General features: G+C 40.0%; 1 protein-coding gene across 2 annotated transcripts; it reads right to left on the bottom strand.

Annotated features, from left to right (window-relative positions):
• Window positions 1-18,044: 18,044 nt before the first annotated feature.
• ARK2N (arkadia (RNF111) N-terminal like PKA signaling regulator 2N) lies at window positions 18,045-59,494 on the bottom strand (the record flags this gene model as incomplete). 2 transcript variants are annotated; one of them, XM_079717631.1, is made up of 4 exons in its annotated part: window positions 18,045-18,635; window positions 27,510-27,636; window positions 38,608-38,790; window positions 58,780-59,494. In XM_079717631.1, 4 exons carry the CDS (start codon window positions 59,492-59,494, stop codon window positions 18,446-18,448), a joined length of 1,215 nt encoding a protein of 404 aa, XP_079573757.1. In that variant the 3' UTR covers window positions 18,045-18,445. The 2 variants fall into 2 exon arrangements, with proteins under 2 accessions (XP_079573757.1, XP_079573758.1); XM_079717632.1 differs by lacking the exon at window positions 38,608-38,790.
• Between the last annotated feature and the right edge of the window lie 12,595 nt (window positions 59,495-72,089).

Genomic DNA, 72,089 nt, shown 5'->3' with positions numbered 1-72,089 from the left:
TTTCTGATTCCATATACCTGGGTTAAGACCTGAGAATGTGCATTTCTAACAAGTTCCTGAGCTCTGCTGCTGCCCCGGGATCATGCTTGGAGAGGCCCTAAGCTAAGGAGTCCTCCAGATACCCACGTATTCCCAGAGTGCTCAGTGCTCATCACCAACTCTGCACCCAGCACATCTGTTGTCATCGGCTGTGTGCTTCTTGGCCACCTTGGCCAGGCCAGGAGCTTTCTACTCCATTATATTCAGTGACAGGTGTCAATACATGTTAAATCAATGAACCCACGACACACCGGGCGAGCTTTGACTGGCACTCTGCAGCCATCCTTGTTTCTGAGTGGGAAAGGAGCTGTTATTATAACCAGTGCTGTATTTTACTGAGCACAGAGGGGTGGAGTAAGTCATTCAGGCCACAGATGGAGAAAAGGGCAGAGCTGGGATCACACGTGGCAGCCCCAGGGCCACACTTTCAACAGCTGTACCGAGGGGTCCTTTCCTAGATGACCCTTAATCTCCCCACCCCCCGCTGTCCCCACTCCCCCGTCTTAGATCCCCAGTGAGTTTCGGAGTATAGGTCTCCATCTATTGGTAGGTGTGAGCGGTATTTTTCAAATGATCTAATCCAGGACAGAACTGAACAAACTAGATCAGAAGGCACCCAGGTAGTAAGAGTAAGTATTGTTTAGCAAAATACACGTGCGCGCAGACCTATACCGGGTCGTGAGGTAAAATGCATGTCTTACTGTGGATCACGGTCCAAAAAGTCTGCAAATCCCTTTCTTAGAGGCAGAGTCTCCATCAAATCTCCGTCTGCGGCTCTCAGCCCGAGAAGAGCTAGGCCGGCCCCTGCTGGGCACTGCCAGTATTGCACCAGGAGCCTCCTGGTGAGCTTGGGGGTGGCCTGGCCCTGACTTGGTGAGTAGGTGTGGAAAGCAGCGCCAATTGCCTCATGGGAGTTCAAAATACAAAAAAAAATTTTCAATAAAAAATGTAATGAAATGTTATCAGTTCCACACTGTCTTCCCTGTGCTCTGACCGCTCTCATCTCCCCAGGGAGAGCGGAAGCTCTTGGGGGCAAGCTGGGATCTTGCGTCCCACCCGAGGCACTGGTGAGGTGCGGTCCTCCACTCCCACTTGCTGACTGATCGGCCAGTACTGAAGGAGGAAGTTGTCTAGGGTCACCAAACACTTAGCTAATAATTCTGAGCACCCAGGCAAGAAATGGGTTGCAAAAGCAGAGGGAGACGCGGCATCTAGAACATAGTAAGTAGCTACTATGAGGCAGATATTCATAGATCCTATTTCATCAAGTCTTTGTTCCTCCCTTATTATCCTCACTTTACACACGAGAACACTGAGGCTTAAGATCACGAGGCTGATGAGGAACAAGTTCCAGAAGCTGGGCCTGCTGAATTCTAGGCCAGCAAGCCCGGAGACAGAGGAGGAAGTCAAGGTAATTGGGATCCTTTTCCCAGCCGGGCCTCTTCTTCGCCTCTAGCTTTGCTCCCAGCTTCTCCCTGCACTGTCGCTGGAGGAGCTGATACCTTACAAGGTGACACAATGGTCTTGAAGAATGGGGCTTTCCTGGTTTAGAGTGAGTCACTGTCGTGGGTTTGGGCATAAATCTTAGAGGTCCCCAAACCCTCTAAGACTGAATTTGCAGTCTCACAGAAAGCACATTTTCACAATTTTAAGCCATAACCATTTTCTGCTGGAGGATGAATCTGTCTAAGAGAAGCATTCTTGTCTACTGTGCACCAGGATGATTTGGGCTACGCCTGTTTGGGAGCTCAGGAGGGCTGAGTATACAGGGGGAGAAGCACTTGGAGATGAGGGCAATTTGCAGGAGACAGATGAGGAGCAGGGAAGGCAAGAGGAAGAGCAAGGCGCTTACCAAATGGTGCAGGTGTGGGCACTGCAAGAACCCAGACGCGGCCACACGCCCAAATGTTTGGTGTGGGGTGATTTCTGCAGAATGAGAGAAGGAGTTCATGTTCAAGCTTAAATCCACGGCAGAACAGGGCGTGCACATACAGACACAGGAACCAAGAGACAGAGGTGACCCCCAAAGCCTAAAACCCAAGTCCGTAAACATCTTGAAGGGAACTTGGGATTTCCACAGGCATTCCACAGAGGATGGCTCAGCTGACATCCTGGGGGGACCTGAGTGTCCTCAACAGCCTTGTGCTCACCTCTGAAAACTACCAGGCAAGAAAACAGACAAACTCCCCAAGGAGACTTTTTTTTTTTCTTCTTTTGGCTGCACCATGCAGCATACGGAAACTTAGTTCCCTAGCAGGGATCAAACCTGTGCCCCCTGCGGTGGAAGCGTGGAGTCCTAACCACTGGACTGCCAGGGAATTCCCCAAGAAGACTTTCGGAAGAGCAGAGAAATACAAATCGCAATGCACTAAATGACCGGATATAATCAATCAACAAGTAGTCATTCATAGCCTGTTACCCCACTGCCTCTCCCCTGCAGATAGCCCTTTCCAAATCCCTCCTTGTTCTTTATCATCAGCATCTACAGGGTGTTTGTGCTTCCAATATCTTCTTAAGCTCTTCCTCCACTCTATAGCTCCCTGTAGCTCATCCCAACACCCCTTCCTTTTGTTCATCTCAAAGCTCCCGGAAAGAGTCCGTCCTTGTCTTCACTAACTGCCTTCCAGTCCTCCTTCCCTGACTCCAAACTGACCTCTACTAATGTAGTTTCATATTGCTGATGAAACTACATTAGTAAATGTCCTTGTTGCTAAACTAAATGGACGATTATCAGTGCCTACCTCTCCTGCCCCTCTGTAGCACTGACCTGCTGGCCCTTCTGGCTCTAGGAAACTCTGGCTTTCACAGCACTGCTCTCTCCTGGTTTTCTTCCTACCACAGCTCCTTTGCAATCTTCTTAGAACAGTTTCTTAACCTCAGCACTATTGACATTTGGGGTTGGACAATTCTTTGTTATGGAGATCTGACCTATGCATTGCAGGATGTTTAGCAGCATCCCTGACCTCTACTCACTAGATGACAGTAGGTAGCATCGATCTCCCATCCCCCACCCCGACATAGCGGACAACTAAAAATGACCTCAGGCGTTGTCAAATGGCCCCCGGATGAGAACCACTGCCCTAGAAGGGTGCCTTTCTTCTACTGGCCTCTTACTTTTTTTTTTTTTTTTTTTTTTTGGAGGAGGGGAGGGGTGGCTGTGGTTTTTATCTGCCACCTTATGCTAATATGTAAGTCTACACCTCCAAAAGTCATACGGCCGCTGCCTGATGCCTATTTCCACTGGATGTCTCTACAGCATGTCAAGTTCAGAGTGAACTCAGTCTCTTCCTCCCTGTCTTAGTTTAGATTCTCCCAGAAGCAGAGCCTGAGACAAGCACTCAGGTGCAGGCAGTTTAATTAGGAGGTGGTCTCATGAAACAGGAGGGAGGAATGGAGGAGGGAGAGCAAAGGAGGAAAAGCCAATACAAGGTCCAACATCAAAGTCACTGCTGTGAGCAGTGGGGGCTCAGTTCCACTGGGCTCTCCTAAGAAGCATGCGGAATGCCTCCCAGAATTGTCTAGCCGCCACCACAAAACATGTGAGGCTGGGCATTTATTCCCCAGCTAGGGCAGGTGAGGCAGGAGCATCCACCCACTGGCTCCCATCCTCCATGACAGAGGGTTGTTCCAGGGCCATTAGCTCCCCCAACTTCTGGGCTGTGTTTGAGCTATGCAAGCCAAACAGACCCCTGTGGCTTTGAAGAAGGCTCTAGAATAGATACCAGAATGGTGCGCTCATGTGCTTAAATTCAGGGTGCTGTCAGCATGAGTCTAAGTTCACAAAGAACTATCACGGCTGCAGCTAAAATCAGAGACTGATGAAGGGGATGCGACGCAGGGCACCCCAAATAGTCTATTCAATCTGCCCTCTGCACCACTCGGATCCACTTATGCCCCCACATTAAGTCTATTCAGTCACTGAGGCCTCAAGGTAGTGGCCAGCCGTAATTGTTCCAATGAAAATGCTTTGTACAGGAGAGTTAGTGGGACAAGTTACAACCCAACTCACAGCTGCAGCAGGTCTAGAGGCTGACACTGCTGATCATTATCTTTCTTCTCCACTACCTATTCCAAATTTTCCTCATTGTCAGCTGGTCTAGGTTGCTTGCCTGATGGGGTGACTCAGATCTACATCCCTGAGAGGGCTGAGACCTCAATGGACTTGGCCTTGTCAGGCCATAGTTGTTGCAAGGGCCTATTCTTCTGATGTCACCAGGCATGGAAGCCCTGAGATCTAGACATATTCCTGAGTGAATCTCCTGAGTTCCAGACATCCTCTCACCTGGTACAAGTGGACCACTGAGAGTGATGGGGAGAGGGACCAATTCTACATCCACCTTTGATTCCTGGACCTGTGTATTCTAGCAACTGGGGACACAGTGCCATGGATCAGCTCTATTCTGGATGACAGCACCTAACCCTAGTGTCATCCTTGAGCTGGGACTTTAGCTGAGTTTTTTACAAACCATCCCATCATCCCATTAGGTCCACGGCTTCCAGCGATTTGGTATATACCAGACCTGTGGATTCTGTCATCACGTACCCGTTGTCACACTTCCTTTGCTGTCAGATGGGGCTCTTAGTCAGATGTGATGTTATGAGGCATCATATGTAAATAAATCAGGTACTTTGTGAACCCTCAGATGAACGCTAGAATAGGTATCAATCCCAGGAAGGTGGATTCGCTGCTCTTTCCAAGGTGGAAGGGGCCAAATGTAATGAACTGTCATCAAGTAGCTGGCTGCTCAAGGACTCAGGGCCTGTCTCTGTGCTGACAGACCAGTCAGCAATGGCAGTGACCAGAGCCACCTTGAGAGGGAGCTCACGCTGTTGGGCCCATGCCTAGCCTCCATGCCTCGCCATGGCTACCCTATTTGTGGGCTCATCGTGCAAGCCCCGGATGGCTGAGGACAAGGCTGACCTCCACGGGGCATCCTGCTGTTCAGCACCTCCTCTGTGCTGGGTGCTCTCTGACAAACATTAGCAGAAACATAATAAAGACCCACACGCTTTGTGCCCACTCCCATAGGATCACTCACATGCCGCTTCCCCAGACCTCCTTGTCTCTCTTCTCTTTTTCCTTTCAGGCCTGACCGACCAACCAAGCCCTTTGTCTCTGCTCAAAATACATATCCTTATGGAATACAGACTTCTCCCTCTAGACCACACTGATGGACAGGTATACTTCTAGAAGTTCTGCCCACTGGGAGAGGTTCCATTAACCACTGTCCTTCAGGGCTACCCTGACTGGGGCTTTAGTGAAACCAGCAGTCTGTTTTTGGCTAACACCAACACACTGAACCAGGCCTGGGATCTTTCTTCCTCCAGAAGCTGGTCACAAGAAAATGCTTGGTGTGAACTGTGGGAGAGTCATCTGTACCACAGGGGGGCTGCCTTGGAGGTCTGAGGGAGAAGCCTGTGCAGCTAGCCTATTTGTGCAGCTTACTTGTGCCCCTTGGCCTTTTGCCCAGTCCTAGGTGTACTACTTTCATCTTAGATTGGACTGCCATTGGGCCTGCCTGGATTCATAATGTGAACGGTACAAAACCCAGCTCATGATGAGCAGTTGATGTTTTGGTCACTTGATGTTGCATGGTCAGGGCCCAAGAACCAGCTGGGAACTGCTTTACAAATGGTGAATAGCTCGCTGCTGCAGAAGGCATAGCCTTGCTCCAAAGCCTGTAGGATCCATAATACACCCCTCCTATTGGGGCTTGCCAGAGACTCCACACTGTACTCTAATCCACCAGGAACCCCTCTAGCACCACTGGATTTGCTGGATCATAATGGTCCAAGCAGCAACGCAGCTTGCATTGTAGCCTGGGTTTGCGGCAGAGCCCTTCCTTGCTCTAAGTCGCTCAATGAATGGGTGGGAACGGTACTTCCAAATATGGTATGTATTGTGTCCCAAAGCCAAAGAGGTCCACCAAGTGCTACGTCTCCTTCTTAAGGCAGAGAGTACAAAGTGCAATAACCTGTCCTCGTCTTAGAGGTCTATGACATGGGACACCCAAAAACCTCTGCTACATTCTCCACACATGATCCCTTCTCTGCATTTCCTACTCAGTGGATGTCAGCACCTGGGAGTCTCTCTTCCTGACTCCTCCTTCCAGGCTGAGTACCCCCAACACTCCGTAACCAAGTCCTCCAGAGTCAACCTCTTACATTGATTTTTTTCATTCTGACCTCTCCTCCCTTTTCTCCTTCCCACCACCTGGTATAGCCTTGTTCTCAATTCCTGCAGAAGCTTCCTAATCATATTCCCCACTTCCAATTCCATTCTCCTCTAATTCACTCCCCATTTTACTGCCAGGAGGAGCTGCTCTTATTCCTCCCCTCCATACAATGCTTTAGTGTTCCCATCATTTCAGAGGTACGCCTCCATTGCATGTATGTGCTTAGACGTTCGTTTTCTGCCTCAAAATGCAGGCTTTTAGAGAGTAATATACATGTTCTATTAGTGGAGACCATAGCTAGAGCATCTGTGAGATGTTAGTGAGGCATTCAAGGCCCTTTGCCTCATGGCTCCCAACTGTATCTCCAGCTTACTCCCCACCATTCACCCCCTCTCCCCCAAAATGCAGTTCCTCTAGGAGCCATGCTTGCTTTCTCACTTCCATGCTTTGCCTGAGCTTCGGAACGGCACCCACCCACACCCTCCGCCTTCTACCTCCCCTGACCTCACAGTTCCTACCCATCCTGCAAACTTAGCTCCCCATCACCGTCTGCAGGAGCTCTTCCTCCATTTGTTCACTCCACCCCAAAGCTGGCTCAGGGAGCCTTCTTTTTGTTCCCACTGCATTGAGCTCTGTCTCAGCACTTGTCAGGCTTTGTGACAATGGTTTGTTACACCAGACAAAGTTACTTGAGGGTGAAGACGGACTTCCAGTCACCTTTATGTCCCTGGAGTCTGGCCCAGTGCCTAGCACATAGCAAGTATTTAGTATTTGCTGAACCAGTGAAATCTGCATCGTACAGAGGCAGCAAACTGGCAGCCTGCAGGCTAAATCAGGCCTGCAGACAAGTTTTATTTGGCCCACACAGTCCCTGTCTGAGCTAGATCAAATAGGATTGATTTAGGTTACAGGGCTGGTGAGACTGATGACACGAAATTGGCCTCTATTCTCTTCAGTTGACTGTCTAGCCAACCAGAGAGATGTACTCAGGCAACACACGAGACCAAGGACGGGAACTGACCACAGCTCCCTGAGGTATCCTCTGTCCCTTACAACAGAGATGCACCTGGAGCTCGGAAGTCTCAGCAGCCTCTACAAAATAAGGGTCAGTTCACTGGGCCACCCCGGGCTCGTCGCTTTTTATCGCATTCCTGAAGGACTGAGGGGAGTACTCCTGTACCAACAGTTCTATTCAAGCTGTATACTCAGGAGGTCCGACCATGGCCACACAAGAGTGTCTATAAATCAGAAATTTCACATAGACGTTTTTAAAATCCAGATGTCTTCTCTTGAAAAATCCACAGATCTGGCAACATCAAGCCTGTATTCTCTCATGACACGTCACAGCTTTCCCCTTTGGACAAAGCATATGCTCTCCCCTGTGTGCCACAGTCCCCCACTAGTCTGGCCCATTGTGTTAACTTCCACTACAGCCTTGCTTCCACAGTCATTTGGGTCTAAAATTTCTAAAGTGCTTTGAATCATCCTATACTATTCTATTACCTTATTTGATTGCCCCACCCCACCACAGTGGTAGGCCTGCAAGTGGCAGGCCCTTCAGAGATAAAGAAGTTGAGATCCAGAGAGGAGGATGACCTTGGTAGGTCACACAGCTTGTTAGCAGTTAAGGCAGACCTTGGGACATTTTATTTTTCACCACCCCATGCCAGTTATCACATAAACAAACTGTTGATTGCTTTCTTTGAAGTATTTCACTTCTGAAAAAAATGCTGTAAGGGTTTAACTCTGCTGCTGTAAGATTGTTAGTAGCCTACAGACAAGTTTAATTTGGTCTACACGCTTCCCGGCTCAGCTAGGCAAACAATGTTGACTGGTGCAAAGCTGGCGAGACTGATGGCGTCGACCGATGGCCCCCATTCATTTACTCCTTATGACAGTCCCATAAAGCGGGTGCTCTCATCCCCATTTTATGAGTTAGGAACTCGAGGCACAGACAGGTTACGTGAATGCAAGACTGACTCTCTGACAGTACACACTACTTTGGTTCTATCAGTTGTTAAAATAATGCCTCATTTCAATCGCAGTTGGCAAAGAGCCCCTTCCCGGACCTGCCTGGAGCGCCCTTCCCACCGCTCTGGTCGCTCCCCAGGATCTGCAGTCTAGCGATGAGGGTTAATCCCATACCTGCCACAGGAGCTTGTGCCAGCCCTACTTCCAGTGCTAATTCTGATTGGTTGGTGCCTGTGCTGAAGATTTTGCATATTTCACCGCTGAGTGAAAGGTTCACATTTTTAATGGTATACAGTTTTAATGTCACAACAGACGAATGTACTCTGCCAAGAGCCCAAAGAGCTAATCAGTAGAATTCAGCCATCTACTTTGGGAAGTGGAAAATTACCAACTGGATGAAAGAGGAGAGGTACTACCCAGCACTGCATAAAACTAAGGTCCTAACGTGTTTTCTGCCTCAGCACCCCTGAAGGACACCACAAACTCTCAGCAGTGACAGAGACTCTCAGGGGCTGGCAACCGAGAGAGCGCGTGAGTAGTTAAAGCAGAATCTCCCAGGGGACAGGGGCATGGCTAGCGAGACGCTGCCCCCACTCTAACCCCACGTGACTCACCGCCCGAACGGTGCAGTCAGGGCCACTCTAGCAGGATGCCAGCTATCAGAAATGGTCTCTCAGGGTGGCTGTAAACTTTCTGGGCAAAAACCAGGGGCAGGTCCCAGGAGCTCACAGGAAATGGTCCTGACCTTGCCTTGAGGGCAAGCACTTACATTTCAGTGGGGAACGGCTGGTTTCTTTCTGAAAGATCTTCACCCTCAGCAAGCCACACCTCTCTCCACGGAGGGTAGATCCCCTCCTAAAATTGCATCTCAGGGTCAGGGCAGGCCACACCCAGTGAGAAAGTTGGTCATGCCTGGCTTCAATTACTGTCATGTTGGTCTCCTGAGTCCCTTTTCAAAGCTGGGTTGAAACTTCCTCATTATGCCCCAACTATCTAAATCCATTTTCTGCAGTGTGCCGCCACCCATTCATGCCAAGGTATTAGCAGCTTAAAGCATGGTGCCCTCAGGTAATTGGTAATTTTTTTTAGTAACAGCTTTAGTTAGATGTAATTCACATACCATAAAATTCACCCTTTTAAAATGTGTAATTCAGAGTGTTTCGCCATCACCACTATGGAATTTTAGAATATTTTCTTCACCCCCCAGAAGAAACCTCTTACTCATTAGCAATCACTCCCTCCTTTCATCTCCCCCCAGCCCCTGGCAATCATTATTCTTTGTTCCTATAGATTTATTCTGGCCATTTTCTATAAACCAAAGAATATGTGGTGGGGTCTTTTGTAACTGGCTTTTTTCATTTAACATGTTTTCAAGGTTCATCCATGCTGTAGCATAAAGCATCATCAGCTGATGGACATCTGGGTTGTTGCCTCCTTTTGGTATTATGAATAATGCTGCTATAAACATTTGTGTACAAGTTTTTGTGTGGACATATGTTTTTCATTTCTTTTGGGTGTATACCTAGGGATAGAATGGCTGAGTCACATGGAAACTCTATGTTTAACCATTTGAGAAACAAATTGTTTTCCGAAGCGGCTGGACCATTCCCACCAGCAATGTATGAAGCTTCTGATTTCTCTACTTCCTTACCAACAGTTGCTGTTATTTGACTTTTTGATTCTAGTTATCCTGGTAGGTGTGAAGTGATATCTCATTGTGGTTTGGATTTGCATTTCCCTGATGACTAATGATGTTGAGCATCTTCTCATGTGTTATTGACCAACTGTATATCTTCCTTGGAGACATGTCTATTCAGATTTTTTTAATTGGGTTTTTTGTCTTTTATTATTGAACTGAAAGAGTTTTTATATATTCTAGATACAAGTCTCTTATCAGATACAGGATTTACAAATATTTTGTCCCAATTCCACAGGTTGTCAGTTTACTTTCTTGATGGTATCCTCTGAAGCACAAAATTAATTTTGTTAAAGCCCAATTTATCAAATTTATTTTTTCTTGTTGCTTATGGTGACATATCCCAAAAGTACTGAAGGCATCTAAAAGGAATCAGCTTCAGATCTTACTCATTTCCACTAATATCATCTGGAACGTCATAAAGAGCTTTTATTCCTTCTTCTTGAGACAGAGAACAATTTTTATTATGAAATATTTAAGATATACATAAAGGTGCAAATAATAACATACATCTGTGTCCCCACTACCCAGCTTAAGAAATTTTGCCAGGGCTTCCCTGGTGGCGCAGTGGTTGAGAGTCCGCCTGCCGATGCAGGGGAAACGGGTTCGTGCCCCGGTCTGGGAAGATCCCACATGCCGCGGAGCGGCTGGGCCCGTGAGCCATGGCCGCTGGGCCTGTGCGTCCGGAGCCTGTGCTCCGCAACGGGAGAGGCCACAACAGTGAGAGGCCCACATACCACAAAAAAAAAAAAAAAAAAAAAAAAAAAAAAAGAAATTTTGCCAGTAAAGTTGAAGTCCCCATGTCCCCTCCTTACCTCCCTCTCCAGAGGCAACCATTAGTCTGAATTTGGTGTTGTTTCTCATGCATTTCTTTATACTCTTATTATGTGTGTATCAATTTTTTTACCAGTATGTAGTATTGTTTTGTCTTTTTGAACTTCATATAAATGGCATCATGTAGTACAGATTCTGCAACTTGCTTTTTTTCCACTCCACAGTGTTGAGGTTTATCCATGTTGATATAACTAATGTAAGTGTATAAATATTGCTCTAGCTCATTAATTTTCACAGTGGCTACACCTTCTATAAACACAATGTTTATCCATCCTATAGATGAACATCCATGTTGAAATAGCCAAAAACTGGGGGAAAATGACACTAAACATTTCTGAGCACGTAAACCAGTTTCTCTAGAACCAGGGCTTTCCATATCTTTTTACTGCAACCCACAGTAAAAATAAATAAAATACATTTTATATCTTGACCCTATGTACACATACATGTTTGTGTGTAGATGTTTATCAGTATATAACAAAAGTTTCATGTAACAATATTGTCTCCTGTTATTTCTATGTTGTTAATATTTCCTTAAATAAACAAAAGATGGTTTACAGACACTGAACTGATTTCATGACTTCCCTACCTAGGCTACCACCACAGTTTAAAAGTTGCTCACGGGTATCATCCCAGATAGTGTAACTGCTGGGTCATGGGTGTCTTAGTCAGCTCTGGCTGCCACAACAAAATACTACAGAGTAGGTGGCTTAAACAACAGGCTTTTTTTTTCCCCCCCTCACAGTTCTGGAGGCTGCACGTCCAAGGTCAGGGCGCCAGCATGGTCTGATTGGATGAGAGCCCTCTTTCTGGCTTGCAGACAGCTGCCTTCTTACTGTGTCTTACATGTAAGGCTGAGGTCTCCTCCTCTTCTAACAAGAGCGCTAATCCCATCATGGGGGCTCTGCCCTTAGGATCTCATATAAACTTAATTACCTCCCAAGGGCCTTACCTCCAAATGACATCACACTGGGAAGTAGAGTTTCAACAAATGAATGGGAGGGAGGGGAGACCCAAACCTTCAGTCCGTAGCTTGAGGTATGCACATATTCACCTTTTTACTAGACAATTCCACTGTTTTCCAAAATAATTGTAGCAAATTATGCTCCTACAAGAAGACAAGTGAATTGCCATTCTCCTGCCTCCTTATTGGATTTAAATGTATTCCTATCTGATTCTGCCTATGTGAAATGGTGTCCTGTAATGTAAGTTTGCATTTCCGTAATTAGTAGTGAGCCTGAGCATCTTTTTTATGTTTACTGACCATCCACATTTTCCTGTTCCATAAACTATGAGACAGGGAATCTATCTACGGGAAAAGTTTCCAAGGCCATTCCTGAGCTTGAGTTGACAGGCATATGCAGTGTGTGGTTCTGATGTTTAAATCTGTGACCACTTGCCCAAGAAAAAAGGGAACCAATCCAACATTACCTTCTCAGGAAGACTTCTTCCAATTCTTCTCAGGCCAGAACAAAGTAGAATCAGCAGCAATAACAACGAAGGAAAAACCAGGTGGAAAAAAGAGGCTTTGTTTTTCGTGAAGCTAAAAAGTCCGATTTTGGACCATAGAAAAAATCTACTCTTGCTAAGTCGAGCTATGTAAAATCTGGGTATGTTATTCTTCTGTTCTCAGTCTTCCAATCTGCAAAATCAGGATAACAATCTGTACCACTTCTTACCCCCATGTGAAAATTTTTGAAATACATATTCTTTTAAAACTTTGAAAATAAAGAATTTGTAGAAATTCAAGGTTTTGTGAGCGTTAGTCATCCAGCACCTTCCAAAACTTAAGTGAGACGATAGAACTGTAGTCCTTTAAACAGCTTTCTGGAGGGAGCCACCCTCCGCAATTCCTGCCTGAAACGCGACGGCTCTGCAGAACAATGAATTATTCCCTAAAATAACACAGTCTTGTCTTTCAGTCTCATAAAATAAATCTTAGAAATTCTCCATTTTAAGGCATAGAAATCAAATCCCTTAGTGGTCGGATAGTCTTTCTCTGGAGTCTCCTGCTCTCTGGTTCAGGCTTTTTAAACATCAGTCCCTCTACCCTCTGGTCTGATTTCCCTCCTGTTGCAGGTGCCATGATCCATCCTAAAGTCACACTTGCTTGCTTTAGACTCAAGCTCAAGAGTGAGGGCTCAATGGTCCACAACACTTCACCCTCCCACTCTTAGGACAGAGCAGCCATGGGAAGGAAACAGAAATGACTCCTTCGAGGTGTCAATTATCAAAGCACAAAGGAAAAAACTGGTACCAAATAGTTTCCTTTACCAAAGAATAAGAAGTTAGATCAACAGGATTTACAACCAAGAGGTGTTCCCACCGTGAAGGCCAGGATCTATGAGCAGATCACACAAGCTGCTGCCGCCACCTTCTTTCTGAGGGTTGACTTCACTGCCAGCACTCGCTCTCATTCTTTACTAATATCCACCTACCAAATGGGACCTCAAGGCTTGGCAGAAAGGAAAGAAAGAAATGGTGAATCCTCATCACACAAAGGGATCCTTGCCTAAAGCCATCTCCACCTAGAAGGCATGCTACCTGCAAAGCAGCGCAACGGCAGTTGAATTGAGCCAACAGTGTCACAACCTCTGTTGGGCTAATGGATGCTCTTTCCACATCACTATCATGTTCATGACCGTCACCTGCATCTTTTTCTGAGCGCATTGCTCCTTCCAATATTTGACACTGCCTTCTTTTGCTCCAGGCATATTCTCCCAGCCAAAGCTCCACTGTATAGCCCAGGAACGTCTCTAATTCTGTAAATCACTGCTCTCAAACACAGAGTCAAGAAAGTAAAGTGACCTAGGAGGATCACTCCATAGATCAGCAAAATGGTTAAAACAAAACCTAAACCTAGAAGAAATTCACCTTACTTCAATTGCACAATTGGAGCTGAAGACATGTTTATATATTTTGTAAAGATTTATGTAATTTTTCTGTTTGGACTAAAGTTATAAATAGCTGTCATCTACTGTGAAAAACATACAAACAAGGGAAGGCAAGGCCAAAAGCCAGCAAAGAATAGAAAGAGGAAGCCAGAATGAGATTAAGTACTAGCCACAGATTATTTTACTTACTCATGCTTTGTCTATTCTTCAAAAGCAGCATCCAAGGGCAAAAGGGTTCAAAAACAAGACCCTAAGTAAAAAATTTTCTTCTAGAGCCCAAGAAAAGAAGTTTCTCATAGGCACTAACATGTCTAGGTCTCAGATACAAAGTAGTATAAAAGAACCATTTCCAAAAACTAAAAACACTTCCTAACTGTTAACAGTGAACTTCCTAATTGTTAACAGATCTCTTTCCAGTGCAGGTAGGACTAAAAATTTGATGAAGTAAAGAGATCCAGGAGTGAGTATTTTAATAAACACAGGCTTTACTCTGTCTGGTTCCTCATTCTCCTTTACATGAAGTAAGTTACAAAAGTCATGAGATGTTAATGCAGTAAGTAGTTCCTGTCATTTTGATAACCAAATAAAAAACCTGAAAATAGAACCAAATTAGGAGGAAAGTTCTTTGGGCTATTTTTGAAACACCCTGTATTTGCTTCAACCACGAGCAAAGTGCACACAGTCACAGCATCTTACCCTGGCACGCTGGTCTCTGGGAAGTAACTGTCAGCTGAGTTTTGTTCCCAGGAGCAAAGGGGCCTAGCACTAGGGAGCCTTTCGCCAGCTTTGAAATCTCACTGGTTCAAACTGGAAAGGGAAGTGGGGGCTACAGGAAAGCTAATGAAAAACTATTTTTATCTAAATCTAACACACCAAAGGCCACCTGCAAAACATTCTAAGAGTAGGATACAGCTGTTGCTTGGAAAAAAATCAGGCAACTTTAACAATAAGATCTGATAACAAAATATAATTCACTTTCACATCCAAAAGCTAACTTGGGAGCTGCTCCAGGCACCATCTAATTAACTGAAGCAGATAGAAAAAAAAAATCCTCAGAAATTATCTTTGTTTAAATACACTCTATTTTATTTTGTCTTAAAATAGTTTAACCTTTATGCTACAGACTTATTTCAAAAAACAGAAAATCTTATCTTGCACCAAAAAATATATATATAACACTCTGTTTTATTATTTTTCTCCAAAGACCATTAAATACTAAATGGAAACAAAAACTAAATAATGAATGTAAAGAAGAACCAAATTTTGTTTTAAAAACTAGAGTCACACATTTTAAAACATTATTTCTAAGCAATGATTTGTCGTCACTGCATCAAGTCCACGCTCACACTCCAGCAACAGCAGATCTGTTAACCACCAAGTGCATTGGTTCCTAGCCATACAATGGCTAACATTTCATTTTCACGGTAAGAGGAGCAAAAGGCTTCAATGACCTTTGTACTCTTTAAACAACAAAAATATTTCCTAGTTATCCAGTGATTTTTTTTTTTAAGATCACTACCCTTTAAAACTTGTTAAAAGAATAAGAAGTACGTAGTGTTTTAAATAAAATGAAAAAATACAACAGCATTGGACTAAAATACGTGATTATTTTAAACAAACAGTGCACAATCTGAGGAAGTTTGGTTAGGGCGCAATCATTTTTATATATACATGGAAGTCGCATCATACACATACTGAAAAACAGGGATGGAGGGGAACTCTTTGCCTTTAAAAAAAAAACCTTTAAACTGAAAGACAATACTGTGTCCCCAGCTTTTTCAAAAACCTTGTGACACAGCATAAAAAGCAGGCAACAAATTCACTTTTAAATTGCCTATGGTGCTAATCTGCTACAAGTAACAATGAACAATTGACTAAATTAGCAAATCAGATGGTTCATATTCACAATTGATAATAATAAAAGCAGAGTTTATGGGATGCTCAATTGTTACGAATAATGGAGTCCATTCAGTCCGGCCCCTTCCATCAAAATGAAGAGACAACTACTGGCGAGCAATAGCTACGTATCAATATTGCTGTACTGATGCAATAGCTAAGTTACCGCTCCGTGGTTTCAAATTGGGGGAAGGGGGCACTTAACCAAGTTAGTGCCAAAAACCAATCTGTGACCCAAGTGTACCATTTCAGTGGAGATATTACTTTGAAGAGACGGTGAAGCATAAAGTGTCTATGCTACCAAATGCAAAACTTTGGTTAAAAAAGACCCCCTTAAAAGAAATTTTAAATGTCAGAATTTTAAATTTACCACAGAATTTTATCATTAATACCTTGCCAGAAACCACATCCCTACTCTCCTGGATCTGGCAATGAAAGAAGAGTTGAAACATAGTCTCTCTATAGTTAGTTAGTAGGTGGAAAAGTCCCAACCTAGTAGGGAGAAAAGCTATCTCTACCATCCCTTCCCCTCCCCGCTTTTTGCATATTAATTTTTGTTCTAGTGCATCAAGCCAGATAGTCAGGGTGCTGGAAAAGGGACAGGTGAGGGCAAAGTGTAACCCAATATAAAAGCAAAAGGCCAGAAAAGAGCTTGGTTACAACTCCGCTCTCTGTTCCCAACCCACAGTGCACACAGCACACCCGAAGAATTCTTGTTAGAGGATGACTGTTAGGGACTAAAGAAAATATGCCCTGGGAAATCCCCTGCTATATGGAATTGGACAAAACATACTGCTAACGTAAGAACAGGTAATGCAAAAATGTTCTTTAAAATGGGGCTCTGCCCTGATAGTGGGGGGAAGATAAGCTGCAAAAACTTCAAGTCATAGAATCCACTCTGTTCTTTCCCCAATGATTTTCCTGGAAAATATAGACCAGAAATTGTACATTTCTGCTCTGTCTAGCATTTTAATTCAAGTCAAAAACAACGTGTAACAGTAAAATTCAATAAATTAATCCTAAAGTAAAATGTGAAGGTCCAAGGATACACCAGTAGTGAAGCTGCAGAAGGTCCTATTTCGCTCTGGCCTCTGGGTCTTTGGTTTTTGTCTAGAATTGTGGCCACGTGAGAGACTTGAGACATGAGGTGCTAAAACTGGAGATTCATGATCTCTTTAAAAGCCTGATCTACTAAAAGCAGAATGATAGGAAAATAAAAAGCTGATGAAGAACAGAGGCCAGATCAAGTGCGATGTTACCAGAGAAGGTGAAAGAACACATGCTTAAATACACTCCCGTGGAAGAGGTGTGTGGACGAGCTAAAGCAGCAGGAGGAAGGGTAAAGGAATAAGCGAGTCTTTACACACACAGGAGACACGGCCAGGCAGCTGGAGCCAGGCAGCCGGACGCACGCACATGCGGTGGGTGTCCTGTTCTCCGCAGCAGCCCCACAGCACCACCACAGTGCCTTAGGCAGAACAGGCACTTGGTATAAATGTGTGTCCGCTGAGTGGAAACTGAAAATGGTAGTTCTCATGCTCGTATGATAAGGAAGAGCCACCAAGGCATTTGGGAGGGAGGCAAAGGGCTAGAGCCCCATTATATGGTAAAAATGGAAACAAAAGCAAACAAAAAAGCAGACAAAAACTGTGGAAAAACAAAAAGTGAGGTCTTCTAAGCCAGCATTACTTCACTCCTCCCTGTGCACAGTACATAGTGTTCTAATTCTAGGTATTGCTTGTAAAATAATTCACTAGTAACTACAATGTTATAGTAAAAAAGGTAGCAACTAATGCCACAAAACTCCAACACCGGCATTTCCTGAATTCCCTGATGCTCCTACTACCCTTTGTTATTCCTGTTAGATACTGTAAAACCTACAGGGCCATTAATGTGTTTTGCATCTGGTTTCTTATGATGTATTTTGAATTTGCCACTTTTAGAAGGTAGAGGAGAAAAATACCCAAATATAGCAACAGGTCAACTTCAGCTCAAGTATCAAACAGTTGTCATTACATCCTTTACAGAGAGACCAGCTACAGAAGAAGGCACTGCCCTCTCAGATTTTTCAAGTGCCCATAGCCTTAGAAGCCACACAACTTTTCATATTCTACCTAAGTAACAGGTTCTATGTTTCTCCCATTATTTGAACAAACCAGGGGGAGAAAAGGGATCTCTCAACACTCTCCTCAGATGCCCAGACCTCAGGGTAGGGTATCTATCTGAAATGCCTCTGCCTCACAAGGAGATATTTTTCCAGAGTTATGAATTATTGCAACAAGGAGATCAACTAAGTCACCTTAGCAGTATTTATAAACACAGAGGGTCGTTTCAATTATTTGTGTTGTGGGAATTCAGCCAGGAGCAAAGTCAGGAAAGAAGGCAGAAGACTTAAGCTAAAAGAAAAGTAACACTTCTGTCTTCTATTTTTAAGGACAGGTTTTCAATGCACATGCCCTACTAGGTGCCAAAAAGGAACTGACTAATATGTGTGCAAATGCCCTAAGGTAGGAGTGCCAATGGGTGGGCTGACAGTGGTCAAGTCTACATATTAATTTTATTACACAGAAAAATAAATACAAGATTCAAAAACTGAAATCCATTTCACCTGGTAATTAAAATATCATTCTAAAAGGAAGGCAGTTTCCTAAGATTGAAAGTCACCAAGTAAAATGAAGTTGTCTAATAAAATTCATCATTCTCAGATTCCTACTGAGGGAAAGAAGAAATCCTTTTCTTTGTGATAAGCTACTTTCCTAAGTGACTTCTTTTAATTTAAAAAAAAAAAAGGGGAAGGGGGCAATTTTCCATGAGTTTCAATTATACAAATGCCACAAACAGCTTCTGAAGCTGAAGCTGTGACAATGAACTTCCATGTCACAAAGAGGAGGAGGAGTAAGTGGAAGGGAACAGTGCAGAGGAAACACAGTGACATTGCATTACAGTAGGTATTTACGTCTGCTATCCTCATCCAATGTAAGGTCAACAACTTCTGCAGGTGACGCCCAAGTCTGCTGGGGAGTCACAGCAGTCCATGACTGTGTTTGCCGGGTGCTAACATACTGCGTGCCAGAGCCATGCTTCCATGAAGAAACACTCTGAATCACACCTCCTCGAGGATGAACACACCTGCAATTGAAATGAAGAGCAAAAGCATGGTTAATCCTACAGAAGGCAATATAGCTTCAGTTGTACTGACCAATACTTTTACTAAGATAAGCCTACTATGCAAGTTCATCAAACCCATAACCAATATCCCTACCCCTTTTCCTCCTTCCCTCCATGTCTGTCTGTCTGTCTCCCCACCTCTCTCAGTTTAGCCTTAAAAAGGCCAAGATTTTTGTCTCAGCCACAAAGTCCTGAGTTACGTCCAGATCTGTTACTGAAAATGGATAAGATGATGCTTCTCTGAATTCATTTAAGCCCCTGGGGTCTTCAGGATAGGGCAGCATATAAATCCTAAGCAAAATTAAGATGCCCAGACAATCTTAGTCTGAGCTAATGAAACAGTAAGAAATACAAGTGAAACTTGTTCTTAAAATAAGTTCTGTGCCATATTTGTTAATAGTACTTACAAAAACAGAAGTAGTAATACCCTTTTTACAGATTAGATGTCTAAACGTCTTTAAGTACTAGGTCGTGAGTTAAAGATCAATTTCCCTCAACCTGAAGGTGACAAGAGAAACACCTGGCTAGTTCATCACAACCACTTATGCTTTAGTTCAGTGAAAATAACAAGGCTGAAGTACTCAGTTTAGATTCTCTAAAAGTATCTTATAAGAGGGACAGAACTGCCTTGCTGACAAATCTCATGAGTTCATTGTTCGGGAGAGAACTGTTTCAGAAATACCTACATATTGAATTCCACATTCCAGTCAAATGATAGAACTGTGAACCTCCAGGATGAACCACCGAGTAAGTTTTGAGTCATATGAGAGGAAGGCAGGCAGCTCAAGCTATCACTGCTTCTGATGTCCACACATCTAAATTATAGACCTGTCTCCACGCTGCATATGTGAGAAGTGACAAGTGGCATGATTCTAATCACACAAACTACTACAATGGATCATGAGCAGCTGTTCTGACAACATGTATACAATGAGTGATGCTGAATCACTTAAGAACTCCAGCTTCGACCCCATGCTACCTGAACCTCTAGGTTCAAAAGACAACATTAGAGTAACAACAGACAAGGTTTAGCTGCAGAACTGCCCTTAAGGACCCTTAGGCTTATGGAAAGAGGCCCTGCTCCTACAAAGGCTAGCCTGAAAATGACTCCCTTACCAAGAGAGGTGCCGAAAAACAGATCTCTTGAGGCCAGAGTAGGGGTAGAGTGCAGATTTGTTACAGTACCAGAGGGCCATCATCTTTTCAGAAATGGGCTAAGAGTAGGTACTAACCCAGAAGCGACCATATTTTCAAAGATTAGCTAGTAAAAAGCATTAAAATAAGACACACAGGGAATTCCCTGGTGGTGCAGTGGATAAGAATCCGCCTGCCAATGCAGGGGACACGGGTTCGATCCCTGGTCCAGGAAGATCCCACAGGCCACGGAGCAACTAAGTCAGTGCGCCACAGCTACTGAGCCTGCACTCTAGAGCCTGCGTGCCACAATTACTGAGCCCGTGTGCTGCAACTACTGAAGCTCACGCACCTAGAGCCCGTGCTCCGCAACCAGAGAAGCCACCGCAATGAGAAGCCCGCGCACCACAACGAAGAGTAGCCCCCACTCGCCCCAACTAGAGAAAGCCCAAGTGCAGCAACGAAGACCCGACGCAGCCAAAAATAAATAAAATTAAACCTTTAAAAAAAAAAAAAGAAAAACAAGTCCAAAGTCTAATCCAAATCTGTCCACCCCTTATACACTCAGATTAAATGACCGAGTAGTCATGGAACAACCGTCAGCAGAAGGAGTCCATCCAACATTTTAAAGGATCGGTTTTGATGAGTGATGACAACAGAATACTAAGATTATTAAGCAGTTTCTCCTCATCTGACAGGCCCGACAGACCTATGAGGTAGATGTGGAAGTTCTTACCCATACTCTGACAGGGAAACTGAGGGTTAAAGAGGTTACATGACTTGCCCAGGGTCATACTGTTTGAAAGCATAGGCAAAGGAACTTCAGGCCAAGTCTGATTTCTGGTCCAATGCTTTCCACATCATGTTGTCGCTTTACAAATGTGTGTATTAAATTCGGTTAGGCAAAACACGGCAAGAGTCAGCAGAGTGCAAAGACAGGCCCAGACCAACAATTTAAAAATATAAAGCTCTTCAACAGTTCAAAAGCTCATCTGTCAAGTAGTAATTGAAGTAAAGTTGGTTAAAAACTTAGAAAAATCAGGGAATGAATGACTACCAAAAAAAGTCAATGTAATCATTGACAAAATTCCTAGAAATAACTCAAATAAAAGCAGTATTTAGTCCCAATTGTTACTCTGTACTGCTCCTTAAGTAATCATACAATGTAACATCAGGACATCAGGTAGTGGCTTTAAAAGGGATCTAATCCAATTTTCCCATTTTACAGAAGAGAAAACCAAAACCAAAAGACAACTGCCCAGGGTCTTAAGAAAGTAAAGCATGGAACCAGAACAAAATCAGGTCTCCACTGGGGAGTTTATTTCCAACTATGTCTTTCTCAGACTGCTCCCGAAGTACTATACACTATGGTTGATTGTAAGGGGAACTGCCTAGCCCCTGAGGGTAATACAATAAAGAGCAAAGCAGATTCTAGAAAGTGTCCAGAGTAGGAGAGTGAGAGGTTTAGAGATGGTATTTACTAATGAGGAATGGTTGAAAGAGGTTATAAATAGTTCCAGTTACTGGAAGCCAAATTGGGCTACTTTAAGCAAAAAAGAAAATTTACTGGAAAAGCACCTTTACTTGAGTACCTCAAAGAACCTAACGATGCTGGAACAACTAGGCCTCACTCATTTGACTCAAGCCCCAATCCTTAGTCTGTTTCTCTTCAAAATTTTAGATTCTCTGGAGAATGTGATGATCCTATCTTTGGTCAAAAGCTTTCCTGTCTCCTATTAACTGCAACTGGAAGGGCAATTGCCAAAGAAGTGAGAATCATCATGGAAGGCAGCTCCTTCACCAGTACAGAGATCTTGAGAGCAGAATAACAACCATGAATCAGTTTCTAGAAGGCAACTTTTGGATGATCATTACTACACAACAATTACAGCCACTACAAAATAGAAAATCTGCCTTTTAAACATTCAAGCAATTGCTGGGGCACCTGTCAGGAATGTTAATAAGATTCTGAATACAGGCAAAGCTATCCTGTTAGAAGTCAGGATAGTGGTTACAGGGGGCAAGGTGGAGCCAAGAGGGACTTGTTTCTTAATCTGAGAGCTGGTTACTTGGGTACGGGTACAAAAGCTAAAGCGTACACTTATTACTTTTCTGTGTGTGTTATAAGCCAATAAAACATTCAAATTTTTTTTATGATTTAATGACCTCAGCCACCTTGAATAAAATGGTAGCTAGGAGATGGATGAGGACAGAACAAGGCTTTTAACACATTTTTTTTTAAGTACAGGGGAAAAAAGGTTGAGCCCTATTTTATAAGATGGTACATTACAGAATAACTTATACCAGATGCAGGAGGGGGAAAAAATTTCAGGAGGAAATGGGACTACAACAATTTTTATAAGCCCTACAGAGATGCCCTATAAAGAAGGATGTGAGAGGCTCAAAATTTTGTTAAGGCAACTAACAAAGCACAGTTTCATGTATTATCACATATCCTTTTTCTATTATGAAAGATATGGGGTGGGAACACACTCAGCTGTTTTATAATTGGTCCAATCAGATTCTAGTGCAGACACAAGCTTTTTTCTCACAAAGCATTTAATCTGCATATAACTGGCAATAGGTTTGCACAACTAGAGTCACATTTTGAGTATTATAACCAAGGAAAACTGCTTAGGCCTCACTTCCATAGACCATCCCCCCATCCACTATTTATAAACAGTAAGTTTTGATAGAATAATTTCCTGCTCTTCATATATTAAAACCAAAAAAAGGAGACTTCAGAGTAGAAAGGAAGAAAAACACAAAAAGAGGGCAGGCTCTGATGATCAGCTGTTGATACAGTTAACCTACTATTCTAAGAAAACAACATTAAAAATTAATCATTTTTGCTCTCATTTACAGATTCTGAAGGTGACCTCTTAGATAACATTCCTACTTATTTTTCCTAACTGAAGGTAGAGTGAATCCTTGTAGCTTCAGGGAAATGCTTATCTGCCTCCCTTGCTTTTTTTAGGGTTAATGTTAGCAATTGGTTCTAAGCAGCAATCAGTCTTAAATGCAAAAGCCTCCCCACATCAATTCTTCCACAGAGGGGTGAACCAACATTAACCAATGGACCATAGGACCATCTGAAAGGAGGTAATTAAGGGTCTGATTATTCATAAAAGCTTCAGAGAACAGGTACTGAAAGAACTGTTTCAGCATAGTTCCATAACATAAAGATACATGCATTCATCTTCCTAGGGCAATGAAGCTTGCAGAAGAAAAGAAGGAAAATGGAACAAGGATAAAGAAAAATATTAGCAACAGGGTCATAAGTTAAAACGTATGGCAAAATTAAGTGGGCACAGAAGAACTAGAAATGATGGAAAAGTCTCCATATCACTGGCAAAGAGCATCTTGTGAAACTGGACTGGTCAAAAATTAACACCTAGAAATGACATCTAGGTAATGACAGGAGTTCATCACAGCAATCCAAGGCAGCCATAAAAGATTCATTCAACCATTAGTTAGGAAGGCATGCCTTCTAGTCTATGACTAGAAGAAACACAGAAGCTAAGTGAACATATCAAAATCTAAAAGAAAAGAGCAGGGAAAGATGTTAGCATGCAAGAAAAGAAAAACAACTGTTTAACAACAACAACAACAAAAAAAAAAAAAAAAAAAAAGAGGCACATCACAACTAGAATTACTGATATAAAGGTCAACAAACCAGAATGCTTCCAATATGGAAAAATGGCACCCAAATGCAAGTCAGAGCAACCACAGTCCCAAAGAGAACAACTCAAGAACCAAATCTGAGTTTTTTAAAGCTCTCAGATAGCCCACAAGGTAGAATACCAAAAGGAAAAATAAGAACAGACAACTAAATCCAAACAAAACATCTATGCATGCAAATCGAATTAGAACAAAAAGATGTGGATCAAAACCTAAAACCTTCTTCCAAGCGATAACCCTGCCAGAAGCCCATCAATACTTCATAACTGCAACCCTAGACCTGTAAAAGAAATAAATTCCAGATGAGATACAGGCAGCTAAAGGGGCAATTCTGAAGCAACCAACAAGAAAGGATCTCCCCACCACCTGCTTCTCATTTTTTTTTTTTTTTTTAATTTATTTATTCTTTGGGTCTTTGTTGCTGCGCACGGGCCCTCTAGCTGTGGCGAGCAGGGGCTACTCTTTGTTGAAGTGCACTTCTCATTGCAGTGGCCTCTCTTGTTGCGGAGCACGGGCTCTAGGCATGCAGGCCTCAGTAGCTGTGGCACACACGCTCAGTAGTTGTGGCACACTGGCTTAGTTGCTCCGCAGCACGCAGGATCTTCCCAGACCAGGGCTCGAACCCGTGTCCCCTGCATTGGCAGGCGGATTCCCAACCACTGAGCCACCAGGGAAGTCCCACTTCTCAGCTTTTTAATCTCAACGTTTGAAAGATTATCATGCTTCTTCTAAAGAAACTGCTGGAAAATTTTTCAGAAAGACACAGCAGAGTCAGTGAGATCCTACTCAGTCCTAGACCCAAGGGCCAAAATAAAAGATCCCCTCAAAATGATACAAGAGTCCATTCAAAGTACTCCAACAGAATTTGTCAACTCTACATTCCATTTTATGGACAGTTATTAACCACCACTGAGATTTCAAGATAGATCTGTCACCTCCAAGATATGATTTCTCCAGGATTCAAATTAAAGGATCAGAATTTAAAAAACGCATCTTTATGCTTCAGAACCTGTAAGAAAAAGTCCTTGAAAGTAATGTTATAGCATATTATTTAAAACGTACCCAAATTCACTTGACTTAGCTAAGAGTGAAACAAAGATGTTTATAGGGTAAAATGACAATCTGGATAAAAGACTTTAACAAGTTCAGAGAAGGGTGTACTAGAGATAATCTGTGTGCATGTGTGTGTGCTGGAGGTGAGAGAAACTTGGAATTTGAATTTCCAAGTTTTAATAGAAATATAGTAATTTCAACTCCAGATAACAGAAATATTTGTAGAAAAAGCAGCTCAAGATATCATTATGGAAGGAAAGTTTAACAAAGAATCTGAAAAGAAGGGTAGCTCACTCTGTAACATTTCTAGGCACAAGGAGACAATAAAGAAGGGAGAGTCGGTAGGAGTTAATAGAGAACTGGACCATATCACTGATATGTCTCAGAACAGAGTAACAGACTAGACAGACAGCACAGGTTATAACCTATTCTTTCCTACTTAAGTAGGAACACGTGAGTAACACTGTATTAAAATTTGAAAAGTAAGTCAAGAGCAAGTTGGTAACTGGATCATGTGCTCCTGGCACAACTGACGATAATTTACCTACATCAATCTATCAGTCAATATGCAGAATAAGTTTTATAGTACACAGTCTGAAATGAAAAATACTGTAATATTCTACAAAGATCTTGGCATGGGGCTTAAAAGTATAATAATGTCTTCTATACTTATATAATGCTGAAATAAAATAATGACAAACGTATACTGAAGTAAAGGAAGAAAACAAGAGTTCTATCTACTTCATCTCATAGATAAGTCAGCTTGAAGGAAATAGATGGGAAAATGAAAGAGAACTTAATAGGAAGAAGTTTTTGATTAAGGCAGAAAAAAAGAGAAAAAAGAATGAGGTAAAGGAAAGATTAAAGAATGAAAAATTCTTCCCACCAGAATAGGGGAAATAACCATTTAGAAAGAAAAAAGGAAGCAGCTATACAGGCATACTTACAGCATAAATACAGGATAGAGGATGAAGTGCTGGGACAATACTAGTTCTGATAGAGAATTAGCCACTTCTGGGGAGATGGCATGTTAAATTATGACTTAAATCTACATACTTAAAGTCCCAATTGTTTAACTAAAAAATGCTTTCAGAAAGTATAATCAGTTCTCATTAGAAGAAGGATCCTCAATTTATGTGCATGTGTATTTTGCCCCCACTCTCCACTCCTAAATTCACCTTTTAAATAAGTAACAGAAGAATGCTGGTGAATGTTTTATTACCTTCCTAACCAAAGATTAAAATCAGATCTAAAAATAAGGTAAGATACTATGTTATATACCTACTTGAGGAAATCACAAAATCACAACTTAACTCTTGTGGCATAGGAGAAAAATTCTACATAGAATACAGATTTTTCCAAAGACTAGATTTTGTTGTGTATGTATCTGTGTGCGTTACATGTTCCTCAGGTATAACTCTGAGAGGGCTGCAACTAATTCTTAGGACTGTATCTTAGGACTGTACCAAGCAAGAGTCAGTAAATTTTTTCTGCAAAGAGCTAGACAGTAAATATCTTTGGCTCTGCAGGCCCTAAGGTGTCTGATGAAACATCTCAATTCTACCACTGGAGTGCGAAACAGCCATAGACAATATGTAAGTGAACAAACGTGGCTCTATTCCAACAAAACTTTATTTATGGATAAATAAATTCTATTTGAATTTCATATAATTTTCACGTCACAAAACATGTCTTCTTTCGATTTTTTCCCCCAACCATTTACAAATGTAAAAACCATTCTTAGCTTGAGGTCCATATAAAAACAGGCAGCAGGCCAGATCTGGCCCATGGGCTGTAGTCTGGTCACCACTACCTTAAAGAATGACAAACCTTATAAAATTATTTCCATAATACTGTACACTAATTTGATGTCTTGTGGCTTTTTTTTTAATTCCTAAGAAACAAGATTCCCTAAATCATACAAACATCACTAGAAATGCACTATTAGGAACTGACCAAAGTAACTTGCAACCTTTCATGAAAGATAAGGAGAGGTGCTCTACCAGGACGTGGAAGCAACCTAAATGTCCATCAACAGATGAATGGATAAAGAGGATGTGACACATAAATACAATGGAATATTACTCAGCCATAAAAAGAAACGAAATTGAGTTATTTGTAGTGAGGTGGATGGACCTAGAGTCTGTCATACAGAGTGAAGTAAGTCAGAAACAGAAAAACAAATACTGTATGCTAACACATATATATGGAATCTAAAAAAGAAAACAGTTCTGTAGAACCTAGGGGCAGGACAGGAATAAAGACGCAGACGTAGAGAATGGACTTGAGGACACAGGGAGGGGGAAGGATAAGCTGGGAAGAAGTGAGAGTGGCATGGACATACATACACTACCAAATGTAAAATAGATAGCTAGTGGGAAGCAGCCGCATGGCACAGGGAGATCAGCTCATGCTTTGTGACCACCTAGATGGGTGGGATTGGGAGGGTGGGAGGGAGACGCAAGAGGGAGGGGATATGGGGATATAAGTATACATATAGCTGATTCACTGTTATACAGCAGAAACTAACACAATAACGTAAAGCAATTATACTCCAATAAAGATGTTAAAAAAAAAAAAAGAGGTGCTCTAGGAAGAGGTATGATGTCAAATGCAGATTTCTCAATTATTTGCTCCCAATATATTTCAAGATAAAGTGAAAGGTAAGAAAATATGGATTGGGGGTGGGGGGGAGTACGGTGATACTTATGCCATATACCAGAAAACGCAGTCAAGCCACCTAGACATTTGTTAAAAATAAGAGACAAACATTAGTTCTGTGTCACATACATGTGTGACCGAGATGTTCTTGCTATAAGACAATATGCAACACATTCTGAAGCTCATACGTGTCTATAATCAAAATGTATTTCTTAAACCACAGGAATTTGAGAAATAGCCCCACCATTCATGCCAGCCATGCCATGGCATGCCATACCATTTTCTTCTCTCCAATTAATATCCTACCTTGCATGTTCCTGAACTCCCACAATCTCCACTTCACTATCTGAAGAAGCAATATTAATTTCTTCATTGAGTGGTGCATTGCCAGCAGATGTTTTGTCACTTGCTAGGAATCCTGGATCCAAATGACCTGAGAGAGAAAGGGAAAAAAATAAGCACTACATTTTGACTCCTTATAAGCAGCAAAAACAACTCACTGACAGATTTCTCCTCCCAGTTTAATCACTGAAACAGAATCCCCTCATGAAAGCTTGCCTCAGTGAAACTGTTACCCATGTCAAGGAAACTGGGCAGCGTTCTGTTAAAAAAAAAAATTATTAAACAGAATACATGCACATTGTTAAATGAATGCTGAAACAACATGGACGTATATAAAAGTAAGAACTTCAAGTCTCTCACTTTCTACTCGCATCCCTTAGGAAAAAAAACTTTGGAGGACTCTGACAAATATGTATATCTAACTATAGGTATATATAAACTGTAATTATACTCTACTTCATTCTATAATGCTTTTTGCATTCAACTCTAGTCTGCTTTTAAATGACCTGCATATGACAGGTTTGTCACCACTTAGAGGTCAATGGGGTTCTCTACTGCTTATCATTTTAATAGAACAAAATTCTAAACCAGAAAAGCTCAAAAGGGGACTTCCCTGGTGGCGCAGTGGTTAGGAATCCGCCTGCCAATGCAGCGGACATGGGTTCGAGCCCTGGTCCGGGAAGATCCCACATGCCACAGAGCAACGAAGCCCGTGCGCCACAACTGCTGAGCCTGCGCTCTGGAGCCCGCAAGCCACAACTACTGAGCCCGTGTGCCACAACTACTGAAGCCCGCGTGCCTAGAGCCCATGCTCCGCAACAAGAGAAGCCATTGCAATGAGAAGCCCGCGCACTGCAACGAAGAGTAGCCCCCACTCGCCACAACTAGAGAAAAGCCCATGCGCAGCAACGAAGACCCAATGCAGCAAGCAAGCAAGCAAGCAAGCAAGAAAGAAAGTTCAACTGCACAAATGGAGTAAATAATAGAATCATTAATATCATATTTATACTGGGATGCCTTATGAAAGATTTAACAATCTTATCTCAATTTTAAACAATTTTAACAATTTTCTCTTAAGGAATGTAGATTTGACAAAATCGGACCCAAGGGAGTTCCCTGGCAGTCCAATGGTTAGGACTCCAAGCTTTCACTGCTGAGGGTGTGGGTTCAATCCCCGGTTGGGGCCAAAAAAAAAAAAAGGGTTAAAATTCAACCTATGTACTCAGCTCTTGAATGTTCTGACTTAAAAGGATGAATTTTAGAATATCTAGGAGTTAACATGGAATAAACAGAGTCGCAACAGGTACAAATTTTCATTTACTCTTTAAAGGGTATTTTTATTTGCATATATTGTCATCTGATACAAAATTATTTCTCCCTACTTAAAAAAATCCCTTGTGACACATCATAAAAGCTAAACCAATATAAATAAGATTTTATGTACACAACTTTCTCTTCCCCTCTCACCTCACTCACTTCAATGCTTCAAGGTCATTAAGAAACCTTGTACTTTCATACTCCTGCCAACTTCTAGTATAACCCTTTTGGAAAATCATGGACAATCCCAAAGCAAAAGCCTTACAATTTTTACACTCTCTGACCCTATAATCCCATCTCTGAGAATTTAGCCTAACAGAAAAAACTTTAAATAAGCAAAGTGTCATGATGTCAAACGATAGTCACTGGAGTGCTATGTAGAAATTTGGGGAAAGTGTATGTATAGCATACAAAGAGATTCATATAACAAGATAAAAATATGTATGGGCTAGTTAAAAGCTATGAAAAGTAATCAAATTTGAATATGATTGTGGGTCTTTTTTTTTTTACAATTCTTTAATAATATTTTTAACTTCTTTTCTTCAATTGAAAATGATGCACATATGAGAAAACAGAAGATTAAAAAGGCTTCTAGATACAACTGGTGATTGAGATTGTATTACAGTCTGCGTAGGCTTGTTAACCTTCTGTATTAAAAAATAATCTAGATAGGATTCTATGTGGTGTGGGCAGTGGTATTGAACCCTACAAGCATACAAAAGGTGGCATCCACCAGAAAAAACCCAGTTTTGTTAAAGCTAGGGTGGTTACTTAAGTGGAATTGGTTAAGTCTGGATTTGGTATACCTAGATTCTTGCTCTGACCCCAATACTTTGCTTGCAGCCAAGTCTTTTATCCAATTTCTACTTCAATGTTGTAGTTAAGACTGTCGTCATGAACACGGTTCCTACTGCACTGCTACGGAGGAATACAAACTGATAGTCTCCCTTTTTCCCAAACCTTCAACTTGTCCATATTCAGTATTTTGAGCAGCCTTGCTTTGCACAGCTATAACAGTCTACTTTATCTATTTGTTTCTAAAATAAATATTTGTTTATGATATGCTGTGCACTGTGCTCAGTGCCAGGAATACTACAGGGAATAAACAAGGGAGGCAGTTTCCACCCTCAACGAGCTTACAATATAGTCAGGGATAATAAAAAGCAGTCCATTGCATTATGGCTTGAAAACTAGTCTGATAGGGAGGTAAATAATAATGCCCTGGATGCACAGAGAAAAGGAATGTTTCCTGGACTTGAGGATAATCAAGGACACTGAGCTCTCGGGGAAGAGTAGGCACAGGTGAAGGGAAGTACCATAAGGAATACTGTGTGCCCTCGAGGGTATAAAAGTTTGGTGAGATTTGGGATAATGGTAGTAAAAAAAGAAGTAATGAGAAATGAGCTGGCAAAGTCAGCAGAGGTCAGATCACAGGTAAGGAGTCTGGACTTGACCTTAAGAAGCAGGAAGCCAATGAAGGATTTCAGCAGAGGAATGACATGATCTGATTTTGTATTTTGAAATTTTTCGTTTTGGAGTACGGAAATGGAACCAGTAGCAGGGCAAGAAATACTAGAGGCAAGGAAACCAGTTAGACTGTTATAGTTTCCTGGGTGAGAAACGACTATGGCTGAACTAGGAAAGAAACAAAAGGAGAAATATTGTGTTTCTCTAAGTACAAAGGCTGAGTAACGTTGGGAATCAGGCAAAGTAAAAACGATGCCTAGGTTTCTGATTTAGGTAACTGGATACAGTGCCATTCAGTGCACCAATGAACACGTGAGGGTGGTTGCTTAGGATGATAATGTGCTTTTGAGATGTCCAATAGGCAGTTGAAGGTACTACTCAGGTAAGGTAAAGCTCAGGTCAGAGGTCTAGAGAGGAAATAACAGATTTGATAAGTCCTCCCAATAGGTGGGGAGATAAAGGTCATCCAGAGGAGTGAAGGGGGCTTAGAACAGAACCTTGATAAACACCAATAATTAAGGGATGGGCACAGGAAGAGGAGCTCACCAAGGTTCAGCAAGAGACAGAGAAAGAAAACCTGAAGATATGAAGCCAGGGCACCATAAAAAGAGCATTTCTAGGAAGAAGTGCTTAACAATGCCCAATACAGAGACCCAATAAGAGGAGGAACTAAGTAGAGGCCACTAGAATTGGTGATAAGATGACCATACATGACCTTGGCCAGGGGAACCTCAGAGGAATGATGGGGCTGAAGCTAATGTAGCAAAGCAAGCCGAAGAAGAATGGAAGGGAAGGAAGAGCAGACACAATTTAAGAAGTCTGGCTGTGGAGGAAAAGGCCATAGACGGTACTGAAAGGAATATGGGTTTGAGGGAGGGGGATGCGTATGTGCATGTAGTATTTTTACTGGCCATATTTAGGAAAAAAGGCAGAGAATAGCTTTGATGGCAGAAAGCTGAGGTAATCTTGATCTGTAAAGAATGCAGAAAGGCCATCTGCAGAGCACAGGTGTGGGTAGGGCAGCAGAGTCAGTTTAGAAAAGTGAAGCAGCCACTGTGAGGAAAGAACGCTGCCTAAGGAAAGGGGGAGGGTGCTGGGCAGCACTGAGGGCCAGGATGAGACTGCAGGTTAGGAAGTTACTACGACCCACAACTTTCCAATTACATGAAAAATCATCTCCAGTGTGGATAAAGGCTGTGAATGTGCATCCAGAGATCAGACTTGGCCAGCTGGGTCCAACAGGAAAGCCAACTGTACGAGGAGCTGAGGATGTCGGTAAAGGAGAGTTGGGCTTAACATATGCTAGATAGAGAAAGAAATGCAGCTAGGGGGAGCTGAAAAAGGACTGGGCGATAGGTTCAATGAGGCAGAGGAATAGTGCGGTGGAAGTAACAGTATGAGTCCAAAAACGCCGCCTGTGCGAAATGAGAAAGCATTAGGAAGAGGCAGGAGGAAAACCAATGGTTATGAGAAGTAAAACGTACTTCCACCCTCCTCGCCACCCACAAAACATACAACCCTCTGGGACCACCCATCTGTCTGTCTTGTCCCCTACTCAGCTGTTACTCTCCTTTGCTCCAGCCACCTACTACTCCCCTTCCCACAACCTTTCCACTCCACTGCCCTCTGGAGTGCTAGCTCTATGGAAAATGGCACTGAACCTTCTCTTCACCTCCTTGTGGAAACCTGACTTTCCTGAAAATGCTGCCTCCCCTGCAGGCCTCTGACTCCTACACCTCAGGCTGGGGATCAGGATCACTTACAAACTACTGTCCTCCATCCTCATGTACCAACACCAGCAGTCCTTATCTTCCAAGAAGTTTTCCTTTCACTCAGTGTGAAACATTATTGGCACTTAGTTTCTTTCTTTCTTCCCCCTCTCTCCTTCCCCTCTCCACTTTAAGCCCTGCTATCACTATTACTCATTATTATATGAATGCTCATTATCTGTATGGACAGCCACCCCCAAGCTCTCCATGCCTACTCACTAAGAAGCAAAGAGTAGAGAGCCCCAAGAGACACTTAAAACCCCCTGTGGCAGACTCACAGCAAGGGGCTCAGCCTTAACCATACTAAAAATAAAGAAGCTAATTGAATTAAACCAAATTAAAAAGGCAAATTTTAAGAAGTCATGGTTGCTATAACCAAACTCTTCTTCCCTGATTACTCAATGCTTTTAAACAACAGAAATTAAGAAAACACAACAAGAACATGACAGAATTAGTTAATTCTTAGTAGCTCTGTGCCCAGCTCTATTTCCACAGTTCTAATTTATAATTCCAATTTGTGGAATGTTCTGTGAAATGTCACAGTCATCAGTATTTCCAAATAACGAGTCTTCATTGATTAGGCTCCTCATCCTGACCCTATCACCTACATAGCCTCATTTCAGATCAGGAAATATCATCACTCTGCCTTTTTCTTTTTTAAAGAGGGACGAAATGAAAAATTACTATGCTACTTCTGCTCATAATTTTATATTTTAAGAAAAGCAGGGGCTTCCCTGGTGGCGCAGTGGTTAAGAATCTGTCTGCCAATGCAGGGGACACGGGTTCGAGCCCTGGTCCAGGAAGATCCCACATGCCTTGGAGCAACTAAACCCGTGCACCACAACTACTGAGCCTGTGCTCTAGAGCCCACGAGCCACAACTACTGAGCCTGTGTGCCACAACTAGTGAAGCCCATGTGCCTAGAGCTCGTGGTCTGCAATAAGAGAAGCCACTGCAATGAGAAGCCTGTGCACCACAATGAAGAGTAGCCCCCGCTAGCCACAACCAGAGAAAGCCCGCGCGCAGCAACGAAGACCCAACACAGCCAAAAAATAAATAATAATAAATAAAATAAATATTAAAAAAAATCTTAAAAAAAAAAAGAAAAGCAAGTTAACTATCACCAAAATTTAAGATTCTTCTAACTTTATTCATCCATTATGTATTCAGAAACTAATAATTTACATATTGCTTTTACATTATCAGATGAATCCAAACCATTTTGGCGGTGCACTTTTGGCCATAAAATTTATAATCCAAACTTGCTGGCATTTAGTATTGTTAACCTGTATGATGCTCCAAAACTGATCACTTAAAATCAGGGTCTGCTCTTGTAGCCATTATCTTTATTGCTTGGTCTAAAAGTCAGTACAAGATAAAACAGGGGAGGCGGCCAGGGTGGGGGGGGTGAGGTGGAGTGGGAGGGTACAAACAAATTTCCTGGCGAGTGTTAACAACTCTAGACTAATGGTGTGAGTGTTCTACCACATTTCCTCTCAGAGCCATTAAATAAAATGTGCCACTCAGGTAACAAGTCAGCTGGGATCCACACCGAATCTGTGGGATCCCATGCTCTGTAAGAGACACCATGGCATTCTCCAACAGCCAGGAATGCATCCCCTCCTCTATTTCAGAGCCAGGACAATTAGTCCTTTTCTCTCAATGTAACCCTCTTCAGCAAGTCACACATTCTTCTGGAAGCTCTAGTGCAGAGCCCAACACTCTTCTGGACTTTGGGCCATACCCACACTGCACCAGCCCCCCTTGACCTCAAAGGAATCCAATGGCAAAGCAGTGCCTAAAGCATACACAAAAGCGAGTCAAAGATGTTATAAGGTTCTTCAAATACTGTCAGTGGTAGTAATCTACTCCTATTCTAGAATAAGAATAAGCTCTGTAGAAAAAGTGTAAATACCACAATTACCATATATTAAACTGAAAATAAAGCAGAGGATTTATATTTAGTTATTGTGGCAGCTGGTTGTCTCCGTGTAGGTCTTTCCCTGTGTAGCTCTTTGGAAAGATAACTGCTTTCACTCTATAAGAAAATTCTAAATTTTTGTCCTCCCACTACAGATCTTTTCAACACATAAATAAATCAGAAAGTAGAAAAGGTAGTAATTAAATTATCATGGCAAACATTTTCTTTTTAAATCATATATCTACTAAGAACTAGTCCTAAGACTATTTGAAATATATAAAATTACTACATACTGGATGACAGAGGCATGCTAGGTATAAAAAATGATTACTATCTTAAATCACTACTCATTTAACTTTAAAGCAAACAAATTATTACCGTGTGTTAAATTTTTTCAACAAAAATATTAAAAACTTTAAGAAGTGGGAGAAAAGGAGATCAGAAATCTAAAATCTTACAGTCCACATGTACCAGCTGAACAAGAGGAAACTTGATCTCCTTCACAAGACTTGATACAATGATTTTAAAGTGCTAACAATAGAGGGCTTCCCTGGTGGCGCAGTGGTTAAGAATCCGCCTGCCAATGCAGGGGACGAAGGTTCGAGCCCTGATCCAGGAAGATCTCACATGCCGCGGAGCAACTAAGCCCGTGCACCACAACTACTGAGCCTGCGCTCTAGAGCCTCCAAGCCACCACTACTGAAGCCTGCGCACCTAGAGCCCATGCTCCGCAGCAAGAGAAGCCACCACAATGAGAAGCCCGCGCACAGCAATGAAGAGTAGCCCCCACTCACTGCAACTAGAGAAAGCCCGCACGCAGCAACGTAGACCTAACACAACCACAAATAAACAAACATATTAAAAAATAATAGTGCTAACAATAGAAACATGGTCATTCTGGTCTGATCATAAAAAGCCCTACTCTAAGAACAGGAAACCCAAGATTTTTTTTCTCTTCACTACAACTAAGCTTGTATTATGGACAAATCAAGATTACCAGACCTATTTTAAGGATGGGGAAAAAGCTCATAGTCTACCTTCTTAAGAAGAAGGCTGATGGAAAAAATGAGATCATTTGTTTAGAATTTTTAATTTCCGGGGGTGGAGGACCTCTAAATAAATTGTGTAATAATTATAAGCCTTCCACACCAAGAGTACTTCAGACTTCTGCTTCTTTTGGCCTCATCTACATCTATGTTTACAGTGAGCTATTATTAGCAATAAACAAAAATTAAGCTATTTTCAGATATACTGGTACAGTTTCCTAAACATGTCTGATGCAAAAGTTATTAAAAACAGATTAGATTCCCAGACCCCATTTCAGATCTATTTACAAGATTTTCAGGGAGAAATCTAGGAGTTTGAATATTTATAAGCACTCCAGGTAATTTCTACACTCAGGTAAAGTTTAGGAAATACTGCAGCAAGAGCAACTCATTCCAGGGCAGGAGAATAAATTAGAAATCCACTGACCGGGTCCATTAATCACTTCCTTAGTCTACTTCAGCATAAATGTATTAACATAATGCCAGTTAGCATTCCTGAGGGCCTGCTGTGTACTTCATCCTATATGAATCACATTATATGTTATTCTACATAACAGTATAATAACCTCTTGGGGTGGATACTAGTTTTATCCAAGTTTTGTAGATAGGGAAAACTGAGGCTTTACATAATTCACCTGAAGTCACACAGTATGCAAGCGGCTGCTGGTTGAAAATCAGGCTGTTTGCTGGCAGCAGGCGCCACCCACTATACTGTCCACTTCTAGCATCTAGTGAGAAAGAGTAAACAAATGGCAAGAGCTGAAATGGAAAGTTCAGAAAGTTTTCTGGGTCAGAATTTTTTCTTGACCAATGGCTTTCCTAATTTCAACTCTTTTTCCTTGGTTGAAACTAAAACTAAACAGTAAAAACTATTTTGCCTACAAGAACATCATCTAATTGCTTAGAAAAAGAGATAAGCTACTCTATCCCTAATGATTGCTTATGTGATTCTAAATGGAGTGGGACTGTAGACCTGGTCTGAGATGCTGCTATCAATTAGCCACTGCTGCTATTAATTAATTAGTTCAGTGACTGGGTTTTTATTTTATTGGGAGAGAGAGAAGGAAGACTTGGATTAACCACTACAACATTTATCTTAAACTCCAAACTCAAGAATGACCATATAATTGATACTAATACTCCCAAGTATCAAAACTATAAACTGGCAATTGAGAATAAATTCTATGAACATTTTGTTATGATATGGTAAGTATATTCAAATTCACAAGATGGGTTCCCACTATGATAATTACATCAAGACTACAGTGTATTATAAGTTTTATTTATTACTCACAGACCTGTATGTTAGGTATTTAAAAAAACCCAAAACTTTGAATGAGCCAATAAATGGCTTCATAAGAAAATAACATGGGGATCTCTTGAACAGTGATATCCATGTCCTATGATATACAAAAATCTACACATGATTTGTAATATAGAGAGAAAGCACACACATGTGCTTTCTCTACACATGTACCAAGAGACATGTACAGGAAATGTCAATGGCAGCATCATTTGGAATAGTACCCTAAATGTCCAAGAAGAGAATGGGTAAGTCTATTATGATACAGTCATACACTGGAATACTAAATAGCAGTGAAAAGTAAATGAACTATAGCAACACATCAACAAGAACAAACTTCACAACATGTTGAACTAAAAAAGCAAGTTGCAAATGATTATCTTCTATGTAATGCTAATTAGTATTAAAACATGCTTGTTTACAGATACAAAACAAATGCAGTAGAAGTATGGAGGAATACACAGGAATACCAGACATTAAATACCAAATTCAGGGGAGCTTTGGAGTAGAGAGGGGCTGTTTCCCTCCTCAAATATTTTTGCCATGTTTTATTTCTTAGAGCTTAGAGCTAAGCACCAAAGGCTGGTGGTATTTTTAAATAATCAAGCTAACAATTACCTGAACCTGAAAATGTGATGCTCCCCCCACCCAATGCTAGTGACTTTAATGATACTGTAAGACCCCAAGCCTTGCACTTTTAGGTTAACTCATATTAAACTGCTAAATTTGTTGTAGATGAGAAAGTCAAATATTAACAATTCCATATAGTTCAAACTAATATTAAAATTCTCTGTATGAAAAGCAAAAAAACAAAAAGTAATTGTTCATATTTTTCCTAAGAATTTACTATAAAGTGGTCTACATTTCATGGCAAGACTAAGGAAACAGGGTAGTAAAATTGAAGTAGAAAGGATCACTTAACTGTCAATGGATGAAAATTAAGATAAACTACTCCCCTTTGATATGAAGTATTACTACTTAATTCTTTTCAAAGTACTTATATACATTAATAAATACTTAAAAGATCCTCGTTGGGCAAATCAAGTATTTATACATATAAAAACTGAAGTCCAGAGGAGAATCACCTTGTCCAAGGTTAAATAGGCAGTTAGCAGTCACAACACAGTTAAAACTAAATCCAGGTCCTGTTCCAAAATTAGGCACAATAAATTAATCAGAAGCTCAACAAATAAGAGAAACTTTTTTATTCAGTTTCAATCAAAGATTATGAAATGAACAATTAATGACAATGATCTGTGGAATTCTGTCTCCCCTTTTACTTCCTAACAATTTCAATATAAAAAGTCCTAAATTATAACCCACTGTTATTTTTGTAATACAAAACTCATTTCCCATAAAAATATTTTAGGTAGTTATTAAGCCAACGCAATTTATAATTTAACTAGAAAACTACAGTCCTTCTATGACACTAAAGAAAATACACACTACGTAAGCAGTCTGTCTCTCAATCCCCTCTACCTCTTAAACTTTTCTAAAAGCACTAGTACTTTTAGAAAAAGGTTTAAATTAGAAAGAACGTTGGAAGAAAGAGTTTTGAGGAACAGAATGAAGGAGACTTGGAGGCACTGTGCAGCAAGGTTTTCAAAGGTAATAGCAATAGGTTTCTCAGAGAATAAAATATCACTCTTAAGAATCATCACAGAACCAAGATAAACAATGCAAGACAGGGAGATTTTCCTGAGATAACAGAGACAGCAACGGAAAGAAAGGAGTTGGAAAAGACAAAATGAGAACAACTGTAAAGGAATTAACAGGGACACTGCACACTGAGAGGCAGAAGAAACAGTGCAACACTGCACTGCAACAGCCCCACAGGGCAAATTGTAACAGCTCCCTCCCCAAACTACAAGGTCGATAAGTGAGTGAAACCACTAAGAAGTGGGGATGGGATTGTGGGTGGGGGTGGGAGGTAGTATCAGGTCATCTGGGTAATTTTTACATGTTAGGCATTTTTAACTCAAGAAGTACATATACTGAAATCTACTGATGCCTACAATTACTGTCTTAGATATTCTCATTTTTGCTTTCTTGTGATTAGGAAAGACGAATGACATGCTACCCAAATCTTTTCTGTTATAAAGGGCACCCTGGAAGCCACAATCATCTAATGCCAGATGTCTCTTAGTTGGCCTGCTCTCCTCAGCAAGGAAAATAGCTGCCAGGACACATGCATACTACACCATCAGAGAAAGGGGTGAGGTGGGGGAGGGAGACCAACCTGCCTCCGCATTCAGCTCCTCTAGAAGCCCGCTGGTCCTCCAGGTAGCTCCTGTGTCCTGGCCTCCTACAGAATTACTGTGCTCTTGAACTACTGCAGCCGCCAATAAATTGTCCACATTTACCACTTCTGGCTCAGAGCTGGTGTCAGACATATCATAATGAGCTACAACTGGAGGTCCATCTAGGGAGGAAAGAAAATGTATACTTGTATCTAACTTGTGGGGTGAAAAATACTTCTGCAACTAAGACCCCCTAAATGCCAGTTGTCTTATGATTCTACATGGTCAGAAAAGCTGCACTTTATACAATCTAATATTTTGTACATGATATGAAAGTGAAAGAGATAACCCCAGCTTACAAAGATGAGGGACACATTTGGGAAGGAGGAAAAAGGGTGTTATTATGAAGAACAAAGACAAGAATATTTTGAACAAAAGTTACACTGAATTCCTGTCATTCTCCTAAAGAGCAAAAGATTAAGAGAAAGGGGAAGACTCTACAGAGAAAGTGAAACTGATTTTTTAAAGAAAAACACTGATGCAAACTATTAAGCTCAATTTAAATTTTAAGAGAATGAATCTAGTTTCTTCCTCTTAGTAGCTAATACTAGAAGTCCCTAAAAGATTCAGAAGAAAATCAAATATATATTTTTCTACTTTAAGAGCTCTACTTGACTGACATCTATTTCCAGTAAAGCTCTTTTATAATATTAGGGATGTTATGCATCTTACAATATTCTACAAAAAGATAATGCTCATGAAATCCATCTTCGGGATTTCGCTTTGGATGTCTTATGAGGGATATTTCTATTTTATTTTCCCTGAGAAAAACAACCAGCTCACACTCCAAGGAAATGATACACAACCTTATGGGTTATTTGAGAGGAAGATGTTACAATTCTTAGAAAAAAGAGATCCCTTCTACCTCCAAATCACCCTAACTAGCTGAAAATGGCAGCTGAGCTCTGAAGTAATTACACTGCAGTGATTCATGCTAAAATAATTCAATATTCATGCTTGTAGAATAGATACATGCTTTAAAATGCTACCCTTTTCTAATATGAAAGCAAAAATAAAGTCTTCAGTCAACTATGAAACACATCCCTTACTACTACTGCCATTTTAAAATAAAATGCTTTTCCTCCCCCAACAGCTATTTATGAAGTGCAAGCAAATCACTTATTTCCATAAAGATTTTTTAATATCATCCAACAAATTAACATTAAACAGACCTATTTTATGAAACTCTTGACTATGAAGGAATACATATGCCAACGAATCATTAAAATAAAACACAATGAAGGATTACTGTTTTAATACAAACATCCATTGTGTAAACTGTCACTAAACAAAACATGGAACACACACTTGGGGTACTTATCCCTTAAGACTAAGTTCCCAAGCCATAGGTTTATGTAACAACATTTTTAAAATAAAAAATGACCAAACATAAAAGTAAATGAGTTGTTAAGTGCCACCGTATAAGGAACAGACATGTCACAATATGAAATTCTGACGATCATGACAATTTCAGTTGACTACTTAAGAATAATTGCCAATTCCCAAAAGGGTAAATCATGTTCATAAAATTCAAGAGTGTGGCCTCAGTATCAGTTAGTAATGGATTTTAGATCAAATAGCAAAACACTGGTTCATGTCTGAGGTTTTTCTTTTCTAAAAAGAAAAGAAAGCTGTAACATTTATGGAGTTCTCGTCAGAGTTCAAAATGATTATTATGGAATCAAGATACTGTGTGATGTCCAAATACTTGGTTGCAGAAGATATGAGGGTCAAGTACAATATTGACTATTTGACCAAATGTTCTATTTTTAAAAGGGCTTTATTAAGTGTTTTGTGTTTGAAAAAAAAATAGTGATTTATTTTAAAATTTATATCACAAATACCCTTCACAACCTCTTGCCCTCACATTCCCCCCACCACAACCAAATTGAGGCAACAGGTCAACAGTCAAGTCAAAATTGTACCACTCCTACATGTGAAATCATGCAAAAAGTATAAGTGTATATGTACATGCAGAGTAACATCACCTACCCATGGAAATAACTTGTCTGAAAGTCTTCATCAGTAGGACATACAAGCATAAACTTGTTATCTGGCTTCATTCTTGTATCTTCCATATTTCCAAACAGCACACCTTATAGCTTAGCTTAAATTTAGTATTCATCATAAACAAAGACAGTAATATTTTCACATTTTAATTATACTTAAAAATTAAAATAAATTATCACTGTCAATTTTTATATCTAGTATATTCAAACAATGACAAGTCAGTACCATATCAACTTTAATAAAGTAAAGGAAAGGTTGCCTTTCCAACTCTGCCTTCCAACAAGAAACCACAATTAAGGATCTTGTGTTCCAAGGTCATCTTATACTTATTAGCAAAACAAAATTAAATAAGATATGTTTAAAGCACTTAGCCCCAGGGCTTGGACTTTGAACCACTCAGTGTGAATATTAGCTAACTGATGGGGACAATCTGTGATATTCTTTTAAAACACGATTCTTGCTACACAGCAGAATTAAGAGACAGGTAAGATCCTTTTAAAATAAGTATCTCTTGAAGGAAAAAATAAAATCAAACCACTGAGGAGGAGCTAGAAAAAACTCAGAATATTAATGACAGAAGCAGCTATCTACGCTTCCAGTTTGACTCTACCAATTCACTACAGGATGGAATAAACATGAAGCTACTGTCCTTCTTCTCGCTGATTGTTAAAACAACTGCACCGCTACTAAGATTATTTTGACTTTCAAAAACATCAAAATAGTCACTTCAAGTAAAATTACACATGGAAACATTTCCAATTTAAAATGTAGTCAGTCACTAAGCAGTCCATGTTTACAACATAAAAGGTTATCCAAACCGTACATTCTCCCATTTGGTAACTGTCAATCTTACAACATCAATTTATAATGATGAACTTACTAGTTTTTCTATAGTTATTAACAGCATCTCTCTATAAAGGTAAATTTAACACAATTATTTAATAACTACTTGGTCTGTAGTTAATCCAAGTGCTGTTTCTTCTCCTGACTGAAATATCTTGAAATTTTTGCTGCTCATTACAAGGGAAGAAAAATAAAAGGTCAAGCAATCCACCGACTATGTTTTATTTAAGAACATCAACTTGTCTATATTATGCTAGATAGGTTTGTATCCTCTCTCTGACCTCCTAGTCTATAAACAGGTTCTAACTTTTCAAATACCAAAATACAGATGTATCTGTTCATCACACATTCCTGATACAGTGAAGTTTACCCCTGTGTGACTTTAAACCTTCTGTATTATTATCGACAAACGTTTAATTTTATGAATTAGTTTCCTTTTATTCAAATATGTTCTCTTCTAAATCTCATGGAAAAAATCTGAATCACAGAAACAGCAAAACAAAGCCTAACATCCTCTACTACGTTTATCTCTGACAAATCCCTCTTTTCAAAGTTAACGACAAAAAGCACAGAATTTTAGAACTACAGAATACATAATTTACCAGTCTCATTTTACAGATGAGAAATTTGAGTCCTCGGTAGGTGAAACCAGAATAGTTTACAGTCGGTATCAGTGGTGAGGGAATGGGAAATATACAGAATGAGACTGGGAGCAGCATAGGAAGTACACAGAGTTTTCGCAGCAAATACGTAGGTTAAAGCCCTGCCTACTTCTTAACTGTAGGACTCAGTTTGTTCATAGGGTCATGGTGAAGGTTAAAGACATAACACAGAACACAATAGTTCAAACACTGGTCCAATGCCCCACCTTTCCATTATAATGAGCACCTACCCTACTTCATTATTTGCTTGCTTATCTTTGTATGTAAACTCTGCTGTACACAGCCTGCAAGCAAAAAGCTTTGAGAAATCATCACTGACTGGGCTGGTGCCTTCTATTGGTCATAGATTAACCCACTTGTGTTAAGTAAATGCTTTGCTGGGATTAATGAGGTCATCACACATGTGGCTTTCGTATTTTTATTTTTGTTTGAAGTGAAATGTCAGCTTGGATGTATTCATATGCAAGTGTTTCAAAGCCAAATAGAGATCATTTGGGATTATTTCATATTTGGCATCATTCTTGCCTACAGAGAGAGCCCTTCCACTAACACAAGTTTTGTCAGTCTCCCAATATGAAATCTAATCAAATCTAGGAAACAGGAATTCCTCTTGTATCCCAGAGACATCTGGAAACACCACTCTCCCTTCTCTCTAACTATTGCTAAATCTTAGGCCCAAGAAAAGGTGGGGCAAATGGACAAATACAGTGTTTGCTCATTCAATTCCCATTTCAATGGCTACAGTAATATACAATAAAAACCAGAATAAATTCCTTCTCTCCTCTTTACTACAGCCAATCTCCCCAAACCCTTCACTAGGAGAGAAAAAAAATCGACCTTGCTGCAAAGGACCCCACAGAGGTTCTGTTGCCCCAGTCATTAAAGGGCCTAATAAACCCAGTGCCATTATCTACAACATCTAGGGAGAGTGGGAGGGGGTGGAAATCACACTCAGCCTCAATCCAGATAGTGAGATTCAAAAAAAGTTACATCTAAAAGAAGAGTTCTTAGAAATTACCTAGCCAAGGAGTCTAAGAAGGAGGAGCATGTGTGTGGTGACCAAGTAAGGAAAACAGGTGTAGGGGAAATAAGGTGTGGGCCTGAGGGACTGAGAAAAAGGGAAAACCTCAAGAGTTGCAGAAGGGAATTTGCATTTTGGTAGAACCTACCCAATAAGAAAACAGCTTTTTCATTACACATCTAAATATTTACCAAGATGAAAATTGATTATTTTGCAAATGAGAAAAAATACTTTAGAATACATATGCTGTATTTTATTACTATCAATCAATATATATATTAATATATATACACACATGGAGAGAGAACAATTTGAATAAAAAGAAAACAGTCATTTTCAAAGCGTCTCTTGGAAAAGATAACTACATCAACCAGAAGAGACAAAAAATCTATATAGAAAAGGGCCATCTCTAGAAAAACAACTTTAAATACCAAAAACTGTGTATCTTTTCTTTATAATAGTAGCATAAAGCTATTTTAGCAAAAAGAAAAATAAGAAGATAGTGCTAAATGAAAATGAAATGCAGCAATATGCACTGAAATTTTGTGTTTAAGAGTTAAAAAACCATTTTTAAAATAAAACTGAGTCAATAACTATTTTGTACTTTTCGCATTATACTCATCTCAATTATTAAAAATTTAGATGTTATAGTTTCCAAGGGAGGAATAAAGTTGTAAGGATTACATCTGTTCTTACATCATACTGACAAAAAACAGGTCATTTTGCCCACCCAGAAAAGTTACCTATGATACTGATGAAGAGTTATCTTTGAAAGTATCAAAGAGGAGGTAAAAGGAAATATTCAAGATTAAATACAGAAAACAGGGCACTTGAAGAGGTCACCATCTTTCAATTTATCTTTGTATTTCAGGGACAAATCCACAACCTACTGCTTTGAGGATTCAGATCTATAGAGAACAAAACTAAAATATCTGTACTACATACACGAAGGAAGAAGATGAAAATTAGATATGACTTTAGCTACATCCTCATGTCTATGTACCCTGCAAAAGACACATCCATCCCGGCTTTTTGATTATTCCTCAATGTAGTCTAAATTTTGATATTTTCTAAATATTCCTCAACTTTTAATAGGATAACTTAGAAGGACATATAAAAGAGAAGAATCTCCACCTTTTATGTTAACACTGGTATTTTGTTATTTTCTTTTTTGATATACCAACTACAAAAAAACCTGAAAATTATCCGAAAGACATCATGTAAAATCTATTATTAGTGATACCTACAAACTAATGCCATTCATTTCATTAAGGAAAAGCAGGTTTCCTGACTCAGGAACACCTAATGTGAATTAACTGGCAGGGAATCACTATAACTAATATAATATGATCCTAAATAGAGTAACAAGAAACATTTCTTTTTTAAAATTTTTATTTATCTAGGTTAGTTGATACACTTCAAATGCAGAGTTAGGTAAAAGATATAAAGAAAATGCAATAAAAATTAAAATCACAGTAATTTGATAACATTCTTCCCAAATCTTAAAGTTATAATATGAATACCTTCATTACCAAAGAATACATTTCCTCGTGGATTATTATTCCTTCATTTCTTAGGATGTCTTCTACTTTAAGTTGTAGTAATCTAAGATACTATGAAAAGATCTACTCATTACTAGTAAACTAACAGTTTGGTTTCAATCCCCACTAACTTTCCTAAACTTCAGAGAAATTAAAAACAGAAATCAAGAAAAAAATGAAAAGTATAGAACTTGGAAGTTATTCACATTGATTACAATTAATGTACTCATACAACTGTTCTAGACAAATTAAAAAGACACGCTTCTTATCTGTACAATGATTAAGGGCATATACACCATTTTTAGAGAAGATTTTGAGAATTATTCTTTGAGAACAATTTTTATTGGAACAAATTTAATAATAAATTAATAAATTTTCAGTTTAATAAATTTGCTGAAATTGTTTTGATACTGTATTTTCTGACATGTGGAACTCCACAAAATCTTTTTCATTGTGCCCTCACTGTACCATTTAAATAATACAAACAGAAGAGAGGAAATCAATACAAGTTAAACAAAATATAACAGGTAATTATTTTTAAAACTCACCTTCTGTGAAATAACTTGCCTATAATATGTTACTCTAAACAAATGATGATACATAGCATGAAGTCTATTCACCATCTTTCCTATAATTTTCATATAACTGTACCATCAGGCAAACTTAGCTGTATATTAAAAATGAAAATTATCAGTCATATCAATCTGGGTGCTTTGTTTTGCTCAACAAAAGGAATCACTATAGCATTTCTTTCATTAACAGCAGATTTAATACATTTAAAATGACTTCATTTCTAATATTCTGACTTGCATACAAATTTTAAGTAATAAATCTAATTAAATTGAGCTATACCTTGACCCAGAGACCAGAGTCTCTGCTGTTAAATATACCTAACACTAAGGAATGACAAAAGCAATGATGCAAAATAAACTAGTTCATGTATATTCTTTTACTCAGTCGGCTAATGAAAACAAACAAGTGGTCCAAACCTTTACTTGATAATCTAAGAAATAAAATTTTCCCTTTAACTAATCACCTTAACTAGTATGTAGGCAACTTTTTTTAACACACATTTAGGAAGCAATAAATGGATATATTAATGACCTGAATCCATTAAAATCCCTGTAGACGATTGCATAGTTATGTCTCCAGCAACCTGCCAACTATAACATTAATAAAAATACAGAATTAATAATTTCAAAATTCTGAAGGTGGGTACACATACACGAGCACGTGCACAAACATACCCCCTTGAGACTAGGCTTATTCCTTTGACTTGGGAACAAAAAAGAGGCTTTTCTCTTGGAGCCCCAAAATGGAAGAACCTTTATTCTAAATTAAAAAAAAAACCAAAACACTTCATGCAAAATATTAAGTTTTAAGATTTTAATTTTACTGAACTATGTTCTAAATTAAAATTTTATTTGAGCTCTTATTACACTCAAGTTTTAATAAGCACACAAAGTACACATCAATATAATTAAAAGTTATCATCTAATGAGTGGCTCGAATAACCTGATAATTCTAACCTGCTGATTAAATTCTCTTAAAATGATTAGGAATCTAATGTCCTCGAACACTGAACTAGTATAAACTAGGCAGAAAACAGTCTATAGACAGATTATTAGAAAACACATTTATCTTCACTGCCCCCTCTTTTAAATACCAGCAACTAAATTCCATTATGTACCCATTAGAGATGACATAATCCAGATACGGGATTATATTCTTAAATAAAAAGCATTTGGACCATGTCTAGATTAATGCTATAACTTGAAAGAAGTTTCTGTCCAGCATTAGCCCTTTATACACTACAAAAAGTCCAAACAGGATATATTTCTTAACCTTCTTAAAATTCTAGGAAAATTAAGGGAATTAAAGGGAAGTTAAGGGAAGACCACTAGGCACTTCTAAAACAGTACCTACATAAACATGCCACCACATAATCCAAAAATAATTCCCACTTCTTTGTATTAGTACGTATAAGTACTATAATCTTAGGAATACAGACTTTGCCTCAGTGAAAGAGAATTCAACAATCCACAACAGCAGTCAAGTTTTTAAAAAACTATTAAAACTACTTCAAATACTTAATACTTCTTTGTCCATAATACAAAAACAAATTTTTCTGAAAGAAGAATTTTTAAATTGTGCAATCTGCAAAAGGTATAATCACTTTAAAGCACAACTCATATTAAAAAAAAAAAAACTACTGTTTTTCAAAACAATACTCTTTTAAGACGGCAACACATTTTCAAGGCACTGTGAGAAACTGAAAATCAGGGGGAAATCTGTATATATGTTTCTGCTATAAAATTATTCTTAAGGTTAAACTCTCCAAACCACAAAATGTCAATTTTTACTTCAGAATAAATTTTAATATTTTGGCATATATTCTATGAATTAAATCAATATATTCTGGTGTTCCTTTTCTTTCTATCAAAACCTCTCTTTCCACATCTGTATCCAAAATTATATAGAAAAGGCTTTCCAAAATTATTGTTCAACACCTTCTCAAATATTCAAAATATTATTTTTACCTTGAATATCAATTATTAAAACCTATGTGTGATAATTCCATTCAATTGACATTTTTCTCGAAAAGGCAAAAAAAATCTGTAGATCTCCTACTCTGTTATCTAATAACAACAAGAATTAGAATATATCCCAGTCAATACTAGGAATATGTCTATATGTTATTCTTAAAGGATCCATTATTTTCTATTTTAAAATTAAAAGGCATTCCACTATATGCTTAATATATGGAATATTATTAAATCATGAAACAAAAAGAAACCTGTTAAATGCCTGAAGCAGTTTATACATGCATAGAAAAGCAGTCATGTTAACATGCTGAAATTAAATTAACATTTTCTTATATCTAAGAATCCATGTCTAGTAAAATCTGTGATGCCAGGGAGAAGTTGAAGACAGAACAAAGGTCCCTGAAAACATCTCAACTACAAGTAAAGAGTACAGATTAGTTAAAAACCTGTCAGTCACCCAAAACCAATCTGCTCTTCCTGTTGACATAAAACTTAATTTAAAAAAAAATTGGCTGAAGTAGTTTACAAGTGTTGCACTATCATTTCAGAGAAACTCCCAATTCTCATATATCAAGTTCTAAAAAGAAAAAAACCACAATAGTCATTTTTCACTTCAAAACTAGAAAAGCAAAATAAATTGACTCAGTCTATTACAGTTAATTTACAAGGTATAAATGTCTGAATATAGAACTAAATAGAAAAAGTGGTGACAATTTTTCTGAGTAGTTACTGGTAAATTACTAAAATAAAACAGAGGTCTTTATTGTTTATACAGTCAACCTTGAACAACACAAGGGTTGTGGCTCCCAACCGCTGCACAGTTGAAGAAAATCCACATAAAATGTTACAGTCTGTGGTTCTGCATCCACGAATTCAATCAAGCTCAGATCGTATAGAACTACAGTACATATTTAGTGGAAAAAATCTGCATATAAGTGGACCTATGCAGTTCAAACTCCTGTTGTTCTTGTGTCAACTATACATGAAACTCCAAATATGCCACCTATCTTTCCTCTTGCAAAACACAGAATTAGATCTTTTCCAAAGTTGCAACTACATTAAATATTAAAATAATTAACCTTATTCATATTGAGAAGTTATTAAGTTATAAATTTGAAGGGAAAGACTACTACATTTTTATTGTAAGTAAACCCAGTAGAAAGTACAATTTAAAAAAAACAGGTAGGGCTTCCCTGGTGGCGCAGTGGTTGCGAGTCCACCTGCCGATGCAGGGGACACGGGTTCGTGCCCCGGTCCGGGAAGATCCCACATGCCACGGAGCGGCTGGGCCCGGGAGCCATGGCCGCTGAGCCTGCGCGTCCGGAGCCTGTGCTCCGCAACGGGAGAGGCCACAACAATGAGAGGCCACCGTACCGCAAAAAAAAGAAAACCAGGTAATGTTAGCAAAGTTATATATTCCTACTGAAAATTTTCTTCCTAATTTAGCTTTTTCTCACAATATTCCTACTAACCCAGAAAAGATAAAATACCAGTATCTCCCAGTCCTAGGCCACACATTAAAAATCTATCATGTTGCAAAACCTTTCAATGCTGTGCTATTTTCTCCCCTTTGACACACTCCATGGGCTCTTTAACATGCCATTTCTTTTCAGTCTAGGGATTGAAAACAAAATTAAATTGGTAGTACATTAGCCAATACACTTAGTCACTAGTAATTTAAAAACCCATTCAATACACACCCTTAATAGAGTGACCATTTCATCTGTATCCTCTAGAGGTACCCTTTACATCAGAGTACCAAACAATTCCACTGGATGATGTCTGCCAGGTTACTGGCTCAGGCACTGAGCTTTAAGTTAAAGCTCAAAATAAAAATTTATCTATGTAACAATGAAAACTACTATTTTTCTCATGTATGAAATCAAACTCCTTTCTAATCAGCTTTCCCCCTACAGTATCTTGCATAGTAGGTACAGAGCATTAATTTGCTCGAAAATAATTCATTCTTCCTGCATACAAAGGCTATTTAATATAATTCAACAAATTAGTTCATTAAATGACATACGAAAGAATGACAGAAAAATGTTCATGCAATATAATCACTCATGACCTCCAGAGAGGGATTAATTACATCATTCCTCCTATTGGAATCAGAAGGGAGTCAACAGTGTTTGTAGAGAATAATGCTAAGAGACTCCCAGGGAATTAACTACTTACCTACCTTGGATTCACTAAGATTCCCTATTTTATATTTTATTTATATTTTTGCATGAAAAAAGCATAAAGATGAGGATCACTCCTACCATCGTATAAACCACATGTAACAAAACTCAAGCTAGAATTTATCAAACTCTGTTCTGAATATCTGATTTTTTAAAAAGAAACTGTTTACTATTATCATTTTTAAAACATCATCAAAAGAAACTTCCAATGGGCAAAAGCATATTCCTTCTTACACAATTCAAAAAGCAGATAGTTAACACAATTTTGTGATAGATTCAAAGGTTGTTCTGTAATATTCCCATTTTCAGCAAAGTTAATTGGAAAACTGTAATGTCTTTGAGAACTCTAATGTACTGTCAACACTGAGACAAGTCACAAAGGGCTGCTGTGGCAGTTCTTGGGAATCAGGCATCTGCATGTAAGCACCTGATTGGGCGACAGGGGAAATTCTTTGGCCAACTAGTTGCATTTTAAGTTCCCTGGGTTCCAGTAGCTGCTTGTTCTCTTCGCCAGTGTCAGGTAGAGTTAGCTTTTCCATCCACACCAGGAACTTCTCCTCTTTCTGCCTCTGCATCTTGGAAAAACAGCTCATGGCCTCTTCTAGGACACTGCCTATGCAGCACCTATCACACACAGCACCCCTGTCAAGTAATCCTGAAATTTCCCTGGGCGCTCCTTTGGATCCCCCAGCACAACTGAAGTCAGCTTTAAAGACACTGAGGCCATCTGATAAAACATGGTTAAATCAGAAAACTGTATTTTTATTAAGACATGCTTATTCAGGAAAATGGCATAAGCATTACTAAGAACAGCCATATAGTTATAGCACTCATAAGGGGCACTTAAATTAATTAACCAAACAAAAGTAGGTAATTCTGAGACACATAACATGATACTACCATTTTTCATAGCTTCACTGAATCTGCAGGGGATTGTGTATTCTGTTACTATACAACTAACTATTAATCTGTAACAGTGGTTTTCAACCTTTGCTGAACATAAAGACCTGGAATGGTTTAACAAATACCAAAACCTAGGTGGCTCCCAGACATTAGAGGTTTGTTTTGTTTTAAGCTCCCCAGGTGATTCTAATGTACAGCCTTCATTGAAAACCACTGCACCTCTGAATATTTTCACACTATGACTTTAAAATTCTAAAAGTTGTTTTGACAGCTGACCCATAATAAACCAGTATACAATAATTGTCAGCTAATTGATTTTTATCAAATGCTCTTGTTTTAAGTTAAAAAAATTTTTTTCCTTATGGAAAAACCACATAGAGGGGACTTCCCTGGTGGTCCAGTGGTTAAGAATCTGCCTTCCAATGCAGGGACATGGGTTCGATCCCTGGTGGGGGAACTGAGATCCCACATGCCACGGGCGACTAAGCCTACGCACTCTAGAGCCCACGCGCCACAAGTAGAGAGCCCACATGCTGCAACTACTGAGGTTGCGCACTCTAGAGCCTGAGTGCCAAAAGGAAAAATCCCACATGCCACAACGAAGATCCCACGTGCCACAACTAAGACCTGACTTAGCCAAATTAAAAAAAAAAAAAAAAAACCCACAGAGGATATGCATAATCCATGTATACCTCTGGGTCAGTTTTTTATAAACCCTGGTCTGTGCAAGGTGCTAAAAGGTATGTCTCAAAAAAAAAAAAAGTTTTGTGGTTAAGTTTGGGATATGCTACAAATCATATCCTCCCCACTTTGGAGAGCACATTAACGGCTCTGAGTTGTCCTGCAGTAAAGAAATCTGCTTCCACATGATCCAGCACTTTCCAAATGTGTGAATAGTGTACAGCTATTAATAGCAAGTAGAACAGTGGTTTCATAGGATATGCTCCTCTACATACAGTGTTTTATCCTTGAACTAGGCCAGATCAGCTTTGGTTTGGGTCCCATATACTTTGGGTTTCTAATAAAACTAATTATACTGAACTCTTCATTTCTTCAACGAGCTATTAAAAATGTTACCTCCTCAGACCACTCTTGACTACAATATCTAAAACAGCTTTTCTACTCCATCCTTAGTCCATCTTTATCTCATCTCTTATATCCTGCTTTATTATCATAGTGTATATCCCTACCTGATAGCATATGATGAATTCATTTATTATCTGTCTCCTCAGAAAAGATTAAGTTTCATGAGGGCAGGGACTTTTCATTCACTATTGCATTCCCAATGCCGCGTAGTAGGTGCCCAAATATTTGCTGAATGAATGATTGATGGAATCAATCAATCTTGGCCTTATACCATCTACCTATACCAAGAAGTCTTATAAAGAACTACCCTATGAAATGCTCTGTTGTATTTATCTCAGGGTATTTCTGAAAATATGGTTTACTTCATCTCATAGTGACGTTTTATGAATAGACAAAAGAAAAATTTCCCAGGTCTCAGTATCAAGAAAAGAAGTGTTTCTCCTAGAAAATGAGAACTGCTTATGTCATGCCACCTCTTTTCAATGCCCAAAAGGCTATGGGACAAATTTTTAGCCCAATTCTACCTAGCAAACAAAAACCTCATGAAGTTTATTGCTATCAACTTTCCCTCTAACTTCATTTCATTCCTCCTCCCCTGATTACTCCATCCCATCCCCTTTCTTCACGTTAAAAAAAAAAACAAAAACAAGGGCTTCCTTAGTGGCACAGTGGTTAAGAATCCATCTGCCAATGCAGGGGACATGGGTTCAAGCCCTGGGCCGGGAAGATCCCACATGCCACGGAGCAACTAAGCCCACGCGCCACAACTATTGAGCCCGCACTCTAGAGCCCATGAGCCACAACTACTGAAGCCCGCGTGCCTAGAGCCTGTGCTCCGTGACAAGAGAAGCCATCGCAGTGAGAAGCTCGCGCACCGCAACAAAGAGTAGCCTCCCCGCTCGCCGCAACTAGAGAGCCTGCCCGCAGCAACGAAGACCCAACGCAGCCAAAAATAAATTAATAAAATAAATTTATTTTTTAAAAAACACCTTATTTATAAGTAAACTTCCTCAAGAAGGGCATACCTTTCCCCAAAGTGTAACATATTTAGCTTACGGAAAGTCTAAATGGAATTTAAAGAACACTAAACTTTCTTTAAACAGTTTATCCCCCCATTATAAGTGCCGGGTAAACTGAAGTGTACAGGACAGGAAATGATATGGACACTTTGATGTTTCAGATTCTGGCACTGCTTATTTTTCAACAAACACTGGAAAATGAGTATTTAAAAGCTGAATTCAAAAAACTCGTGTGAGAATACTTATGGTAAGGACAGTGAGATAAGTTGCAGCCTCATAAAGATGACTACCAGCAATAAATACTGAAAACAAGACATTTTGAAGTCTTAAAAAGAGGACCCAATTATACGTGTCAAAACCCACAGAATGCACAACACCAAGTGTGAACCCTAATGTAAACTGTGGACTCTGAGTGATAATATGTCAATCTAGGTTCATCGATTATAAGAAATGTACCATTCTGTGGGGGTGTTGATAGTGCAAGAGGCTGTACACATGTGAGGACAGGAATAAGTGGGAAATCTCTGTACCTTCTGCTTAATTTTGCTGTGAACCTACAACTGCTCTAAAAACTACATTAAAAAAAAAACAAACAACAACCAGGGACCATATTCTCACCTTAAACACACAGATGTCCTTTTATTAACACTAAAATACATCCTACTTTGAGAAAGACATCAAAAGCAAAGCTTATGTTTTTGCATACACAAAGTTTTTAAAGGCACTCACTTTAGGAAATAAGCTAGGAAAAGCAGGCTGAAAATAATACCTTGGTGCTTTAACATTAGAGATTGCCAAAGGATACCCACCAGTAAGATTTCAAAGCTTCTAAATTTAAGGTAACATTATCTAGACACTGTAGCACAGAGAAAACCATATTTAAACAATGCATGCTTTTAAAATAATCACTTAAATGGAGTAAAATTTAAAGGTGCTTATGTTTATTAATTACTAATAACATATTTAAAAACTAGATAACACTGTTCAGAACTTAACTGAAGCAGACTACCAGTTTTACAATGATTTTTAGCTATGGGAGACTTAACATATCACTTTGCTTAACTGAGTAGTTCTCAGCCTGGCTGCCCACTGTCATCACCTGGGAGCTTAAAAATGCTGGTGCCTTTATGCTAAGTGAAATAAGTCCGAGAAAGACAAATACTGTATGATCTCACTTGCATGTGGAATCTTAAAAAAACCAAATTCATAAAAACACAGAGTAGTCTGGTGGAGAGTACAGGGTGCAGCAAGGATGAGTGAAGGTGATCAAATAGGACAAACTTCCAGTTATAAGATGAGTAAGTTCTGGGGATGTAATACAGCATGGTGGCTATAGTTAACAATACTGTATTGTATATGTGAGAGTTGCTAAGAGAGCAGATCTTAAAACTTCCCAACACATAACTTATAACTATGTGAAGTGAGAGGCGTGTTAACTGACCCTACTGTGCTAATCATTTCACAATATATACATTTATCAAATCAACACGGTGTATACCTTACTTAAACTTACACAATGTTATATGTCAACTGTATCTCAAAAAAGCTGGGAGAAAAATGCTGATGCCTGGGTCAGATCCAGAGATTCTGATTTAATTGGTCTGCAGTGGGGTCTGGGCATCATAAGTTTTAAATGCTCCCAACCCTCAACAAGTGATCCTAACATATAGCCAGACTGAAAACTGCACAGATATTACCTGCTTTGTTTGCATTTACTAATCAGTTTTCAGGCAGTCTTCAACTGATTACTCAGTCTCGGGTGTCTTGTTATCAACGTATTTAGTGAGTCTCCTAAATAGCTACCAAAATACAATCAGATTACAGAGGCTTAAATCGGGGACATGGGGCTTTTAGTCACTTCATATTCAATACAGGAAAAAAGGTCATGGAATTCCTAACATGGGTTAGGGGGTCTTCTACCATGAGTTGCTACTGTTTAAATTAATAATAATATTTTTCAAGTAATTCAATCCCCAGTAGGTTAAGAATCCTCACAAATCAATTAAAAAAAAAAAAAAAAGTGGGCTTCCCTGGTGGCGCAGTGGTTGGGAGTCCACCTGCTGATGCAGGGGACACGGGTTTGTGCCCCAGTCCGGGAGGATCACACATGCCACGGAGCAGCTGGGCCCGTGAGCCATGACCGCTGAGCCTGCGCTCCGCAACGGGAGAGGCCACAGCAGTGAGAGGCCCGCATACCGAAAAAAACAAACAAACAAACAAGTGTAGCAAGAGGAAAATGTGCAAAGAACATGAATAGACTGTTTACCAAAAGAATACAAATGGCCAATATGATTTTTCAACTTCATTAGTAATCAAAGAAATGCAAATTAAAGATACAAGTCATCCATCAAACCAGCAACATTTTTATAAACACTCAATAGAAAGAATATAATGCAACAAATACTCAAGCTCCTGGATGGAATAAACTTAATAAAATATTAAAAAGTAGTTTGGCAGTATGTGTCAAGAGTCTTCAAGTGTTCATACCCTTCCTCATAATAGCAAAAACTAAGAACAGCCCAAAGGGCCAGGAGTAGGGAAGTTATTTTATAGTTAGCTAAATTATTCAAAATCCATACATGGTTTTAGGGAGACTATTGTGTTTTGGTTAAAGGCTCAAAATGCAATGTTAGAGGGAAAGAAAGAAGTATACATAGTATGATAAATTTGTTACATATTATGGAAGGCAATATACTTAAATGTTAACAAAAGCAGGATTTTAATCTTATACATCACATTTTTCTATTTTCAAAATTTCCTACAAAGGATTTACTAAAGAAATATTTTTCATTTCCTAGTAAGAGTTCACTGTATAATTGTGTGTGGTGAGTAGTGAGTGCTGAGATCCTAGCTTCAGTAGGACTGAGCTGCGCCTGGCCACATGGATTGAGGATTCAGATGATCTTAAACAGGTGTCCTCAACAGCCTCCCTGACATTCTCCAACCAAGACCGATTAGATTTTCTAAAATGCAAAACAGCGAAGACAACTGACCCTTACCTACCAAGGTGGCTACTATTTTTGGAACCTCAGTCTGAGTGGGCACTTGCATGGTGGACTATTAAACCACACAAAAGCAGGTCATTATAGCCAAGACAAGATGAAGCTACCCTGAGGTTTATTCTATACTAAATATTTATGAAAAACAACGGTCACTGGAAAAACTCTTCCCTGTTGCCCACATACAATGATGCATGTAAGCTGGTCTGTTCAGAGAATTTTTGAATTGAAGTCTGATGTCACAGACTTATTCACATTCACTAAAATCAAAATTCCCTGCAGGGGATTCCCTGGCAGTCCAGTTGTTAAGGCTCTGAGTTTTCACTGCTGAGGGCCCAGGTTCAATCCCTGGTCGGGGAACCAAGATCCCACAAGCCGTGTGTCATGGCCAAAAAAAAAAAAAAAAATCCCTGCAAGAGCAGACTTTACAGCTCTAGTCTCAAAGTGATTTTACAGAAAAACTGACCCTCCCAACCCCCGAAGAAATAATGCTCTAATAATAAAGTACAAAGATTAATAATACAAAAATATCATTATAAATGAGACACTCAATAAAAGCCTTGAATACTCAAGACTACCACATAGTATTTTCACATTAATATGCACTACAAAATATTCTATTTTTGCTCATCTCTAAGTCCCCCAAATGAAAGAAGTGCCAGAATTACCCTGATATGATACCTCCAGATTCTTAAAAGAGCAATATAGTTTCAAAAACTTCAAGGAAAGAATGATCTAGTGTGGATACTAAGCTGCCTGTCAGTTAACTGTTAACTAAAGCAACAACAACAAAACCACTTCATAAACATCTACTGTCCAAATATCAAACTCAATTATTAAGCATCACCATGCACTATATAAGTCTGCAGCATTAATTATTTCCACTCTTTAAAAGAAAATGCATTAATTATTCAACTGTTTGGCATAAGTGAATATTTAGCATAACTCCTTCAATGTTTAAGCTGCTGCCAAACAAAAGTTTATAAATACAGCAATTCTGAAATACTAAATTAGTTGTACCTTGATGAAAGCATATAGCAAGAATCTCAGTTTTTACTTTTCCTCTTGGTTTCCATTCTGTATAAACAGCTGGATTCAAATTTCAAATTCCAAGAGATTCGCTGTTAGGTACATCCAGTTTAAGTTCACCTGAATGTCCATGGTGTTGCACTCATCTTCTAAGTCAGTTCACAATTTATCCTATCTTTACAAGCTATACAACTTTTCAACAACTGCCTTGCTATAAGGTAGAGTGTATCTCCCTTGCCCCAAAGTTATAATGTGATTCAAGAAACTGAGGTATACATAATTACGACATCAGAAATGAAAAATGTCAAAAATTTTCGGGGGTAACAATGTGGATAATTGAAATGAACTTCCTAATATTTAAACTTAGGATGTTCTATCTTTGCTGCTTTGCATAACTCCAGGAAAGACCATTCACAGCTGCTTACGTGTACAGCGCCTTCTGTAACTTTGTGGTGCACAGCCTAGGCAGTTATATACAGTGGCCCTACAGCTTACCTCCCATTTGATTCTCCATGACTGCCTTAGAAAACTCTTCATATTTTCAAAATCCACCAACTTATTAAGTGATGTGCACAACAGAAACTAAATTACAGATTCAGATAATTTACTTTGGTGTTTTGGTTAGTATACAATTCAGAATAGACAAGAAACAGAAGACTGATGTTTTAGAAGTTTTAGACAATGGTCAAGGTAGTCAATTAGCAAAGAGGTTTGGAAAATATGAACAAAGCACACCTAACCTATTTAAGCCAAATAGGGAGAATGCCCACGAAGATACTTCTCATGCCACCTGTACAAGGGGTCTATCTTCAAAGAGCACTTTGTTCACCCACCTTCTCCCTTTCCATAAAAAGATAAAGTATTGGGCAGTTACATAAAAATCTATTTAGTGAGTGGAATTAAGTAAGCACTATATCAAGAGATCCATCATGATCCTGATTAACAGCTTAGAACAGGACATAAGAATGCATAAACAATTGTATAGGTGTTAATATAGCTTTCTTTAAAATATTAAATGTAAATCTGAAATACACCTAGAACCTGCCTTAGAACAACCCCAAAGTTTGCTTCTCTCATGCAGTCATCTGATGAGCTTCAATTAAATCCCCTCCCCCAGTAATCTGAACATAAGGAACTACCAAAGGAATTCAATAGATATTAAAACAGTAAGCATTTCTAACGATTGCTTAAAACTCATATTTAATATACTATATGGATGATGCTTTTATTTTAAGTTGAACACCTATAAAATCATTCTTCTTACTGAGTTTCTGTAAGTTTGGTTAGCTATAGGTTTAATTAACCAATACGATTTATCTTGAAATATTCTTTGTATATCGGCAATATGCTGACATATAGAAACAGAAACATTTCAGAGAACTAGGAGGAAAAAACAGTCACCCATAAAACTCTGAAAACCAGAACTTCCCCCTTTAACGTAGCAATAAATAATGCTGTCATGATCCATTAAATGCCACATACTTTACAGAATGTTCCTAATCAAGAGTCTCTTCAATAATGAGAATTCACCCAAGAACCATTCAGACCTCATCTTTCTTCCACAATGAAATCTCAAGACTGCCTTCGTAGTACATACACAGTACCAGATGTAGTAATATGGAGAAAGCAGATATGTCAAACATGTAATAAATTACAGACTCTTATACCAATAAAAGCTGGAACAGCAGATTTTTCTGTACTTTTTAAACTTGGGGGCGTTAAGCGGGAAATTTTGCAAAAAAACATTCCTTTCAATGCAAGTGACAACTAGCTGAACATGCACTGAATGGGGGGGAACACATAAAACTACTGTTTTAGGAGGAATAGTTATTAGAAACCTTTCATGTTATTTCAGACACCATAAGCTCGAGTGCAGTGGCCATATAATAAAGCAAGGTGCCTATTCCTGAGGAAAACGTACTTAGTAATAATGCTGAACAGTGAGTATTAAATCTAAGTAGTGCTAGAAAGGCAATGATGGGAATTCAGGTAATGTGTTACAGAGAAAGAGACTTGTGAGAAATTCCATTACTTAAAAATAATCCTGTCCCTATCATTAAGTATTTTTTTTGGCTGATGTGCTAAAGTGCACTGGAAACCTCAGAACAGGTTTTTAAATTGGCCATGTCTTGTTAATACACTGCAGTCTTCAAATTTACACAGAGCTGCAGGTCTCCTGGATTTTTTCAAGTGTCACTCATCTAACTGAGCCTGAGAGCTGAGAAATGCCATCAGGTGCTCTACAGTCAGTTTAAAAAACATCCTCTACCTGGTATCTCTGCAGTGATTGTCTTGCTGCTCCCTGAAACTTCTTCATCATCATCTGATGAGCTCGTGCTTGAGTCACAAGTCAGGTCACTATCACTGGTACTACTGTCCTGCAACAAGTTGTATTTCTTTCGTGCAGCAGCCTCCCGTTTCTGCCTCAGTAGCCTGATTCTCTCCTTGTGCTTTTGGCTCCGATGACCTTTAACCTTGGCGACTCGGCCATTCTGTTTATCACTGGATTGCCGGTTTTTCTTGGCAGCCATGGTGGATGTTTCACTTTCAGATCGGGACCGGCGAGACTTGCGCCCAACTGTGGCACCAGACACTCCGGAAGGGTCTCCTTCTACCGCTGTTTCTGCCTGGGAGGGTTCATTCTCCTCTGCAGAAGACAGCGTATCTGAATCGGCCAGGTGACCACTAGAGGAAGGGGAAAGCATGCAGTGGTTAGAGGAGTCACTCTCATAAACTCGACCAGTTGTCGGCTTGTCACTCTCCGTGGATGCTAACTGAGACTCAGAAGAGTCCCTTCTCAGTTCCATCAACAAGCAGGGCATTGAAGAAAGAACCGTAGAATCCACCACACCATCTTTCGGAACTTGAGATTCCAGTTCTACAGATCCATCTTCCTCCTTAGCTGTCTCTTGTTCAGATGTTTTTGGTGGGACTTCAGACTCAATGAGTTCTTCAACTTTTCCCACTGCCTCCTCCATCTTCATTTCAGACTTTCAAGTTAAATCATGGAGCAGAGTCTAGGAAACTATGTCAAAGATGCAACGGGAAAGCAACCTGTACAAAAACACACAAAAATCAATAAACAGAAATGGCAGATTATTTAATCAACACAACATTCCTACCTTTCTAAGTGGGCAGCAAAAGTTACCATCATATAGGCCTTTAAAATACACGTATCTAGGGCTTCCCTGGTGGCGCAGTGGTTGAGAGTCCGCCTGCCAATGCAGGGGACACGGGTTCGTGCCCCAGTCCGGGAAGATCCCACATGCCGCGGAGCGACTGGGCCCGTGAGCCATGGCTGCTGAGCCTGCGCGTCCAGAACCTGTGCTCCGCAACGGGAGAAGCCACAACAGTGAGAGGCCCGCGTATCACACACAAAAAAAATAATAAAAATAATAAAATAAAATACATGTATCTATTATTTGCTTGAACAACAGTCAAATTCAGAGGACTTAATACGACCAAAATACTGGCATACACAGCTACTAAAAATGGCACAATATTAATCTTCTATTACTGAACTTGCAAGACCAGCAAGCAACCAAACAAGGATTTTCAACTTTAAAACTTTATTTAAACTGTGCAAGAAAAGGATTGATATAGTTAGCATGTATGTTAACTTTAAATGAAAATGAATGCTCCAAAAAAACTGGTCTACAACAAGTGAACTGGAATGATTACTTTTACATTCAAATCCTCAAAGAAAGGAAGCAAGGGAGTGAGTTACAGTGGAGTGACATCAAATGTACACTTATGTTAAAGGGAAAAAAAACCCCACCAATTACGTGCATTTGGCAAGTGGGCAACAAAAGTGATTACATACATCAAAGCTGTCATTCTTCTCAATAGGAGTTGCTCTAGAGGGGCATTAAGATGAAAAACCTGAATCTGCTGTTTCCTCAGTTCTCCCTAGTTCCCACAAACCTCTCATCATGCTGAATATGATGAGCCTAATGTTTAAACATGTTTTGTTTCATAAACAGTAGCCACTAAATACAGATTAACTACTTTGTGAACCCAGAAAACCTAAAACTCTCTATTCTATGAATGACTTAAGGGGTTTAAAAGAAAACCCCCTACACACATTCTCCACCTCCTATGCTAACTTTAGAACCTAATATCCTTCCCCCACTGTGTGTGCTACAACTCCACTTAATCACAGAGAAACAGGACATAATCTTTAACCACAAGAGTTGTGACCTATACAGTGCAAACTTCATTAACTAGTGGTTTTTTAAGAGGATGCTAACAATGTGCAAAGCAAGTAAATACCTCACCCTGAACAACTGATGTTAAAGAAGGCAATGATCATAATGTGCCATAAGTCACAGGCAGACACAAACATTAAGCTAGATGGTATGTCAGTAAGGTACAATAAGACATCTCCGTCACTTCATTCCATCAAGTTACTTGATAGTTCACTATATGGTAGACAGCAACTAGAAGATATCTGAAAAATAGAGTTATTTATTGATCTAACATGACAAGCCTACTTTTTTGCTTACTATAAACATAAATGTTCTATATATCTGGGTTTCTTTCAGGTCCTGTTCTCAGCTGCTGATAAAACAGGCATTCTGATGAAGTTTCCTTAACACATTCATGAAAACCAGAACATTCATGGCCACTGGAAACATTTATAAGTTAAAAACAATCTCATGGAGCTTCCCTGGTGGCTCAGTGGTTAAGAATCCGTCTGCCAATGCAGGGGACACGGGTTCGAGCCCTGGTCCGGGAAGATCCCACATGCCGCGGAGCAACTAAGCCCGTGCGCCACAACTACTGAGCCTGAACTCTAGAGCCCACGAGGCACAACTACTGAAGCCTGCACCCCCCCAAAGTCCATGCACCACAACTACTGAGCCCACGCACCACAGTTGCTGAAGCCCACACACTCCAGGGCCCGCGTGCCACAACTACTGAAGCCTGTATGACTAGAACCCATGCTCCGCAATGAAGAGTAGCCCCCACTAGCCGCAACGAGAGAAAGCCCGCCACAGCAACGAAGACCCAACGCACGGAAAAAGAGAAAAAAAGAATCACATGCAATAATTTTCAAAACCTGGCTGCCAATTCTGGACAATGAAAATGCACCGTTTTATTAGTCCTGTAATAATTAAGAAACTAACACAAAAGAATTTGAGGACAGGAAGAAAAGTTAAACCATGGTAAGGAAGCAGTACACTGCCTGCTCTGAGGAGATAAGGAAGTGGTAAGTATAAGAGTAAATGAGGCTACTGGGAAAATCTGGAGGGAGTTTGTATCATATCAGACCTCCTTCTTGGTCAGCAAAGCATAATACAAGGTGAAAAATAAAGCAGGTTTGGGGGGTTGTGAAAAAATGGAAAAGGGTTTAATATACACTACAGAAAATCTGACAAAGAATAAAACTGCTAAATACAGTGACTTACACAGGGTGAAAAAGAATTCACAATACTCAATTTCTAAACTATGTAGAAACCATTAACAGAAACTTGAGGTAAAATGTGATTGCTCTTCCCTGCTCAAAACCTCTGTCCACGTCTCTAGTTTCATCTTGGGCCACTCACACCCTAGCTCTCTTTAGCTACAAAAACTGTCACAAAAACAATTTTTTCAGATCTCTGGCCTTTCACACTCATTTTGTGCCAGACCTCTTGCTGGCTACTCTTTGCAGGTTATCAGAATAAACACTGCTTCCTTGGGGGGTAGCGTGGGTACCTTACAGACTAATAAGATCCTTGTTATATACATATTACACATCTATTTTCCTTCAGGACACTTTGCACAACTGTAGTTAAGTAATTGTGTCATTGTTGAATGTCCATCCCCCATACTTAAGGACATACAAAGGTTTAACGGAGAATAACAGAAAATTATATAATCACTCCCCCCCAGCTGATTTATCTGTATGATTAACAGGCAAAAGAGACCTTAACACAAAAATTATCATCAAAACAAAAGGTGTCAGGGGGCTTCCCTGGTGGCGCAGTGGTTGGGAGCCCGCCTGCCGATGCAGGGGACAGGGGTTCGTGCCCCGGTCTGGGAGGATCCCACATGCCGTGGAGTGGCTGGGCCCGTGGGCCATGGTGGCTGAGCCTGCATGTCCAGAGCCCGTGCTCCGCAGCGGGAGAGGCCACAGCAGAGAGAGGCCCGTGTACCGCAAAAAAAAAAAAAAAAAAAAAACACACACACAAAAGGTGTCATTCTAATCTTGTATGGCCAAAGATAAACATAATGGGAATCTGTGGAAGTTTTCTTCTGACTACAAGTTTCTCAAGAAAGTAGAAAGCAAGGTCATCAGTTAAGAGTGAGGATGAGTAAGATGGTGGTGAGGCTGATCAGAGGACCAGATGTGAAACAATAGTGAGAAAGTAAAGAAACTAGGCAAGTACAGTATATGATTTCCAGACAATAATAAGGGCCCACTCTAAGGGCTATAGCCATGAATTTAAAGTGAAACTGGTATACATGGATGTGTCTCCTCCTTTCAAGTTCAGCTGTATAAGTCCAAGTGCAGAGGAGGTAGACATTGGATTTAACCTGAACTGTAGTTTCGCCAAGCAAGTAGAACAAAGCAAGAAAAAGCAAGTGTGTACAAAGATATGATTTAAATGATCACATTAAGAAGGTATAGGGTAGTGAAAATGTGCTAGGACCAACAGAATGGACATCCCAGTGGAGTAAGGGTATACACTGAACTGGAAAGATAGAAGCACTGTGAATGAAACTGAGATTACAGAAGGGTTGCAGTTACTGGTAACTAACAAGATCTAAAATAGCACTCAAAGTGCTGTCCTTGAATGACTGTCTGCAATGAGGGAAGTGTAGAAATTAAGAGTAACTGATTAGAAATTTACAGCGATTTGATATTGTCATGACAACCAAAGAGCATTTCAATTTCCTAGTATCTGATTTTGACTGTATTTTACCCAAAAAATCCACCAACGATGGATTGTAAATAAAAATATAATGGTCCTGGGCCTCCCTGGTGGCGCAGTGGTTGAGAGTCCGCCTGCCGATGCAGGGGATACGGGTTCGTGCCCCGGTCTGGGAGGATCCCATATACCGCAGAGCGGCTGGGCCCGTGAGCCATGGCCGCTGAGCCTGCGTGTCCGGAGCCTGTGCTCCGCAATGGGAGAGGCCACAACAGTGAGAGGCCCGCGTACCACAAAAAAAAAAAAAAAAAAAAAAAAAATATAATGGTCCTTTACAACAGACAATTCAAGAAACACAGGTTAGAGTATGACTACGGAAATACGTTGGCTGAGGTAGGGAAGAGAACAAAACCGTTATGGGAACTGAGTGGGCAGTGTCAGAAGAAGCATCTGTGCGTATATTAAAATGACCAAGAATTAAGACAAAAGTAATAATGGACAAAATGGCACTAAGCAAGGAACAAAAATCATCACAATATAAAGGGGTCAGTGGCGGGACTTCCCTGGTGGCACAGTGGTTAAGACTCCACGCTCCAAATGCAGGGGCCCCGGGTTCAATCCCTGGTCAGGGAACTAAACCCCACATGCATGCCGCAACTAAGAAGTCCGCATGCCCAGCCCACATGCCGCCAACTAATGATCCCGCATGCCACAACAAAGACCTGGCACAGCCAAAATAAATAAATAAAACATATTTTTTAAAAAACAAAAACAAAAAACAAAGCACAGTCACTCCTTGCAAGGTGAAGCAATGCCCTCAGGGGAAAGCCAGACTGTTATTAGTATAAGAAGATAAAGGGAAAGTTCAGAGAGGAGGTTGAGAATATTGGTGGCTTTGCTGATGATAAACCAAAGTGGAAGGAAGCTGAAGACGGAGGGGAAGAAACAGAACAGGGAATGTGCAGTGCTTTCTGGAGATTACAGTGCAGGAAACGGGGTGACTAAGGAGTCTGGAGCTTCTTGTGATATTCATGAAACAAAAAACTTATGTAAAGCACTCAGATATTTTCTTTTCCATTCTATATAGTTAAAAAAATTGGTGCTGGTCATGACTCAGTAAAATGATTTCACAACTAATAGTTGGCAACCTGAAGCTTGAAAAACACTGTCTAGAGAAACATATGTGTCATAAAAGCACTGTTCTGTGATAGACAAAACAAAAACCAAACATCTATTAACAACAGAACAGTAAAATAAATTGTGGTAAATTCCTACAATGAAGGAGCATATATAGCAGTGAAACAAATAAAAGACCACTACACAACTGTATCAGCATGGATGAATATCAAAAACAACAGTAAGCAAAAAAATAAAAAAGGAAATTGCAAAAAAAAAAAACCACCTTACAGTATAATTCAATGTATATAAAGTGAAAAATCAGACAAACTAAAGTGACATATTATATATGGATACTTAGTTGTGCAATAAAACTACTTTAAAAAGCAAGGTAATCCTTACCAAAATATCAGGACAGTGGTTACCTCTGAGTGAAAGAGATGTGACGGATTATGAATACAGAGTTTCATAAGTATTGTTAGGGGGCTTCCCCGGTGGCGCAGTGGTTGAGAGTCCGCCTGCTGATGCAGGGGACACAGGTTCGTGCCCCGGTCCGGGAAGATCCCACATGCCGCGGAGCGGCTGGGCCCGTGAGCCATGGCCGCTGAGCCTGCGCGTCCGGAGCCTGTGCTCCACAACGGGAGAGGCCACAACAGTGAGAGGCCCGCGTACCACAAAAAAATAAATAAATTAAAAAAATAAGTATTGTTAGGGGCAGGACTTCTGGCTATGTGCAAGTGATGGGGTCAGCAAATCTTCTCCCCAAAATAAAACTATAAAGCAAGACAAAATTGACAGAAACTGCCAATTCAGTGCTCTGGAAATCATTCAAAAAGCATACACAAACCAAAGTGTTGATGCTTGAAAACCTGCAAAATTTTAATTAAGAACAGTGAAAATCTGTCTTGCCTGAGGCTGCTCCCATTTCCCCCCACCTCCCAGCTCAGTAGGTTCTACTGATTGAGATGGGGCATGCCCTGAGGATCTGCCAGTTTGCACTAACAAAGGGGACTCATTCAGTTTGGAGTGGATGGCCACACTATGCCCTGGGCATTGTAGGTGCAAGTGACAATCTCAGCAGCAGGCAAGCAGGGCAGTCATGGGTTCTACTAACCTGAGGATGTAGTCATAAATGAGTCCAGCATATTCTTGGCTGAGGCTGCATGATTATGCAGAGAAGATGCCAAAGGGTCCAACAGAAAGTAAAAGCCCAGGCAAACTTGAAAATGGCCTGAACTTTAAAATGCACTCCCCCAACCACATATAGATCCATCAGCAGAGAATAAAAATCCTTCCTGGAATTAGGTGTTTGAGCAAGCAACTCTGCCCAAGCATTAGCTGGCCAATAAGCTATGCTAGAAAGGACAAGAGCAACCACTAGAAGGCCAGGCTTAAAATTTTAAACAGGAAAAAACAAAAACAAAAAAGCAGAGACATAAGCAACCACACACTGCAGGAGAGACAGATTTCCCAAATTTACCCCAGTTATCTAAACAAAGAAACAGCAACATTTTCAAAGGGAAAAACAATCAGAATCCAAAGTTGTTACAATATTATCTAAAATGTCCAGTTTTCAACAAAAAATTAAGAGACTTTCAAAGAAACAGGAAATGTGCCCCATACACTGGAGATAAAAAGTCAACAGAGGGAATTCCCTGGCGGTCCAGTCGTTAGGACTCGGTGCTTTCACTGCCGGCCGGATTTGATCCCTGGTTGGGGAACTGAGATCCCGCAAGCCGCGTAGTGCAGCCTTAAAAAAAAAAAGTCACTAGAAAAATGAGCGTCGCCAGATGTTGGACTTAGCAGACAAAGGCTTCAAAAGTTATTTCAAATATGTTCAAAGAACTAAAGAAAAATATGATTTAAAAATTACAGGGAAGGGGCTTCCCTGGTGGTGCAGTGGTTAAGAATCCACCTGCCAATGCAGGGGACATGGGTTCGAGCCCTGGTCCAGGAAGATCCCACATGCCGCAGAGCAACTGAGCCCGCGTGCTGCAACTACTGAAGCCCATGCTCCACAACAATAGAAGCCACCGCAATGAGAAGCCCACACACCACAACAAAAAGTAGTCCCCGCTCGCCGCAACCAGAGAAAGCCCATGCGCAGCAATGAAGACCCAATGCAGCCAAAAATAAATAAATAAAATAAATAAATTTATTTTTAAAAATTACAGTAAAACAAAAAAATTACAGTAAAGTATGATGACAATGATTCCACAAACAGAACCTCAATAAGACAAATCATTGAAAGAGAACCAAATGGACGTTTTGTCCATTTGAAAGGAAAAATTCACTAGGAGGGTCTCAATAGCAGATTCAAGATGGAAGAATAAAGAATCAGTGAGGGGCTTCCCTGGTGGTGCAGTGGTTAAGAGTCCGCCTGCCAGTGCAGGGGACACGGGTTCGAGCGCTGGTCCAGGAAGATCCCACATGCCGCAGAGCAACTATGCCCGTGCGCCACAACTACTGAGCCTGCGCTCTAGAGCCCGCTCGCCACAACTAGAAAGCCCACGCACAGCAACAAAGACCTAACACAGCCAAAAATAAAAATAAAGTAAATAAGTTTTTTTAAAAATCAGTGAGGGAGAGTCCACCTGCCGATGCGGGGGACGCGGGTTTGTGCCCCGGTCTGGGAAGATCCCACATGCCGCGGAGCGGCTGAGCCCATGAGCCATGGCCTCTGAGCCTGCACATCCGGAGCCTGTGCTCCACAACGGGAGAGGCCATAACAGTGAGAGGCCCATGTACCTCAAAAAAAAAAAAAAAAATCAGTGAATATGATGAGAGCTCAGTAGGAATTATACAATCTGAAGAATAAAAAAGATTAAAGAAAAATGAATAGAGCCTCAGAAATTTATGGGACATCAAGAATGCCAATGTGTGTGCAATAGGAATCCCATAAAGAGAGTAAGAAAAAGATAGAAAAGATGTATTAAAACACAATAGCTCAAAACCTCCTCTAAATATGATGAAAAACATTATTCCACACATCCAAGAAGCTCAACGAATCTCAAGTAAAAATAAACAGAGGTCCACACAGACACATCACAGTCAAACAAGTGAAAGAGAAAAATACTGAAAGGAGTACAAGAAAAATAACTCATTATATACAAGGAAACCACAATTAGATTAACAGTTGATTTTTCATCCAAAGCTCTGGAGGCCAGAAGGTAGTAGAATAATATTCAAAGGGCTGGGGGGGAGTGGGGGAACTATTAACTAAGAATTCTATATCCAGCAGAACTATTCTTTCAGAATGAAGGTGGAGCGGGGGAGGGAGGGAGGGAACAAAGAAAATTCACAGATAAACAGTGACTAAGAGACTTCATTGGTAGCAGACCTGCTTTACAAGAAATAATAAAGGAAAGTCTTCAGGCTGAAAAGAAATGACACCATACTGTGACTTACATCCACAAAAAGAAATTCGGACAATGAAAAGTGATAACTTTGTAAATTAACATAAACAATTCTATTGATATAAATAATTTTTACTTCTTTTAAAAAATACAAGATTGTACAAAGCAATGATTATAACACTGTACTGCTACATTTATAATATACACAGATGTTACATGTATAAAAATAATAGCATAAAAAGGAGGGAGGAGATGGAGCTCTCCTATACTGGGGTACTGTTTCTGTATATTGTTGGAATTAAGTATTAATCTGAAGAAGAATACAGTAAATGAACATACAGATGTAATTCTCAGAGCAACCACTAAGAAAATAACTCCAAAAATACACTTAAAAAACACCCCCCCCCCCCCGAAAAAAGCAGTGAAAGTGGTACAGAGGAACAACAACACAAAAAGGAGACATTAGAAAATAACAGAATGGCAAAAGTAAATCCAACCATATTAATAGTTACATTAAATATAAATGTCCTAAACACTCCAATCAAAAGGCAGAGATAGGGGCTTCCCTGGTGGCGCAGTGGTTGAGAGTCCGCCTGCCGATGCAGGGGACACAGGTTCCTGCCCCGGTCCGGGAAGATCCCATGTGCCGCGGAGCGGCTAGGCCCGTGAGCCATGGCCACTGAGCCTGCGCATCCGGAGCCTGTGCTCTGCAACGGGAGAGGCCACAACAGTGAGAGGCCCACGTACCGCAAAAAAAAAAAAAAAAAAAAAGGGAGATATTGTCAAACTGGATTAAAAATATCTAATTTTATGCAGTTTGCAAAAGACATGTCTTAGATTCAAAGATATAATAGGTTGAAAGAAAATAATGGAAAAAAGTATACTATGCAAAGAGTAAACATAGGAAAGCTAAAACATAACAACATCAGACAAAATCGACTTTAAGAAATATTGCTAGAGACAAAGAGGGACATTTCATAACGATACAAAGGAAATGACACCAGGAAAATATAAAAATTATAAATGTATACATTACTTATAAATATATATGCACTTAACAAAAGTCCAAAATACACAAAGCAAAAACTGACAGAATAGAAAGGAGATAATTCAACACTAACAGCTGCAGATTTCAATTCCTCATTCTAAATGGATAAAACTAGACAGAAAATCAGCAAGAATATAGAAGTTTGGAACATTATTCACAAATTCAACCCATAAGGCACATATAATACTCCACTCCTTGGGTGGTTACTGGCATATACAGGGTGGTTACTGGCATATACAGCTGGGTACAGACAGGGTAACCCCCCAACTAAGATGCGGTCTATAGGAAGAGTAAAAAGAGAAGTAATCAACTTTGATTTGAATTAGATAATGCTCATAGGAATATCGGTCTCAAAGAAAAAAAAAACAGAAATACAAACTTGGACATTATCAGTATAAGCAGAGGTGATAGATGAATATATCAGCTCATCCAGGGAGAAAACAGAGTGAACAGAGAAGAGACTTTAACAGTCTTTTTAAAAAATTGTGAACCAGGGGCTTCCCTGGTGGCGCAGTGGTTAAGAATCCGCCTGCCAAGGCAGGGTACATGGGTTCGAGCCCTGGTCCAGGAAGATCCCATACACCGTGGAGCAACTAAGCCCATGCGCCACAGCTACTGAGCCTGCGCTCTAGAGCCCGTGAGCCACAGCTACTGAGCCTGCATGCCACAACTACTGAGCCCGCGTGCCACAACTACCGAAGCCCTTGCACCTAGAGCCGGTGCTCCGCAACAAGAGAAGCCACCGCAACGAGAACCCCACACACTGCAACGAAAAGTAGCTCCCGCTCGCTGCAATTAAAGAAAGCCCGTGTGCAGCAAAGACCCAACGCAGCCAAAACTAAAATAAATTTATAATTAAAAAAAAAAAAAGCTGTGAACCAGCTGCTTTAGTCTATAAACTGGTAGGTAAGAAATTATCTTTTGAAGAAAAAAACCACAAATACATCCATAAAACACACCCAGAGAAGAAAGTCTTCCTTCTTGCAGTATATTCTTGGATGTTTAACAACTTCCAGTACACTTAGAGTTGTGAGAAAGGGCCATGATAAGTGAGGTCTTATCTAAGATAAGACCACTATAGGGAACCCTCCTGAGGATTTTGACATAGCTATGTATAAAATCATTAAGCACCTAACATAAGAAAGTCTCGCCGTTCACATTTTTCAATTTAAGTCCTTGAACAATCATCGTTAACCATTCTTCAACACCACTGCATGAAATGACACAAAAATAAATAAACTGACACTCTACTGTCCTTCCTGATGCAGCAAACGCAAACAAGTCATTTGCTGTTACAAGTTTACTGTTACTACAGGCACTTTTTCCGTTGAAACCACAAATTGACACAAGCGCAGCCCACTAAGTGAAACTGCTTCTAGGCAAGATTTTGCTCGACAGTCTACAAAATGGGGAACTCCTGCATCTGTTTATTTCAAATCACCACCCTAGAACTGTAAGAAACACAAGCAGGTAATGCCTCAAACATGAGCTAGATGAACCAGTTAACTTACACTGCTTCCTGACATGTACAAGCCATAGCATTAGATAATTCATGAATTCCCACTTTGCTCTCTTGCACAAAACAAACAGCTTTCAATTTAGACAAAAAAGCAATTTTAAAGAGGGTTGTTTAAAGTCTGTCAATGTTTTACTGACAAAATAAGAATTCTTTTCTGCCCATTTGAGTAGAGGCTATAATATTTTCCCTGTCACAGAAATTTAAGTTTAAAACAAAAAGTCTTACAACTGATCCTGTCTATTCCCTCGCAATGCAGGATTGGTCCAAACAGGTGACCTTCTACTGTTTTATCTAATCTAGCTTCAAGTACCAAGTGATAGGGCTTATACCAACCTCCCTTGAGAGATCACTATGTTCCAAATAGAATTTATAACATGTTTTTTTCCAAGAATAAGTCTACTGCAGCCATTCATTTTATTTAAAATTGATACTAGGGGCTTCCCTGGTGGCGCAGTGGTTGAGAGTCCACCTGCCGATGCAGGGGACACGGGTTCGTGCCCCGGTCCAGGAGGATCCCACATGCCGCGGAGCGGCTGGGCCCGTGAGCCATGGCCGCTGGGCCTGTGCGTCCGGAGCCTGTGCTCCGCAACGGGAGAGGCCACAACAGTGAGAGGCCCGCGTACCGCAAAAAAATAAAAATAAAAAAAATAAAATAAAATTGATACTAAAAAGCTATCTATATCTGTGACCCAAAACCACCCAACATAAAAAGTCTACAAGAAACACAATAAAGATCAATCTTCATGTGAGTCTGCTCTTAATTTCAATATGTAAATTTTTTAGTCACTTCTCTCCCCGCCCCCCAAAAAATCTATACCCACAAATTTTCAAAACTAGTACATAGGCATCAGACCACTAAAAAACAAAATTGGGTACTGGGTTCTCCACTCTTTAATTCAAAGCAGTCAGACTCTTCTCTAAGTTTTGGGGGGTTTGTTTTTTTGTTTTTTTGCAGTACGCGGGCCTCTCACTGTTGAGGCCTCTCCCATTGCGGACACAGGCTCCGGACGCACAGGCTCAGTGGCCATGGCTCATGGGCCCAGCCGCTCCGCGGCATGTGGGATCTTCCCAGACCGGGGCACGAACCTGTGTCCCCTGCATCGGCAGGCGGACTCTCAACCACTGCGCCACCAAGGAAGCCCCTGGGTTTTTGTTTTTTTTTAATATTTGATTGAGATATTTCCATAGAGGAGTGTACACATAAGCTTGCAACCTGAATTTTTACAAAATGAATATTTCCATGATCACATACAGAATATTCCCCCAATCCCAGAAGCCTCCTTCATGCCACCATTAGTCATTAACTGCCCCCCAAATGTAACAATTATTCTAACTTCTATCACCACAGATCAACTATGCCTGTTCTAAACCTTCAAGATGACATAAACAAATGGGGGAATATTCCATGTTCGTGGATTGGAAGACTCATTATTGTTGAGATGTCAATTCTTCCCAACTTGATCCACAGGTTAAGTGTATTCCTTAATACACAAGCTATTGTGTAGATAATGACATACTGATCCTAAAGTTTATAAGGAAACGCAAAAGACCCAGAATAGTCAACACAACACAATAAATAAGGCTGGTGGTCTGACATTGCCCAACTTACTATAAAGCTACAGTAATCAAGATAGTGAAGTACCAGCCAAAGAAGAGATACATAGATCAATGGAAAAGAATATA

This window comes from Hyperoodon ampullatus, assembly GCF_949752795.1.
Source record: "Hyperoodon ampullatus genome assembly, chromosome: 13".
NCBI classification, from domain to species: Eukaryota; Metazoa; Chordata; class Mammalia; order Artiodactyla; family Ziphiidae; genus Hyperoodon; species Hyperoodon ampullatus.
This window is presented reverse-complemented; position numbering and strand designations above follow the sequence as displayed.